The 70,916-nt window shown below is 32.4% G+C and overlaps 8 protein-coding genes across 15 annotated transcripts; 5 read left to right on the forward strand and 3 right to left on the reverse strand.

Moving 5' to 3' along the window:
• The first annotated feature begins 3,829 nt into the window (after positions 1 to 3,829).
• LOC112291134 (mitochondrial import receptor subunit TOM7-1) lies at positions 3,830 to 4,136 on the forward strand. The gene has a single exon (XM_024538185.3). The coding sequence runs from the start codon at positions 3,902 to 3,904 to the stop codon at positions 4,070 to 4,072; it is 171 nt and encodes a 56-aa protein (XP_024393953.2). The 5' UTR covers positions 3,830 to 3,901; the 3' UTR covers positions 4,073 to 4,136.
• A 2,143-nt stretch (positions 4,137 to 6,279) lies between these two features.
• LOC112291843 (phosphatidylinositol/phosphatidylcholine transfer protein SFH7) lies at positions 6,280 to 10,427 on the forward strand. Its single transcript, XM_090255524.1, has 8 exons — positions 6,280 to 6,305; positions 7,260 to 7,810; positions 8,613 to 8,740; positions 8,947 to 9,202; positions 9,498 to 9,534; positions 9,703 to 9,805; positions 9,924 to 10,034; positions 10,125 to 10,427. The coding sequence occupies exons 1-8, from the start codon at positions 6,280 to 6,282 to the stop codon at positions 10,269 to 10,271; spliced, it is 1,359 nt and encodes a 452-aa protein (XP_090111650.1). The 3' UTR covers positions 10,272 to 10,427.
• Positions 10,428 to 13,539: 3,112 nt separating this feature from the next.
• On the reverse strand, positions 13,540 to 15,326 carry LOC112290972 (vacuolar protein sorting-associated protein 28 homolog 1). Its single transcript, XM_024537869.3, has 2 exons — positions 14,758 to 15,326; positions 13,540 to 13,950 (listed from the first exon to the last, which is right to left on the reverse strand). Exons 1-2 carry the CDS (start codon positions 15,178 to 15,180, stop codon positions 13,735 to 13,737), a joined length of 639 nt encoding a protein of 212 aa, XP_024393637.1. The 5' UTR covers positions 15,181 to 15,326; the 3' UTR covers positions 13,540 to 13,734.
• Positions 15,327 to 27,602: 12,276 nt separating this feature from the next.
• LOC112291335 (cytochrome c-type biogenesis protein CcmE homolog, mitochondrial) lies at positions 27,603 to 30,898 on the forward strand. Its single transcript, XM_024538571.3, has 6 exons — positions 27,603 to 28,119; positions 28,748 to 28,934; positions 29,267 to 29,337; positions 29,663 to 29,723; positions 29,953 to 30,153; positions 30,314 to 30,898. The coding sequence occupies exons 1-6, from the start codon at positions 27,887 to 27,889 to the stop codon at positions 30,512 to 30,514; spliced, it is 954 nt and encodes a 317-aa protein (XP_024394339.1). The 5' UTR covers positions 27,603 to 27,886; the 3' UTR covers positions 30,515 to 30,898.
• Positions 30,899 to 31,364: 466 nt separating this feature from the next.
• On the reverse strand, positions 31,365 to 33,352 carry LOC112291337 (glucosamine 6-phosphate N-acetyltransferase). Of its 4 annotated transcripts, none has more exons than XM_024538575.3 (7): positions 33,269 to 33,352; positions 32,878 to 32,940; positions 32,493 to 32,549; positions 32,313 to 32,386; positions 32,131 to 32,192; positions 31,896 to 31,944; positions 31,365 to 31,695 (listed from the first exon to the last, which is right to left on the reverse strand). In XM_024538575.3, exons 1-7 carry the CDS (start codon positions 33,330 to 33,332, stop codon positions 31,606 to 31,608), a joined length of 459 nt encoding a protein of 152 aa, XP_024394343.1. In that variant the 5' UTR covers positions 33,333 to 33,352; the 3' UTR covers positions 31,365 to 31,605. The 4 variants fall into 4 exon arrangements, with proteins under 4 accessions (XP_024394343.1, XP_024394344.1, XP_024394346.1 ...); XM_024538576.3 differs by having other exon boundaries at positions 32,878 to 32,957; positions 33,111 to 33,352; XM_024538578.3 differs by lacking the exon at positions 32,493 to 32,549.
• Positions 33,353 to 33,876: 524 nt separating this feature from the next.
• LOC112291336 (diacylglycerol O-acyltransferase 2) lies at positions 33,877 to 37,382 on the forward strand. 2 transcript variants are annotated; one of them, XM_024538572.3, is made up of 9 exons: positions 33,877 to 34,266; positions 34,611 to 34,685; positions 34,871 to 34,956; positions 35,176 to 35,282; positions 35,572 to 35,727; positions 36,167 to 36,253; positions 36,507 to 36,604; positions 36,785 to 36,872; positions 37,108 to 37,382. In XM_024538572.3, the coding sequence occupies exons 1-9, from the start codon at positions 34,124 to 34,126 to the stop codon at positions 37,207 to 37,209; spliced, it is 942 nt and encodes a 313-aa protein (XP_024394340.1). In that variant the 5' UTR covers positions 33,877 to 34,123; the 3' UTR covers positions 37,210 to 37,382. The 2 variants fall into 2 exon arrangements, with proteins under 2 accessions (XP_024394340.1, XP_090112064.1); XM_090255938.1 differs by lacking the exon at positions 36,785 to 36,872.
• A 6,964-nt stretch (positions 37,383 to 44,346) lies between these two features.
• LOC112291611 (SH3 domain-containing protein 2) lies at positions 44,347 to 48,882 on the forward strand. Of its 4 annotated transcripts, none has more exons than XM_024539270.3 (12): positions 44,347 to 44,396; positions 44,513 to 44,552; positions 45,414 to 45,475; positions 45,611 to 45,730; positions 45,951 to 46,020; positions 46,174 to 46,322; positions 46,549 to 46,650; positions 46,937 to 47,131; positions 47,535 to 47,597; positions 47,861 to 48,019; positions 48,213 to 48,287; positions 48,444 to 48,882. In XM_024539270.3, the coding sequence occupies exons 3-12, from the start codon at positions 45,416 to 45,418 to the stop codon at positions 48,567 to 48,569; spliced, it is 1,119 nt and encodes a 372-aa protein (XP_024395038.1). In that variant the 5' UTR covers positions 44,347 to 44,396; positions 44,513 to 44,552; positions 45,414 to 45,415; the 3' UTR covers positions 48,570 to 48,882. The 4 variants fall into 4 exon arrangements, with proteins under 4 accessions (XP_024395038.1, XP_024395041.1, XP_024395037.1 ...); XM_024539273.3 differs by lacking the exon at positions 44,347 to 44,396 and adding an exon at positions 45,037 to 45,139 and having other exon boundaries at positions 44,411 to 44,552; XM_024539269.3 differs by lacking the exon at positions 44,347 to 44,396 and having other exon boundaries at positions 44,412 to 44,552.
• Positions 48,883 to 49,407: 525 nt separating this feature from the next.
• Positions 49,408 to 50,814, reverse strand: LOC112291612 (uncharacterized). Its single transcript, XM_024539277.3, has one exon. The coding sequence runs from the start codon at positions 50,574 to 50,576 to the stop codon at positions 49,632 to 49,634; it is 945 nt and encodes a 314-aa protein (XP_024395045.1). The 5' UTR covers positions 50,577 to 50,814; the 3' UTR covers positions 49,408 to 49,631.
• Between the last annotated feature and the right edge of the window lie 20,102 nt (positions 50,815 to 70,916).

Consider the following 70,916-nt stretch of genomic DNA (forward strand, 5'->3'; position numbering starts at 1 on the left):
GTTAAATTTGTTTAACATAAATATGAAGAGAAAAATTATAGATGCCATATTTAGCAAAATTAAGATAAGTTTTGTAATTATTGTAGATCTTTATAAGCTTGTCAAAACTCTTAAGGTCAAAATTTTATATATTGCCAATCTCAACCATAGATGTATTATTTCAATGCCTATAGAAGAAGTTAGCAATAAGATTTAAAGTATGTAATAAAAAGTTGTGTAATTGAAAGAAGAAAATAGATCAATGTCATAACTTAATCTAAAAAGTCTTGCTACTATAAGTATAAGTGAAGCTAGTATTAATATAATTAAAAATTTTAATGAAACAAGATCAAATTTTTTATAATAAGTCAAGATATATCTAAGATTACAATCTTTTCAATATCACAATGAATTTACTCAAATTAGATTTATAACCATATCTCTATTAGATTGTACTCTTTTTTCATTTGTTTCTTTAATAGAAAAGTATATACAAATTTTGTATAACTTAAATTTATTTTTAAAAGTATTTAAAGTTACATTTAGAAAAAAAAAATGATTGAAAAAAGATAATAAAGACAAAAATCCTATCTTTACAAGAAATATCATGATTTGCTATCATATACACTATTAAATTCCAAAACCTTACTTACAACATAGATTAGAATAATAAAGGCTTTATCAATAAATTTTGATATAGATTAAAGGATAATAATAAAGACTTATTATTGACAATGTTGAAAGTAAATTTATTAGAATAATTTATATCTCAAGCCATTGCAAGCAATAATTAAAATTTTGAAAGATGCCAAGAATAAAGATTTGGTTAGAAAAGAATATTTTAAGTCATGAAAATAATTCCTAAATTTTCAAAAACTTATTTATTAAAGCTTGAGCATATATAAATTAATATGGTATATTTTAAATCTCTCATTAAGAAGAAAAAAAATTCAATGTTAATAAGAAGGATTGTACTTATATTATGGAGAATCTAAGCACATTGCTCAATATTATCAAAGAAATAATACAATCATGAAATCAAGAGCATGGTTGTCAAAAAAAATAATGTGTTGAAAAATAAGTTTTTTCAATTATAATAAGGACCACATAGCTAGAATCTTGTACAATACTTAATAAAGGTCTTATTTTCTCTTCAACTCCCACACCTAACTTTATAATAGATCTTTTTTTATAACCAAAAAATTACAAAGGCTTTGTCTTATTACATTCAAGAGCCTTAACTTGTTTCATAGAGAAATATTTTGTTAAAAAATAGAAAATAACTTTAGTTAAAGAAACTAAGCTTGTGCATATAAAAGTCATAGACGGTCATTTGTTGTTTTTACAAGATGTTATTTATAAAAATATTTTTATAGATATAGAAACTAATAATCATAATAGCTTAATAATATTTTAGATCTATTATAGCTAAAAAAGTGTAATAATAAAATAGATTAGATTTCTTGTAATCTTAATTTTTTTAATAGTAGAATAGACTTTTATTATCAAGATAGAAAATTATAAATTTAATTAAATCAAACTCTTATAGATAGGTTCAAGAGCTTTCATATATATTATAAAAAAATGGTCATCTTTTGTTATTTATATTACATCCATTTCTTATGATAAAAAGATTTTAAGAAACATTTTGAGTTAACATAAGAATTATTAAGACGTTTTTAAGAAAACAAAATGTAAATATTTTTTTAATATATTATACTTTAGATTTCTTAATTGATCTTATAGAAAGAATTCAATTGCCATTTTGATAAATCTATAACTTATTACTAAACAAGTTGGCTATATTCAAAGTTTATATTGATAAAAACTTGGCTAAGAATTTTATAACCTATTTGAAATCTTTAGCAAGAAATTTTATTTTATATGAAAAAAAAATAAAAAATCTCTATAGATTTGTAAAAATTATCAATGACTCAATGAAATCACCATCAAAAATAGATATTCTTTATATTTTATATTATAATTTTTTGATCAATTAAATCAAGTCAAGATCTATAAAAAAAAATATATCTAAGAGAAGTCTACAATTTGGTACATATCAAATAAAGAGATAAATAGAAGATTATATTTTAAACTATGTGTGGACATTTCAAATATAATGTCATGCCTTTCGAATTCACAAATGCAGTAGTTGATTTATAACGATTAATAAATGGTTTTTTTTATAGAATTATCAAATAATTTTTTTATTTGATATCTAAAAAATATTTTAATTTACTCCAAAAATATAGAAGAGCATAAATTTTATATTTTTTATATATTAAAAGAACTTCAAGATATAGAATTATATGCAAAGATAGAAAAGTAAATATTTCATACAACTAAAGTTGATTCTTTAGGATACATCATTTCAAATAATGATCTTACGATAGATCTTTAAAAAAAAATTAACTATCATAGGTTAGAAGATTTTAGGATTAGTCACAAATGTCTAATTTTTAATTTTTTTTTAAATTATTATTAAATCATTATAAAGATTTTTTTTTAATTTATAGATTTATTTACATTTTAACTTTTAAAGACAAACTTGAATGGAATAAAGAAGTTAAAGCACCATTTGAACCTTTAAAGATAACTGTTAATTTTGCATCAATATTATGTTGCATTGATGTTTCTAACGTATTTTTTTATGGAAAAAAACAAATAATACTTTGCCTTAAGTGTAATATTGTCACAAATGTGAATAATTGACAAACTTCATCTAATAGCTTTTCATTCAAGAAATATTTTAGCAATTGAGATTAATTAAAAAAAAATTATAATAAAGAACTTCTTGTAATTATGGATTCATTTCAAGAATGATACTATTATTTAGAATATGCTTCTAGTCTAATGATTATTTATACAGATGACAAGATCCTCAAGTATTTTATATTAGCACATGCTTAAAGTGTTGCCAAGTCCATTGGAGCATGTATTTGTCAAGACTTGAATTCGTAATCACTTCTCAATTAGAAAAAAAAATAAGATTAGTTAAATGTCTTTTTTAGACATTCTTATTTTGCATCAAAAAAAGTAATGGAGTTTTTGATTAATAATAAACTATATTTTTAAAGTCAAAGAAATTTTATCTTTAAATAATGAGATTAATATGGATTATTGATTCAAAATTTATCAAGCAAGTTCAATCAAGTATATCTTTTGATCCTCTTATTCATGATATTAAGAACAATATATTATGATACTTCTAAGTTTTAATTCAAAAAAAATCTTCTATATTTTAAGAGATGCTAATATATTCCAAAAGATGAAGTATAATTATGTATTCTTCAAACTCGTAACAATTTTCTAACTACAAGAAATTTTAGATACAACAAGATCTTTAAGTCATGCAAGCTATTAAAAACTTTATACAATCACGTGGTGTTTGTATAAGATCAAAAACTCCTTGTCATTGACCTTATGAACTTAGATAATTGAAATATTGAGTTAGTATTATAGAATGGACTTAATAAAGACAAAAAAAATATCATATAATAGAAATTATTGAGTTCTAAAAGGATTATTGTATATTTTAATTTTAATTAGAAGTATATTATTTTTAAAATATCAAATACAAAGAATAAATTTTCTAATTTACATGATAATTAAGGTTTAAATTAAAATAAAATATCTAATGGATTTTCTATTTTATTGAAAAATTGGATAAATTACAAAATAGGATGGAGTTGGGTCCATTGCTCCGTTGCCTTCATTCCATATATGGATGGACACATATGGATGAGGGGAGATGGATGACGTGAAATACGAATGTGGTTCATCCATCCAAATGCGTCATAGACGCCTTGAAGAAACCCTAAATGGCCGCCAGCACTCTGCGGTTATCCATCGTTGTGTGCTGCTGCTGCTGTTCTTAGCGATCGAAAAGTCTTGTGCAGTTGAACGATCGAAGCAAACAGACATGGCGAAGGTGGAGCCGGTCGGAGGGAAGAAGCTGATCAAGGAGTGGCCGACATGGATCCTGAAGAAGGCAAAGACGGTGACTCACTACGGGTTCATTCCGCTTATCATTTTCATTGGCATGAACACGGAGCCCAAACCCCAGCTTTCGCAGCTCTTGAGCCCTGTCTGAGGGTCGCCGATGCTGCCTTGAGTTGTAATGAAAGCCATGAATAGAACACATTTTTTATGATTGAGCACTGTCGCTTTTCCTCTCATCAGTTCGTTATAGTTAGGTTGGTGGGTGTGTTCTAACTGCGGAGTGCAATCGAGCTAATCTTTCGGGATTGAAATTCAAACTTTTTTATGATAGGCAAGGAAATTTGTGTCTCCGAAATGATATGTATACTTTGGAGTATTTTGAAGAGCTTTTGAGGGTCTTCGGGATTTATGTCTGAGTGTGATTCCATGTTATTGATCCCAAGCATTGTGCGATTATTTATTGTTTATTTGCGATTGACGTATTGATACTAGGTTTGTGCCTAATGTTGTCTTTTCAATTCATTTGCGCCTCGCCATCACATACCCTCTTTTCACCTTTACAACGAAGAGGCTGGCAGAAACATCACGAGGTTTTACACAATTATTTAGTCCCTCTGATGAAGTTGTTCCTTTATGCTCATAATTGAAGTGATATTTATTTGGGCTTGTTATTGGCATTCTCTCCACGAATGATTGTGTCGATTCTTTTGCTTATCTGTTCTGCTAATTAAGTTGATCAATCAGGCTCGGCTTTGCACACAAGAACCACCAGTTGCAAGCAGTGGCCTTTGTTTCATGCCAAGTTAATGTGTTACATTGTTCTAATCTTAACCAAAATCAGGTTTTTCATGTCGGTGAACAAATTACTGTTCTTCGTGAAAGTATCTTGCTATTCGAGATTTGTTGCACGCAAAGCAGATAAACCCTCTAAACTGCAGTAGGAGCTTTTTGTCGAGGCAGGTGCTGTTCGAGCGTTCGGTATTCGATTCGAACGTTGAGCTTAACGTCGGAGAGTTTTATAAGAATGTGTATGCTTTGTTCGTACACAGACTGCCTTGATCGCTGTGCATATAATTTACGAAACTCAAAATACGTACATATTATTCACACAACTGAGGGTTATGTAGTTCTACAAAATGCATGGGAGAGTGGATATGAAAATCCTTGATAGAGATAAATTTGTGGAATTGTTTTCCACGCATGCATTTGCAACCAATGAAGCTTGTTGTGTTAACCTGTGCGTAGTGTGCGAGCTTCGGATCCTTTCCTGCTGCGAGGGCAAGTGGTTCTTGCAGCTCTTACTACAACTGTTGCAAGGTCACCATCTAGTGTTTGAATCCATCCTAGCACAGACGTTACTGCACTGTGCATGACGCAAGTTTTTGACTGCTTAGTTGTATACAACAACACGCATGTACAAGTCAGTTTAGTAAATAGACATATTCCATTCTGCATTGTATATCAAGTTAGAGTGCTAAATGCTCTTTTGTTTATTAATATGTTAGTAATTCTTTTCAGCTGTTTCAAGTAGATTCCAAAATGCTCGTTATGATTTGACGCTACTGGTACTAATACTGTATTTTTGAGCACATGTGAACGCAACATGTACAGTGCAATTCCCATGAGCTTTGTTAGGTGGGCAAGCTAACCAGCGCTTTTGTGTCTACTCAACACCCAATTGGATTAAGCTTTACCAGGCCGATGCAAACCTTATGCAAGCACTATGCAGGTGATGTGAAGTTCGTTCATGCCTGGGATTCAAAAGGGTCTTGGAATAGAATCTCAAGGGTAGATTTCTTGTTGGGTTTGAGAATATTAGGGAACAATTCTGATACTAGAGAATGCCACGACATTGTAGAGTATACTTTCAAAATATTTCCCCAGTTTGCAAGAAATCCTTGCTGCCTTTTGCGTCTGTCCTGAGTTGAATTTCGCAATAAATAAATCATGGAATCAAAAGATTGTGGATGCAATGAACAACCATGAAAATGACATTCATGTATGTGTATTTGTGTATACATATATTTGAAAATCAATCTTTTGAGTGTCAATCATACTCTAAATAATTAAGTAAATTTTATTATTCAACAAAAATATGAACAGTAAGTAATATGAATATAGTCAAAACATATAACTAACATTTTTTAGGATTTAACTATATGAATTTTTCATCTAAGAAAAAAAATAGGCATAATACACAAATTTGCAAAAACATTACAGTTTATGATTTCATTTTCTTTGATTTTTTTATTCTTACTTACTTAAATTCTATGTAATAACTCCAACCAAAATTATGTTTAATATATCAGCAATTATCCTTGTAACTTTGACACAAAAGAACTTAGTTGTAAAGCAATTATGGCAGCTCAGCAGACAAAGGTGGGGTGGGGGAGTGAGAGCAGTGATGGGAGCAATTACCATGTACCATAGAACTCAATCACTTCATATAGACTATGCATGCATAACTACCAAGGATGCTTTTGCATGCAAAGAAGAGTTTATTTTAAGATAATTTTAATGTATAGGAACATTTTTACATAAATCATCTATCTTGTGGTGCATTTTTTTCTTAATGATTTAAGTTTTTCAGAATTGATGCTAATTATTACATTATGTTCAATTTTTACAACTAAGTTTAGGAATCTTATTAATCAGGTAACAAACACACAACAAAGGTAAATGGCTATATGTATATTTATATATTGATTGTGCAATTTGCATTTAATTGTATAGATATTATATAATTTGTTGCAAAAATGTTGATGTAAAGATGTCTATAATTGCTTTGCAAGTAAGTTCAAGATCTTATTATTCTTGATATACATAAGATATAAATGTGTATTAATTTTTTTGATATATTATAAAAATATTTTTAATAATAGTGAAAAAAAAAGTTCTAAAAAAAGTCTTAATCACATATGTTTATATATATATATATATATATATGTATATATTCACATTTACATGGTATAATATGATGTTAAAAAAAATTAAAATTATTTTAGTATCCTTTCTTGGTTATTTTGGTACCCCTAATATTACTCATTTGGATTGTTCAAGAACATAAAATGTTTTGTCATCACTTGTCCTCATGTCATCCACTCTCAAAAAACTCTAAAGAATACCAAAATAGTCAAAGTAAGATATTATATTAACCAAGGAGAAACACCTAAATATCCATGCTCTAAAAAAGAAAAAGTAAAAGTAAAAGTAAATAGAAGAGAAAAGATTAGTTTACCAACTTACCTAAAATCAACCATTATAGGCGAAAGTGGTTGTTCATCCGAATGGATGAAAAATGGACGTTCATCATTTGTTGTACAGTAGCACCGTCACAGATTTCAGAGGCTGTGGGAAAAGCTCGGGTTCCTTTCGACTGGTGCACTCGGATATGGCGCCGTGCGGCCTCGCAAACTGCAATCAGGGACTCCGTGCGAGTACAGATATCGCGTACTTGTTGTGTCACGATCCAGGAACGTTGAAAGCCCTGGCACTTGCTGTACAGTCTGCGTTGTCAAGGAGGAGGGCAAGGGACGGCCCGACCTCTACTCGCAAGCCTATTCAACTCTCACTTTCCCCCGTCGCTTTGGCTTCTTTTTGGACCTACGTTACGTTTTTCCGCAGATACTGACGATGGGAGCTCAGAATCATGCAGCCTGGGCGAACCGCACGGGCTGCTTGTCTCACTCCGGAGCGGCTAGCTGGGAATGCAAGGCGGCCACGAAGGCAAAGCTGGTGATGAGCAGTCATTCGGGTGCTCTGAAGCCGTTGCAATTTCCCAAGACGTCGTCGTCTTCTTCGTTATCGCGAATTACCACAATACAACCGCAATTCTCATCTCAACAATGGAAAACGTCGAGTAAAGTCGCATTTATGCTCTTGTTGAGAGGTTGATTTTCCTTCTTTTTTGCATCAAATTGATCGTTCAGCGTAGGGCCGTTTCTTAGCTAGAGAAGTGTCAGTCCGTTCACACGGTGTGTACGATTAACCTTCTCTTTCAATATTCGGAATGGCTACGATTAGGTGGAACAGCAGCACAGGGATGCGTCGGCAATTGTAACCTCCGCTCACCTGGAAATCTGTGATCCATTCTTATTCAAAACCTTTGCTCCCTATTGTTGGGCAAATTAGAGTGTGATAAACATAGTATACCACGACCTGGACGTGTGCGTAGTTGGCAGCTGCGGCCTTGCTCCTTGCATTTGATCAAAACTGGCTGGTACTGGAAAGTAATATATAAGAATTTGATATAATTCGTTATGACTGACTGCGATAAGCTTGCGGTTGGATCCAACTGAACTCGGGGTCGTACATACATTGTCGGCAAATTTGATATCGTATATTTGAAGAATCTACTGACTACTTTTGTCTTCAGACTTGCGCTATTCACTCCACTTCCATTGTATTGAAGAATGTGGTCCATGACCAAGAGTATAGCGCCGTGTTTATCTTAGTTGTTTCATCCTAACCACCGTCCTAGTCCCAAAGCCACTATCTGTGGTTGGGCGAAGGTACCAGGAAATTAAGAGTTACTAAAGTCACTCTGAAGGAGAGTAACCCTCTGCCATTGTCGGAAAGCTTGCAGGCGCGCTTCGAAGATGTTTTGAATGTTCATTTATTTATCCTTCCATTCTTTCCCCCTATATATCTATTTATCCACATTTCATTGTTATTAATTGTATGGCTGGCAGAGCGAACATTTCTCAGGTGTTCCCATGAAACATCAGTTCAGGTAGGCAGCGACGTAGTCGTGGATGATGTGAACGATTCGCTGAAAAGGATGCGGGAACTAGTGGACATTGCAGGAGGGAAGTCAGAGGTGGTTCCTAATCCTTCTTTAAATAAATAATTTTATTTATTCCTCGCAAGTTTGACAGTTATTTATATACATTCCACTACCATTGTGCACATTGCACGATGTTCCGTGAAGCTGACTTCTGCCTGACTATGTCAACTGGAGTGAGAGCTTAGTCCATACTCTTGAACATCTAGTTGATTTCAAGGCCGTTTGTACCTTATGCGCAGGGAGTTGATGATGCATCTTTGACGCGGTTTTTAGTAGGATTTTCTATGGATGTAGAGGTGGCGGCCAAGGCATTTGCAAAGCACCAGGAGTGGGAAGCATTCATCAAGCCAAGGGGCTTCATTTCAGAAACGGAAATTCCAAATGAACTGAATGCAAAGAAGTCGTACTTGCAAGGAAGAGATAAGCAGGGGCGCCCCATCAGTGTGATTCTTGCGCGGAACCATTTCAACAACAAGGATGTTGACGAATTTCGACGTATGTCATCCAGGATGCATGTAATTCACCAGAATAATTATGGACCAAGAGAGGGAGAGAAAAAAAACCTTCTCACCGTGTGTTGAGTGTGGCTTGGTTGCAAAATGCCATGGTACCATACAAGAACTGGGATGTTAATTGCTGTATCGCTTTTCTGCTGTATGTCTAAAGCTGACAGCTGTTCGTGACAAGAATCTTTCTTCCGCTTTATAATTTTTTGATCATGTGTGGTGAGACGTTTTTCCCCTTCATTGGTGCCATATGAGAAGACTGAACAAGTGTTCTTTCACTGCAGGTTTTATTGTTTATTCGATGGATAAAATTCTTGCATCGTAAGGTCACTTACTGAAGTTAACTAAGCGTTTCTGAAATGCACGTCTTTTCTACGAGGATAACAAATGGTGACCAATCATTGTTTCTCGTTGTAATGTCTTAACAATTTCCTCCCAGCGATGTTTTCTTTAGTTTCAAACTAAGACCTTTTAGATGTTCTGACACAGGTCGTCGACAGATGGGAAACTAAATGTAATTATTGATCTCAAGGGACTTGGATTGAAAAACTTGGACTCCAAAGCCTTCATAGAAGGTTTTGACATCTACCAGGTGAGTTCAGAACTTTCAAATGTTGTCATTTCTTGCATGTACCTGATTGTTTTAGCTTGTTCAGAGGATCATATCGGCTCTTTCCTGTCTTCTAACTTGAATTACGTACTTTGTGCAGTCACACTATCCAGAGCGTATCGAGAAATTTTACATGGTCAATGCGCCTTTCATTTTCAACGGTCTTTGGAAAGTGGTGTCTCCATTCATCAGCGAAATAACTCGCAAAAAGGTACGGTGGCCGTCCTTGTTGATTAATTCCCAAGGTGAGCTTGTTGGATATAAATTTGCGCTATTCTAATCATACGATGCTTTGTTCCAGATTGAGTTTGTTTCGAACAAGAAGGTTGAGGAAGTATTGCTTACTGTGATTGACGCTAACCAACTGCCAGTGGAATATGGAGGGAAAGCGGAGTTAGTGCTCCTTCAGGATGCTGTTGTTCCTGGCTGGCCTCCTGTGATCCTGTGAAACAGGATGTTGTCTTATAGGATTCACATCCTACCTGGACTAATAAGAAGTTTTGAATCTTAATTCTTTTGGATTAAATAGAATTGAGATTTGCATATTTTTCTATCTTGTAAGATACTTCTCTAAAATTTGATCATGATTTTTTTTAAAGTCTTATTTTTATTCTTTCACAAATTAAAGACATTGTTGACAACTTAAAGAGTTTTATTAATTTCTTTCATAGTGGATAGTTTGTATTATGGTCTAATTTGGAAATATCAATTTTTTACATAAAGGAGTATTAAAATTTGAAGTATGAACTTTGAAAGTTTGATGTTAAGATTTAAGACTATTTTGTTCTTTCTTAACTTTTCATTTATATGTTATTAAAAATAGTATCAAAATGGCTTGTACATTTCTAATCTCTCATAAATTATTTTTTAATATTTTTATTTTTAATTTTATTTTATAATTCAAAAGTGTAATTAGTTATAATAAAACTCATAAAAGATAATAGGAAAGTAAAAATTCAAAAAGTGATGGAAAGAGGGAAAAAAAAAAGTTTTGGTTATGATTCAGATATTTCTTGAAGAAAATAAAAGTAAATGGGAAGAAGTAAGAGATATTTTAAAATTCTCATGGCAAAAAATTTGGTTTAGTAAAGAGTTTTCAGTGTTGCATAAAATATGGATGAAATATAACAAGTATTGTATAACACATCTTGGACATTGTATATCGTCTCAATATAGAAGACAAAGTTAAAATTTTGTTGAGCATCCTACCAAATAGTGAGTATTATAAGTTCATATATATATATATATATATATATATGCACATACAATATTAAATTACAGTTATAATTTGATAGCAATTAGAAAAAATGAACCAATATCTTGAAAAAATCCAATAAAAAAATGATATTTTCCTATAATATAGATAAGGAGATATAAGACATAATCACTCTTTAAGAAAACAATCATAGTCTTACTTTGCCCCTATTGAATAGAATATATATATACATATATATATACAAGTCTTTTCTATTGCATGCACAAATTATACTTATAAAGAGATCTAAATTTAGGATCTCACCAAAACAAGCACTTTTCATGTATATATTATATTATATTATTTTTCTTCATTTAATGTTATCATCTACCTAGCCTACAAAAAAATACTAATTATGTAATATTCATCATCATTTGTTTCTTTCAAAACCAACCTTCTATGTAAGATTGACAATTTTTTTTAATCAAAGCTCATCATTCTTCTTACTTTAAATTAAAAGTAAAAAGAGGAGCAAAAGCACTAGCTTTTTTATTTGTCCACTTACACCTTCAAAAATTATGTTTTCTAACCAATTATCATGGTTTTTGACCACCTACTATATATATATATATATATATATATATATATATATATAAACCACAAAATATTAGATATTATGTTCTTATACATTGTATGTTAGAACACATTTTAATTTTGTTAAAAAAATCAATATAATAAATGACTTATGAAAAGATAAAATCTTAAATATAAAAATATGGTTATTAAAATAACTTATTTCTATCATATGTGGTTTTAAAAAAAATTATTTTTTCAAAATACAAATGTATTTTGGATATTTAATATTTCATAACTAATATTTCTTGCTTATTTTAAAATAATTGCTAGAATGGAAGTTATTCCTAGGTTGTAAATTAGTAACTTCATTTTTTGCATAATTTCTTTAAAAAAAAAAGAAAAAGAAAAAAGAAAAAAGAGTTTAAATTCTATGATTCAAGTTAAGAATTTTCAGCCTTCTAGATCTTCCATTCTTTAAGATGAAGTACAAATCAGCTTGTGCAAGGGCCTTCATAATTCAGCAAGTTTGTGAAGATAAGTCGCCACTTTTCATGCATTCTATAGAACATACTGTAATAGTTAGCCAAGGATATGTTACTCTACTTGTTTTGGAGCATAATTTTTATAATCAATCATAAGTTGCAAATTTCTACATAATTCAATCCTCTTTCGCATCTTACACTCATTTTTACAACATATTTATGACCCTCAAGAGATTAAAAGCTTTGATACTTTTACAGTTTATACATGATGTCATTGTAAACAACAAACTATCTTACATGAAGAGACCTTTCTTGGTGAGTCAAACTCACTACTAGTTTCAACACATCCGATTTTGAATAAAAAGAATAGATAATCCACACATTTTATCATAACCGAATTCATAACTCCAATGTTATTTGTAGAGTAAACGTGTAAGTTTGATAAGATAGGAGACTTCACCACAGATGTAAATCAAAAGAAGTTGCCCTTGAACTCAACAGGATCTACCAGCACACTTCAAAAAATGAAACAATTCATCCATTCCTGCAAAATAATATAAGGCAAAGGTGACATATTTCAACTGAAGATCACATCCTACATAGGGTCATCACCACATTAAAGTCGTCAACAATTTAAGTGAGAAAAAATCCAAAATCAGCAAACAAGAAACACATGCATGCAACATTTTAGTCACTTTGGTACTTCCAAAGGTATCAATGATTGTGAAGTAAAAAAGGTAGAAAGAGACAAACAAAAAACCCTCCTGCCTTTACTATACATATCTTAGGCACCCTACATCTCCTACATGCTCTTTTGTTACTCAAATCACGTAGAAACAATAAAATTTCATGACCCTACATAAATTATAAAACCTCACATAATTTATAAAATTCTCATCCATTGAAGTTGTAAATTAAACAAGATACATTAATACAATGACTTTACTTTTAAAATAATCAAAACTACCAAACTGTTAGTTTATGTGAAATACACATGCATTAAAGTTTTAATATTATTACATAATGGTAATTCAATGTAGTAACTTTTCCATATCTTGTTATCCAAATCTATCAATCTAGACAAATGTGTTTGGCTCAGTAATGGAGCAGACAATGCAGGAAATGATGTGGTGATGTACCTTTGGACATACACAACTCTTATGAAATGATTAACACAAAAGAGCTTCCAATAAAACTTCTACTAATAAAACAACACATGATGTCATATCAGATAACTTCAATTCGGTGGAATGAAAACTGAATCGAGTTACTTTACTCCAAGAAAAAAATAACAATAAAAAAACAAGAAATAAATATAGAGTGAACTCCAACACCCAATGAGAACGACAATGACAACCGTCAGGGTATTACTCTTGCTACATCGATGACCTCAGATAAAGATACATCTGTAGTTTCTTAACAAAAAATAACTCCAGAGTCACAACCCACAGAACAATAAAAAATTATGAGATATATCCACGTATTTAAATATAAAGCTCAATTGCTTGACAAATATAGGTATGTACATAGACATAATTTTATTCAGAACAATGAATTTCTGATGTACAAGACTAAACTACCAAGACCATCTTAGAGGGACATGGTCAACCTACACCTGAAAAATGGATTACCATCGTACAGGAAGCAACAAACCAGCTTCAAGAAGACTTGGGCAATGACTGAATAAAACCGTTATATGACATCTCCAGATCAAAGGACAACTGTCTTGCCTGTTCTTGAGTAAGTTCTTCAGATGCACTCATTCTGTTCAATCTTGCTATCCACTCCTTCACCTTCACCTTCCCCACAAAATCGGGGGACAACTGTGGAACCTTGCTCAATGCCAGAATCAGGTCGTTCATCATAGGGTGAACCTGAATCATACACACAAGTTTGTGTGAACATGATGCATCTCAGGTCTCTATCAAATATCCGGCATTTTCTGACACCGGGGACTACTTAGTTAATTACAGCTACACAAACTTCTTCTTACAGTCTAGAGAACATTATTTCATTGTGGCTAAAGAAAATAGCCCTAAGTTGAAGGGTATCAAATATCTGATAGCCAACTAGCAGGCGTTAGCATACACTGAAAATCGCGAATCACAAATCCTCAACGAGGCCACCCTCTTCGTTAAAAGAAGTACCAGCAAGTTGTGAAATAAACAGTCACTCAAGTAGGATCTATGTTATCTACCCTTTTGTGGTGGAAATATTAGCAACGTAGGTTGACTTCATGGTATCGGTAAAGCACATAAAAAATGTCGAGTACGTAAACTCATTACCCTTCTTGATTTGCGACCCGGAGTAATTTACATTCAATAAGACGAACGGCTCTGTTGGTCGGTAATTTAGGTCTAGTGATCAATAAAGAAAAGGAAGCCTGAATTGAGTGGCAAAATTCAGCTAGTCGCTAATTAAGGCTAAAAAGTCACTGTTACGACTCGTCAACTACCTCACAATGCTGACAGAAGACCCCTAAACATTGCATATTAGTCTGATTGTTGCACAGACTACCCAGAAAATAACGTCGTCGAAAGAATTTTTCGAGTACCCGATAAGAGAAGCACAACATGACAACTCAAAAAAATTTAGAGCTTACCTACACGAAGTCTACAAACACCTAAAACAATAACAGAAATTATATTAGGAAGGCTAAGGATTTTATGAGCGTTTTTTACCTGGTCAACAGCAAGCATATTTAGTTTCAACGCATCCATGGAGGTGATAAAATACTGCACACACTCTGCGACGGCAGATGCAGTGCCAGCATCCGAGGACGTGCTTTTGTGCTCAACAGTAGCAGGAACTCCCGAGACCAACAGCCGGTTGAGAGCTGCGGGGCAATCCATCTTGTACGTTTCAGCGAACTGTTCCACATCTGGCACGATATCCTTCAACGCCGTTTTCAATGTCCGAAACTGGGCGATCAACTTGGAGCACGCTGGTTCGTACTCCTTCGCGCTCACAACGTCCCGAACATATGCCTTCTCTAGCTTCTCCGTTGTCTTAATGATTGCGAACAAATCCGCGAAGTTATCGTACATCTCTCTCTCCCGCTTGTCGTGCCATAGCCGCACTTCCCGCTGTTCCGCATACGCCATCAAACCCCACGAACCAAACACACCCTGCTTCCTCCTCGGAACACTCCAACTCTCCAGAAAATTCGACTCCAGACAGCTTCAAACGAACACCGACACACCAGCATACAAGCTCCCCGCACAATCTGAATCTCTACGCTCTTCACAATATGCAACCCTTGCTTGCGCTCGAAGCACTAGAGCTGATCTAAATCAGAGCCAACGGAGCGAATCACCTCGAAAGGCAATTTCGTCGATATGTGTGCGGGTTTCGAGGAGGAAGAGAGGCAGTCGCGCGGGCCCCGTCATTTATTGCGCGGGGCACCCGTGATTCAAATGGTGAGATCGCCAACGCTTAGTTGACAAGGAAAGGCTTTTAGGTCATAGTTTCCCTTCAGCGAAACAAGCTTTGGAAAGAACGTTCCAACATCGAACATGGGGTACAATAAAGACATAACGACATTAACATTATTAATTTGGTTTTTAGTTAATGTAAATCTTTAATCAAATCAATTAAATCTTTACAAATGCATATACATCTTGCTCCTCAACAACCAACCTCTATTGATAGTAAATCTTATCAAAATCATAAATGATTTATGTATGACTCATCCAAATTAAATATTTTATTTTAATGTTAAACAAATTTTATTTATAAGCTCATGTTTATTATTATTATTATTATATACACTTACCATTGGATTGTATTGTAGAAGCATGAATACCATTTATACTCGACAATTAATGATTATAATGTGTATATTGGAAAAAAATTAAACATATTGTGCATCATTGTGATATTATGATAATGGGAACACTAAGATGTTATATGTATTGTCAAGGTCATATAACATGTAAATAAGCTTTGGAAGGTTCTAAGAATCTCTTCTTCAAGCATAGTGCTTTAGTTGTTGGTTTAAAGAAAAAGTTTGTATTGTATTGGCAACAAATCCTATTTGCACATTAAATTAGGTGGAAAGATTATTTGATTATTTAATTGAATAAAAATTGGACTAAGATATTGGACTTAAAAAAAAATGATAATATGTAAATAAGTAAATATGAAAAAAATTGAATTAGGCTATAAGTTTGTCATTTAATTGAAAAAGCTTCATTTTCTTTTTGCTTGCAAGTAAGAATAGAAAAGCAAATACTAAGGCAAGTTTTAGAAACGTATTTTTTTTTTCTTTCTTTTCCCTTCTTCTTTTTTCTTTGTTATTATACTATTTTTTAGTTACTAAATTATAGTTTTATTATTCTATTTTTTTTTCTATTTCAAATTATCTATAGAAGTTGCCACATTGATTTCTTAATCAAATCAAGTATATCATTTAGTAATGTTACATCTTGGTAGTAGAAGATCTTTTTTCATTTACTTTTTCAATGTATCAAATTCAAATAGACCTAGAGCAATAGACAAAGACAATATTATATCTCTTAATCTTAATGCAATGCTCAAAATATTTTTGATATTGGAGAATCTTAATAAGATTAGTTACAAGGGATATATTTTTTTAAAAAAATTCTATGATTCATTCAAAAAGATTTTCAATAATCTTTTAAACCTAAAAATCAACAATTTAGGTGCTTGTTCTTAATCTCACGATGAATAGACTAAAAAAGAGCCTACGAATTTGCCATAATTCATTGGTTTAACTTCCTACCACTAGAATTGTGGAGCTTGATAATAAAGATTGGAAGTTATATCTTTTTATTTATACATGTGTCATTTTTTTTTGAGAATAAAAAAAGAATAAAAATATTAAAAAAAAAATGAAAGAGGTGATAGAAACCAAAAAAAAATGATAGAAAAAATATTAATAGAAATAACATTTGAAGTAGTTAGGATCAATCCAATTCTTCTCAAGTATAGTATCAATAGGAAAGTACAAACTTTAAACCTCTACATACAATTTTTAAGACCACTAATCTGTGGTTGACTTAGAAAGGAGTCTAATTGAGAAGGAGAAGATATATTAAATACTAAAAGGTATATCAAAGAAATTTCCGCTTATTGAATATAATTTGTTTGTAAAAAGATTATTTAAGCTAGAATCTTTTTAGTTTAAATTTTGTAGGATGTGATTTTGCTTATTTTTTAAGAAAGTATTAGAACCAATGTTTTGTGCCATGTATGTCCAAATATATGTATAGCTAAATAAGGTTTTGCCAAAGATTCTAATTAAGCAATCTAAAAATAAGACTATAATATTCAAGTGAATAATATTAAAAATATTTTTGTATTGTAATACATCACAATTAAAAGAATAAGTAAAAGAGTAGACAAAGATAAAAATATAAAATAAGTAATTAATTAAAATATATGTATATATATATTACTGGAAATCCATAACTAATATATTAAATATAATTAAATATAATTAATAATTTTATGCTATTATTTTTATAAAAAAAATACTTCTACTTATTTTGTAAATCCATAAATGGAATAAGATAGAATTGAATAGATACAAAACCAATAAAATTAGATTTAATTTGAAATTATATATTTTTTTATATGATATTTATTATAAAAAGGTTAGATTGATACTTGAAAAGGATTATTTATAAGACAATGTTGAAATCAATGTTGAAATATGACTATGAAGCTTGAAGTCTTCTAATCATGCAAAAATAATAATTTGTGAGAAGCTAATATATGGAACTATTCTAAATCCAAGTAGAATTTAAAAGATTTTTTTTCAAAGAAGACACATTAGATTTTCATGGCATAGTTAAAAAGATAGAATCAGAGTATTAGTAGCTCTAAATATATTTTATATTAGAATTATATGATAGGACAATGATTAAAAATCATAATATATAATTAAAATTGATGTAACTATATTTAATCACCTTCTTATAGATTTTATAATTCAATTTATACCATCTACAACTTAAAGATTTTATTACAAATTCAACTCTTATTATCTCAAAGATTTAATAGTTTAAGACATGATATCTTAGATAAAAGATTCATATAAATTTAGAAGTTAATTTTTAGATAAAATAAAAAAATAGTAATTTTTTACAAAGTATTATCTTAAAAAAACTAATTCCTTAAAAATTCACAAGTATTAGAATATAAAGACAAAAAAAAGTTGGCTTTTGTGACTTTACAAAAAAAATTATAAAATCAATTGGCACAAAAAGAATTAAATATGTCCAAGAATAAGAAAAAAAATTCAATGATTGAATAGAAGAAAGCTACAAAATTAAAATATTTATAAAATAGAAATTGAAAGTAAAAAAAGATATCAAATTTATTTTTAAATATAAAAAGAAATGACTTTAAAATTATAAATATATATAATTTTATAATTATAAAACCAATAAGTATTATGGATATATATATTAATCCCAATAGTTACTTATATAATTAAGTAAAATTAGGTAAATATAGATTAATTTCATGAAATCTTCTAGAGAAGTTTCTTAGAAGCTTTATAAACGCAGTTTTGATTTTAGATGTATTTATAGGATAGAAACTTAGCCAACAAGTTAACCATGTGTTGGTAGCTTGTGGAACAAGTTAATTCCATGTAGTAGCTTGTAGAACAAGCTAACTATGTGGTGCATACATGGATAACTTGCCTTCCAAGTTAAGACATGTAGTTAATAAAGCCAACATGATTTGGAGGTCCTATAGGACATTGCCTTGTAACTCCTAGTTAAGAGTATATATGGAGGCAAGAGTGAAGCCTTCTTCACTCTTATCAATGTCTTTTTAGTCCATAGTCTTATTCTAAGACTTTCTAATCTTCTTGTCTTTAGCAATAATCATTCTAATTTAATAATATATCATCTTTGAGTGACTTTCTAGTTCTTTTTAGTAATGCAAGAGTGCATTCAAGATTTTCTTTCTTTGAGATTCATATCCATGATAGTTTGACAAGAGTACTAACATACTTTTTTTGTTGTATTTTAGAAGTGAGTGAATTACTTCACTTCTATTTTTATATTTTAAAGGTTATAAACTATCTATCTTTAAATAATTTTTTTTTTTTTTTCTAACACTAATCTTTTTCTTGAAGAGAGTGAATCACCCCTCTTTGTGAAATTTTTTTATTAGTGGTTACAGATTACCTTCCTTTAATTTAACTTTTTGGATTTATTTGAGTTGTCTATGGAAGGAAAGATTATAGATACTACTCCTAACAACAACAAGAATAGATTTGTAACTATTGCAGATCTTCATGAGCTTCTCAACACTCTTAGGGCAGAAATTTCATGTATTACCAATGTCATCTATAAGAGCAAATGGGAAAAAATGATAAACATACTTCAATTATATTTTCTACATACTCCAATCTTTGTTCTCTTCAAAGTTAGTTGATGGACCCTCTCAGCCATCAATAGTGTCCTATACCAAATCATGAAGACCACCTTGTTATTTGATCATTATTGACGCCTTCATAATTTCCTTCAAATAAAATATTTGGAACACCGTTAGGAGTTGTTCCTACCTCTAATAAAATTACCAAACATCAGGAGTCTCTTCTAGGGTTGTGATATCAAACACGTTGTATGTCACCATTTATTCAAGGAAAAATATGTCTTTCTTGAGGATCTTCATCTCCATTGTGTCGTCTTGGAGGTTGTGACAATCAAAATCTCTCATTTGATAGGTCAGCAAATAAACACTCTTCAGTCGAATCCATTGGTTGTTGGTTCTCTATTTTTTTAGCATCACAAATATAAAGAAGCTACAAACAAGGATTGAAAGTAGAATATTATCTTGCGTAGATCTTGTTTCTTTTATAGAGAAGGTCTTCATGTTGATTTTGATGGATATTGTTGATGAAAAGCCTCTACCTTCTTTGTTGCATTTGTAAGATTCTTTACTAGCTCCCATGTATATTCTTTAATATTATATTCGTACCAATGAACAAGATATTTTAACTTATTTTGGCACTGCCTTGAGTCTAAGACTTCTTCATTTTCTAATTCTTTATTATTGTCTACTTCTATAAGAGGAGGTGGTACTTGTCTTCTTCTTGATATATCTATTTTCGTATATGGTTCAAGAAGAGACACGTAAAATACTAGATGGATTTTTATTGACTCTGATAGATATAAATGATATGCAACTGGATTGATTTGTGCAAAAATAGAAAATGGTCTAAGCCTACGATAATCCAACTTGTCTCAAGGACGAATAGTCTTGATATTGTGACAAAATAACCATACCTTATCATCCATGTGGAATGCTAGTTGTTCCTTTTAATAGATATTTACATTGATCTTTTGTTGTTCTTGAGCTTTTTTTAAGTGCACCTTTATTGTTGTATATAGCTCTCACAAATGATTTGCTAAATCTTTCGCCACAAGATTATCAATTTTTGAAAAAACAAAAGTATCAAGTCATGGATGATAATCATAATTAATAATAAAAGGTGTTTATTGAGTAGAGGAATGTATCAAATTATTATATTCAAACTCTGCCAATGGCAAAAGAATTATCCAATCATCTTGTTGGTAGTTGATGGTACATCCTAAATATTGCTCCAAAACTTGATTAATACACTCCATTTGTCCATCAGTTTGAAGATGGAATGTCAAAGATAGTTTTATATCCGCTTTTAGAATCTTGAAAAGAGTCCACCAAAATCTTGATACAAATTCAGTTCTCCTATCCGATATAATATCTTTAGGTAATCAAAGATAACAATAGAAGTTGTCAAAAAAGAGTTTAGTTATTTTTTCACTTATGATAGATTTTGTACATGCCATCTTTATATAATGATCTACTATCACAAATATAGAGTCATAAGAACTTGAGATTGGAAGATTTGTAATGAAATCTATAGATACAGAAGACCATGATTGTACTAGAATGGATAATAGTTGAAGAAGTTTATATAGTCGATGACAAGGAATTTTTGATCTTGATCAAATGTCGTATGACTGAACAAAGACTTTCACATCCTTTCACATTTATGGCCACCTAAAATCTCTGGATATAAGCTCCAAAGTCTTGTTGTATCCAAAATATCTTAATGCTAGAAAGTCGGGACGTGCTTGAAGAACACATAATCATGTTTTTTTTTTTGGAACATATAATCAACCTTCAAAATAGAGTAGGTTTTTTTATAACTCAAACTTAAAAGCATCTTAGAATTTTAAAAAAAAATTCTTCATATTGTGAATAAGAGTATCAGAAGACACACTTGATTGGATTTGTTTCACAAGAATTGAATTAACAATCAATGTTGATTTCATTATTTAAAGATGAAAATGATTTGGCTTCAAGAGAATCATTTTTTGTTGATCAAAAGATGCATCTCTTTCTTTTGATGCAAGATAAGAATGTCTAGAAAAGACATTTGACAAATCTTGTTATTTTTTGGATCAATATGTGATCTTGAAATCAAATCTTGATAAAGACATGCTCCAACGAGCTTGGTGATGATTCAAAATACGTATTGACATAAAATATTTGAGATTCTTATGGTCTGTATACATGGTGACTAGATTGGAAGCACCTTCTAAATAATGATGCCATTCTTGAAATGAATCCATAATTGCAAGAAGCTTTTTGTCGTGGATTTCATAATTAATCTTGGCTGTTGAAATTTTTTTGGAATGAAAAGCTACTAAGTGAAGTTTATTATCTGTTCCTATTTCTAATAATATGGCACCTAAAATAAAGTCTGATGCATCTGTTTTCATAAAAATGCCTTTGAAAAATCGACGTGATATATGATTGGTGCAGAAACAAATGCTGATTTCAAAGCTTCAAAAGATACTTTAACTTCTTTGCTCCATTTAAGTTTGTCTTTACATGTCAAATGTATAAATGGGGCTGGAATTTGAGAGAAGTTTTTGATGAAGATGTGATAATAGTTGACAAAGCTCAAAAAGCATTGAACATCTCTTATTGTTTTTGAAATCTTCCAATTTATAATAGTTTGAACTATCTTAGGATCCATCACAAGTCTATTATTTGAAATGATGTATCTTGAGAAGTCAACTTGAGTAGTGTAGAATACACACTTTTCTATCTTAGCATAGAGTCTTCCATCTCTTAATTTTTGTAACACACGACGAATATGAAGTTCATATTCATCTGTGTTTTTATAAGAAATCAAGATATCGTTAAGATAATAGATAATAAAATTATCTAAAAACTCTCAAAAAATATCATTTATAAGATGATAAAAAGCTACTGGTGCATTTGTAAGTCTAAAAGGCATGACGTTGTATTCAAAATATCCATATTTAGTTTGAAACACAATCTCATGTTCATCTCTTTCTTTAATTTGTACTCGATTGTATGCTCCTCGTAGTTCTATTTTTGTTTAGATCTTAGCTTGATTCAATTAATCAAGAAGTCTAGATATCAAAGATAGAGGGTACCTATTTTTGATGGTGATCTTATTGAGTCCTCGATAATCAATAGACATTCACAATGATCCATTTTTCTTCTTCACAAATAAGATCGGAGCTCTTGCTAGCGATTTAGAATGGCATATAAAATTCTTGATAAGATTTTCTTCAAAATATTCTTTGAATTTAGTTAATTCATTTTGTGATAAACTATAGATTGATCTAAATGGTAATTGAGCTCCTTCTTGAAGATCAATTGAGTAGTCATAAGAACAATGTTTTGGAAGAGTATCCACATTTTTCTTCTCAAATACATCTTGAAACTTTTGATATTGTCTTGAAATGCCACTTGAAGTCTTTGTATCATTAAAAATAGGTGTGGCATAAATGACACAAGGTGATCTTACTTTTACAACATGCAAGAAAGCTCTCGCACCTACAAATACAAGTTTTATTGTACTAGACTTATGACTTTCTATTACATTAATTTTACTCTTAATTATACTTTTAGAGAAATCAAGAGTACGAGAAATCCAATCTACACAAAGATTATTCTTTTTTAATTACTATAAACCTAAAATGACTAGATTAGAGGAAAATCTAATTATATTAAAGATTACACAACTACTATGACTATTTATTACTATATTTATAAGAATTATTTCATGAGTAACATCTCCAAAAGACAATTGTCGACCATCTATGACTTATGTATGAACAAATTTAGTTTTTTATACGTTTAAAAAAAAGCTAAGGCTCTTGAATCTATCAAGGGAGGGTCTTTATAATTATTAGGTCTTTAATGCACATCTATCATAAAATAAAGAGAGGGTTTTGAGGAGAAGATAAGACCTTTATTAGAAATTGTACAAGATTCCAACTACACAATCCTTATTGTAGCTGGATAAATTTGTTTTTTGACACATTATTTTCTTTGATAGTTGTGCTCTTCATTTTGTAGTTTTGTCACTTCTTTGAATAATGTTGAGCAATGTGTTTAGATTTTCTATAATATAAGCACAATCTTTCTTGATAGCGATGAGTCTTTTCTTGTTTGATAAGAGATTTAAAATATAGTCCATCAATTTGTATATCCTTTACTTTTGAATGTATGTGTTGAGGAGATGTTGGTGTTGCCATCAAATTATAGTAATATTAAGGTCGACTTATATGACTCTCAGATAAAAATTCAAAAAGTCAATTATTGCATTTCATAGCAAAGTCAATTGCTTGACTTAATGTTAGAGGATTAGATAAGTTGAGCATTAATTTCTTTACTTCATATTGTAATTCATAGAAAAATTGGCTAATAAGTGTAGCATTATCCTACTTAATATTAGTTACAAGTTATCAAAACTATGAAGCATATAATGTTACAAATCAATTGCCTTATTGCATAATACGGATCTTGTTGATTGCAATACGAATTGTATCATGTTTTCTATACATGGGCCAAAATTCTGCCAAAAATACCTCTAGATTATCTACTATTGGATCTCATTGTTTAAGAAAGATGAAAATCATGATAATGCTAAACTTGAAAGAAGTGTACCAATGAATTTAACTTGTAATCATGGAGTTGGATAGTTTTGAGGTTGAAGTTCAATCACAAGTTATACTTAATTGATAAATCTTCAAAATTTGGATCTTGTACCATTAAACTTCTAGGGCATGGCAACTCTTGGTTCTCTAACACTTGAAGGATGTTCCACCATGGATGGAGGGACATGATTTGGTAGAGATGTTCAGGGAGGTCTAATTATTTCTATATCCTCACTTCCTGCCATTCTTATTGATCATTGTAGTGGTAAGCTAAGTTGATGCATTGCAAGCATTAACTCCCTCAATTGCTCTTGTATTTATGCCATTGCACTCTTCATTTCAACAACCTCTGCGATAATAATCATTAAAAGAAATATCTAATATTGTTGAAGAAAAATAGAAAAAAAGATTTGAAGATAAAAAAATACTAAGAATAATATCAGTTTAAAAGAGGATAATTTGGAATTCCTAATATGCTTATGTCTTATCATGAAAAAGAGGTAATCCATTTTTAATCAAGATAAAATAAAACTCTAATATTGTAAGTGTATTCTTATCAATCTATCAAGGATATGAATTGGAAGATGATGCATAAACCAATGAAATCCATATTAAAGAAAAAATGACAAAATAAAAATAAAGAAGTATATATATTAAAAAGAAATTGGAATGGCTTATTGTCAAAAGACAAGAAAACTTGAGACTCTTGAAACTAGAGTAGAATCAAGAAAAGAGTTGATAAGAATGAAGAGAACTTCACTCTTGTCTCAATATATACTATTTAACTAGGAACTACGTGGCAATATTTTATAGGACCTCTAATATGTGTTGACTTTGTAAAACACATGCCTTAGCTTATAAGGCAAGTTTTCTACATGTAGATCACATAGTTAGCTTGTTCTTTAAGCTATCAACTTATTGACCACGTTTCTAATCCAAAAAGTCAATTAAAGACACCTATAAAGTCAAAGAAGAGTCTATTTAGCTTCTGGAAGCTTCCATAGAAGATATTATGGAATTAACATACTTTTACATCTTTTTATCTAAATCATATAAGTAATTATTGGTTTATATGTATATGTCCATAATAATCAACCATCTTTGAAGAAAGCAAAGATTGGAATATGTTGCAAATATAATTTGCCACATCTTGGACTGCTTCAATATATGAAGACCACTCCTTAAGGAACTCGTTCCTAGAAAGAAGGATAATGTCATGGACATATAAATTTATCCTAATAGTTACTTATATAATTAGGTAGAAGTAAGTAAATATAGATTAATTTCATAAAATCTTATAAGAAAGCTTCTTATAAGCTTTATAAATGTTATTATTGATTTTAGATGTATTTATAGGATAGAAACTTGGCTAACAAGTTAACCATGTGTTAGTAGCTTGTAGAATAAGTTAACTTCATGTAGTAGCTTGTGGAACAAGCTAACTATGTGGTGCATACATAGATAATTTGGCTTGCAAGTTAAGACATGTAGCTAGCAAAGTCAATACGTTTTAGAGATCCTATAGGACATTGCCACATAGCTCTTAGTTAAGAGTATATATGGAGGCAAGAATAAAGCCTTCTTCACTCTTGTCAATACCTTTCTAGTCTTTAATCTTATTCTAAGACTTTCTAGTCTTCTTTTCTTTAGCAATAGCCATTTTAGTTTAATAATATATCATCTTTGAGTGACTTTCTAGTTCTTTTTAGTGACATAAGAGTGCATTGACAATTTTCTTTCTTCGAGATTCATATCCCTGACAATAAGCTATAAAAAATATTTTAGCAAACATTATTTTAAAAGTTACAATATCAATAGAAATGCATTTGATAAAACCATTTAGTTTGGAAGAAATTAAATAATCAAATATATATATATAAAAACCAATTATTTGTAGAATGGATATAAAAAAATTTATAATAATGATGCACTGCAAAATCTAATATGGTAACTTGGATTTTAATTGCAAATAATATCTTTTTTTTTTTCTTTTTTTTTTTGATTTAGATTAGATTCCAAAAAATTGTTGAAGAAAATAAAAACTAAAGTAAGAAATTCCTTGTAGAATAAATTAGTTAAGGTAGAATGTAGAATAAATTAGTTAAGTTAATTATAGAATAACTCTTAATTTAACTTGTACAAAGGTGAAATATGATATTTGTTACAAATTAGTTAAGGTAAGAAGAATATGAGTAGTTGATGCACAAGAAGCCTTGATTGTATTATTCTCTAAGTAAGTTATTATAGCCTTACATTTATATTATTCTAATCTACAAAATCTCTTATGTTATTAATAAATACAAAAAATAACTAAAATTAAAAAAATATAATATCAAGATTTTGAATAGATTTTAATTCCAAATTAAATTAAAAAATACTCTAATATTAGGCTTAGAATTGGTAGATCTTAATTAACAATAATTAATTTATAAAAAACCAACTATCTCTTGTCATTTTCAATTGTGTGGAAGAAATATTTTTAGTGAAATACATATTTTTAAAATTGATATCTATATTTTATTTATAATAATAGCTAAATTGCATAAGATGGAGAGAAAAAGAGTTAAATTTATATGAAACCTCCAAACAAATAGCTTTATGGCAAAAAAAGAAATAGAAAAAAAAATACATATTTACAATTGAAAAAAAAATCTTTTATTATAACTTTTCAAATCAATTTCTAAGACTAAAATAATTCTTGTTTGAAGAAAGAATACAATCCCTTAAATTTGATGATTGGATTAGATTATATAAATCTAATAAAGTTATATTCTTTGGATATGTTTTCCAAATAAGAGCCTATTTTACATCAATCCAAGCATAATCATAGTTTATATTACCTTATCCTACAATTTTTAAAATTTATAAAGTAGAAACATAATTAATTGAATTTACTCAACAACATCTGACAATCTGAACACCTTAGAAATAGTTCAAGGATTTGTTGAAATTTTTTATTTAGTTAATGAAGTCAAATCCAAATAGAAATCTTTGAAAGACATCATCTTGTTCTTTGGCACTTTTGATCCACACAATTACTTGTAAAGTGAAGAATGCAATTTTATGGCTTTTATAACATAACTTGATTGTAAACTCTTTAAAAACCAACAAGCTCCAAAGGGTTTTATTGTTTCAAAATAAAAGAATAAATTCGAATGCCTTTTTGACTTTTAACCACCACCGATCAATGTAAAGAGAAAAATCCTTTTGTGTAAAAAGAAAAAAACTGGTACTACTATTTAGACAGCAACCTTCACACCAAGCGAAAAGGTAACTAGTCCGGAAATAGGAAAAGGTAAAAAGTTTCAAAGGACAGGCGGGTGTGATCGAGATACCCCGGGTAGGCTTTGAGAAGGAGCGGGCAGCACACAGGCCCTGACCGCAGAAGGTGGCCTTTGAAGCGGCGACGTGGCGGTGGGATCTCCAGTTGGGTCCATTGAAGCTCGTGTTCGTCGGCGTGACGATTTTTCGACAACACCACGCTTTTCGGTGCTTTCAATTGCCCAGATGGTTCTCTCTTAGGGTAAGCCGAGTTGGGTTGTCTCACAATGGAATCGTAGTTGGGTCCTACCGCTCCATCTGCAGGGATTTCTGTCCTGAGCTTTGTGTTTTACTTCGGTTTAGTGAAGAAGGATGTGATCGATTGCGACTCTTCATTTCATAAGGGGCAGTGTTGTTTTAAGGAGATCGAGGAGTGTTGGCGTTGTAGGAACTGTGACACGCGTTGCGTGAATTTGCCGGGGGTGTCAGGTCATTCTTCGTGGTTTTGGAATTGCGGTGGTTGTCGCGGATTCGTGCGTCCTCGATTTAGGGTGGTTGGAAAATGACTTGTTGCATCTGAGTAGCGAAGAGGAGCTTGATGGCTGCATTATTTGCTGCTCGGCAGCTACGCCATCGGTCCGCTTCCATATTGAGGGGCGTGTTTGGTCCGGTTAATGAAGCGGGTGCGGTTTGTGGTGCGGCGACTGCGGCGGCGGCTGCTTTGAAAGCACCGTCTCCTCTGTGGAGATCGCAAATGACATCGACTGTGCATTCATGGTCGGCCCCTAATGGTCGCTTTGGAAACTGGCGGGAGGCCTTCCCATCTGTGAGGTGCCTCCTTCTTTCTGCTCTCTTCTTTTTCCTTTGTTGCTTGTTCTTAGTTTATGATTTTTGGTGTCGCTTGATCGTATCACAACTGCTTCTTTCGATTCTCTCACAAGTTCCTGTCAGGGTTTATAATTGGATTATTTTTCAGTCTATTCACTGGGTTAAATTATTCGGATTTTTGTCTCGATGGAAGTGCTCTGCCCATGCTTGTTTTAGCAGTTGTACTTTCCGGCTCTTACAGATTCACATCCTAACTATAACCGATGCTCGACGATTGAAGAATGGAATGTTGGATCATTTAAGATTTCGGAATTGTAGGATGATGTGGATCATACTAGTTAACATTGAATTGCCGAATGAGATAAGCAATTGCTAGAGACGAAGGAGGATTGGAGAAATTGTTGTTTAGTAAATAACTTAGATAGGATGCGAGTGGAATTCTTCATCTATTTTAGCAGTTCAATTCTAACCAGGGGTTGCGCACGAGTTGCTTATTAATCCTTGACGTTTCATGTTGACGATAGATACAATTGACATACATGAGTACAGTATGAGACCTTATAGCTAGTTTCAATCCTTGCAACTTTTCATAACAGATCTTAATTGGTTTGGACTTTGTTTGATCAAACAGTGGTTGGGACACAACGAGAGGGCTCGCTACAAGGGCTGGGAGAGTGGATGTGGGAGCTAGAGCAAGGCAGTTACAAGCTCGACGACTATGGACCATCGCGTTGTCTGGAACAGCAGTAGCAGGCTTTGTCATTGTTATTCTGAACACATTTCAAGAGAACCTCATGTTTTATATTACGCCTTCACAGGTACAGGCTCCTGTTACAAGGCAAAGGTTATACTGATTTATGTGAATTTGTAATACATTAAGGGTTTTATTTTATCAAATGAAATCTGTATTAGAGAGTGCAGCTATTTAGGTATTTGGAATACAAGATCAGTAATTTCATGCCACCTGTCTGTGGACACAGTTGAGTCAAGAGTTGACCATTGTAGAAGATTCTTAATAATTGTCATGTTTTTTCATGCTAATCCTTACTCCATTAGTATACTGGATGTAGTCGGGAGGTTATCTGTAAACCTGGCTAGTTTTAAATATTGATTGAGGAATGATTTCTTAATATATTGTTGGCTTACGCAGGCTTTGGAGAAATTCTTTCTTGATCCCAAGAAAAATAGATTCAGGCTTGGCGGCTTGGTTTTGGAAGGCAGGTTAGGTCATTTTCGCTTACCCCTCTGTCGCTTAATTTTGTATAATAGCTCACTATTCAAGCCTATCGTCACATTTTTTTTCATTTTTGATGCACTTTCAAAGTTGCAGCCCATCAAGTTCCGGGGCCTTCTTAATCGTTTGATGGTTGTAGTGTAGTCGGAGCCACTGAAAGGATTGTTACACAACAGTCCGACAGGAAACTAAGAATTCTTGCTTTCATTCAGATGGTGGGATATAATGTTTTTGCCTGATCCTTACGCTCAGATTCTCCCTAAATCCCTAAACGTGGCTTGCTGACTGTTACTTTTTGTGTTGTTGCTGTAGCGTACATCACTTCAAAAATTCCACAGAGATGGAATTTGTTGTGACTGATCTTGAGAATGAGGTATGTTGTTGATTAGGATTCTCTTCCTTTTTTTCACGTTCTTAAGATTGGATGTTGTAAGGTTCATGTTCGGGTGCAGTTTTAATTTCCCTTGGTAATATATCTATCCATTGACTGATCCTTGTGATCTCGCTTTCTCTTTTGGTGATGGATCTGCTCCTTTTTGTTAGGGCTCCTTAGTATACCGGTAGTTGAATCTCTTAAATTGACAATCACCTTGCTTTGTCAGATTCTTGTGAGGTACCGAGGAGCATTACCGGACTTGTTTAGAGAAGGTCACTCAGTAGTGGCAGAGGGTTTCGTTAAACCGTTTGAACAGTATCCAGGCGTGCCGCCAAATAGTGCTGACCAACACGCAAGCCTCACTGCTAAAGCGAAGGAATGCGGTTGTTATTTTGCAGCTATCGAAGTTCTGGCTAAGCATGACGAGGTAATTGCTGTTGTAATATCACCTGTAATGGAGAGGTAGTCCAGATCCTTTAAGTAGTCAGCAATTGAACTGCGCATCTTGCGCATGATTATATGTGTATATTTTCTGCATTAACTTTAGATATCTTGTAGTTAAGGCTGTTAATTGTGTCGGGGTGCAGAAGTACATGCCGAAGGAGATTGCCGCCGCAGTGGCAAAGAATAAAGCAATGCAAGAGGGTCTAGAAGTTCCAGCATCAGGTTCAATACCTACTGCGAAGGTATTAGCTGTTCCATCTGTTCCCCCTGCTGGTGGGGGTCCAAAGAAGAACGGAGTTGCCCAAGCGCCAGCAGTTGCTCAGAGTTATGAAATCAATGCTTGAATCTACAGTTGATTGTAGACAGTAATTGAGGTCGAGAGTTTTGAACATGGCTTATTACAGCGAACGGTTGGATCAATTTCAGAATTTTCTACAGAAGTTTATAAATTTATCATTTTTATCAGTTTACAATTAGTCAATTTTGCAGACGGTTAGAAGAGAAGATTTGAGTGTGTCTACAGCTGTGTAGAGAATAATTTGACATGATAGAGACATTCTTCCGAGTGAATTACTTCATTATTGAAGGGCATAAGCGAGGGGTTGTTTTTTATTTTTATTTATTTTTATTTATTTATTTCGGATGCTCGAAACAAATCTCCTTTACAAGGTGTTATTAAAAACCATGGGTCACTTAATTTGATGAGAAAGCTATTTTTTGAATTAGAACTCTTGCTTATTTACCATATTGCTACATGATTCGTTTATCGCATGCTTCACTCAAAATTACTGGCCATGCTAGTTTTGCAACTATAGAAGTGGATAATGTGCTCTGATGTAATGTTAGCAGGAAGGTAGAAAGAATGCCAAATTTTAGATCAACTTTTAGTCCAAACGCGGTGACATCTGTCTTTTCTCAAACGCCTGATCAGACAAAAGGTCACAGGTCTTGGTAATATTCATATTATTACGCTAGAAAGGCCACCGTCCTATGTGTAGAAGTGTGTCCACATGATATATTAATCCCAGATCTATCTAGCATTATTACTGTAGGAATTGTGTTCTGTGCCCGCCAAGCTTGTCACAGCAGCTACCCACCAGATTTCTTCGTGCAATTAAATTACATCACCAGATTTTGTAATGGACAGCTTCAATAATGATACTTGGCTAAAGCACATCAAAATAGTCCACTATCTATTGTGTCAACGCTTCTCTTTCATTTCTAAAGTGCTTTGAGCACTGATTTTAATGAGTTGAACATAGGAGCGATTGCCATGCACTCCATGAACCAAAAGTGTTCAAGTGAAGCGTGACTGAATTAGACCACTTGAGAATGAATGACATGAAATTGTAGATTCATAACTCATGATGTAGCAGCGCAACAAAATGTAACTTAGAATCATAGAGCAACAAAGACAATCCAAAAATCTTAATATTTAGAAGTATGCAGCCATTTGAATTTCCTTTCTTTTGTAGCCGCATTTTTCATAAAAGGCTGCATTTTCAACGGAGCAATCCAAGATAACCTGCATAAAACACAAAATGCAATACTTAGGCAATTAGAAATTCATTAATCACGCTCTTCGACAATTTTCCGTCTCAAACCAATGCTATCGAAACGTTTCAACACAAAGAAAAAGAAAAGAATTTAAGTTGGCTATAGAGCACAAAGCCAGAAAATCAGAAGAATAATTATACGCTAAATATAGGGGAGAAGCTAAAAGACCTTGTAGCAGCCCTTGTCCTTGGCAAATTGTGTCAGAGACTCAATTATCCTGTTTTTGCATCTCACAATAGCTGAATGTCAACTCAGAACTAGACTTGTTCTCTTAACGGATGCCAAGGGGATAGTCTTGCTTAAGCATATTCCCACTATGTACAGTGAGGGAGCCATCTCGAATGTGTGTGATTCAATCACTCAATAGAAGTGGCAGCAAGCAACGGAGTCAATCACCACTCACCTTTGACCAAGACGCTGGCCTCGCACAGTCTGATCGACCACAACATCCTCAATATGTCCCACCTGCATCACTTTCAGATCTAGTCATTGTCATTCGCACTCAGATACATTCCGCAACATTGCAGATACCTTAGACATAAGCAAGTTTAATAGATGCTCGACAACTGCAACAGAAGTGATTACCTTGCCACAATTGCGCAAGAATTTGTGCTCTATTAAGACGGATCCGGTTGCTATAATCTGGCCTTTCTCTGTGTCTGCTTCATACAACAAGAGTTTAATGCATTTGGGTGTATATAATGCATCAGATCTACTGAAAATAGATTAACAAACAACGCAGGATAGGCACAGAAGAGCAGACACCTTCGATCACAGCAACATAGTGATCATCTCCAAGCTCTTGAAGATATTTCACCCTCTCTGCTTAACGACAAAAGGAATTATAAGATATTTCCGTGACTTTCAAAATAGCAGCGTAGCAGAATAGACCAGTACAATTTCAGCCTCACCATGTCCGACTTAAAGTAACCTTGCAATGCATTCCTAATTCGTGCATACTGCTGAGAGATCAAAGCCTCAAGGGTACTCAAAGAGCTGCTACGCTTGATCATTTACGCATTGGAAAGAACACGAGCATTGGGCAATTTTTCGCAACAGAAGTTGGAGCAATATTCAAACTGTGATATCCAAGGCAAAGTTGAAAGGCACAGGTGATGCCCTGATTCAAGGGAGTACAGAGGACGCTCACCACCAAATTGCTCCTCTGAGACGGCCCCCGCGACGGTCAGCTGCCCCAGCAGCTGCATGAAACCTGTCCGATTCACATTGCTAAACTACAATTCAATCGTTCTCGCATTTTTGAACAAACCCCTTGAGCTCTTAGAATTTCAGCCAAACCTCTCGAATGAGTTAAGAATTCCTTGCAGTTGCCACAATCAAATTTCTCCAATTCATAAAGTAATCTGCATCCTTACACCTTACCACATTTTCCCTAGGTCCTCTGACACGCTGAACGATCTGGTTTTCCCACTCAACCCCACTCCTCATACTCCACCTTTGCCACTCCTCCATTAACCTAATCCATCTCCCCTGAAAGAAACCATGTGCGTCGATGAAAGTAGAATTACGGTACAACGTACCTTTGTCGAAGTCGGAAATTGCAAGTGCCCGCAACACGAACCTCTCGGAATCCTTGTCCGCCATGGCCAGCTCGAGCTCGTGCAACGATGTATGACAATGCTTATCAAGGAAGGATGTTATGAAATGCCCACCGAAAACGCATCACGGTCCCACATTTCCTATTTGTAGAAACCCTAAAGATGAAAGCACCCAGAAAATGATGTCTGTTTGAGATTGAGGTAAAGAAATAGATATCATTTTCTGGGTGCTTTCATCTTTACAGTTTTTAACTGTAAAATATACCCAGAAAATGACGTCTACCTGTAAAATGTAAAAGAATAACAACAACAACAACAACAATAATAATAATAATAATAATATGGATGCGGTCTTGAATAGCTATTGAAACTAAAGTTTCAATGTGGAACATTATTTGGTGAGATAGCATCATACGAGGATCTGTAAAGGTACCCAACTCTAAAAGCCATGAAGAAATTGCTTCCAGAGCGATCCAGGCTCTTCTAGCCATTCTGATGACTCCACCTAAGCGCGGACTAGTAGCAGTGGAGTATCCCGCGGTGAACTCATATTTAGCCTTATTTTGGGAGAGTGAGTTGAACTCTCTAGCGGCACATCATTCCAGTGTAATTAGCGGCACTGTGCCGTTCTTAGCTTGGAAGTAAAGAATGTATCCGAGAACGTAGAGTGAAGAAGAGAGAATTTCCTGTGATCTCAGATCATGGCTTAAAGCCTGGTTACATTGAAAGGCGACTTGTGTTTTAGGAGGGCGTGTGACTCGTTTGTTGTTGGAAACTGAGTACTTCGTCCCCCTTGGACACCGCAGATAGGTGTAAAAAATCGAAGCTTCAGTAGCTATGGCAGGAGGCGATTTGAAGAAGGGCTTTAAGTATGATGTTTTGACGTTTCTGGCAATAGTAGTGTGGATGGGAGGACTCCATCTCAACGTCCTGGTTGTTGGCATCTGTTTAGCAAACCTGCGCAGTCATTGGGCACTCACGTAAGCTCAATCATGCTCCCATTCGTGTTTTTTCCATCTGGAATTAGTTTGTGGAATTTTGTGTTTACTTGCAGGTGCAGGTGAGGCTATGGAATGTCGAGATTAGAGAATTCAATCGTGAGGCACGACGTTTCTAGAGTAGTTTTAAGTCCTTCAGTAGACTTAGCTTCTGAGTTTCTATTCAAAGCCGCACATATAAATGAGAGATCCTGTAGACAATCTTTGGTGGTTTTGAATGCAGTTGACGTGGTTGTAGCTCAGGGCTTTTTTAAAAAACACGTATTCTTCATACATTTAAAAATCGTTGTAAAATTTAGAGAATCGCCTATATGAAAGTTGCGCAGATTGTTGGCATTCTGGATTGCACTTATCTTCATTCCTGTTCGACCTAACGGTGGACTAGGACAGGCTGTAGCGAGGTATGTTGCTTTTCTTTGTTTTCTTGTTCATTCATTTTCTTGTTTCAGACTTAGTGCACAGATGGCATAGCTTTGCATACTATGATCATTTGTATTGTAAATCTGAGCGGAGATGCATCACAGATTAGTAACGTCTTATTATTGTAACATCTTACCATCGTCTTGTTCTCTCTTGAGCAATTCAGATATATATGTAAATACGCACCGGCATATTTTCCCATAAAGGTGGTTTTCGACGACGAGAATGCATTCGATTCGAAAAAATCTTATGGTGAGTAGCACTCATTCACCTGCTGTGGTGTAACTCAGTGTTAGAAAACATTTATTACTGTTGGAAAACAGTGATGCTAATGAGAACTTTGATTAGCATGCAAGCAACTTTTAAGTTGCTCTTTATATTGCGGAAGGGGTCATAGGTCGAAGTTATCAAGGTTGCTGACTGGGAGGATTTTAGGCTCACATTCGCTCCCTGCATGCTTGGATTGAGCAGTGTTTGCAGCAGAGCCGCATTCTTTGCTACCAATTGGTATCATAGCGTTGCAGCCACTATCTGGGAACCTTCCAGTCCCCAATTTGCGTGCACTTGCTACCTCAGCGGTGAGTTTCTTTTATAAGAACCGAAGATTTTAGTTCTTATATATTTTTAAAATTTTTAATAACTGCTTTTCTGAAAAATCTGTGGGACTTGCTTGATATAGGAATTATTTCCTTAGCGCATAAACATGGAGGTTTCGTGTGGACTCTGCATATGATCTCATTCTTGCGTTGCAGCAGTCAGTACAGATTTTCGGTTTACTAGACACACGATAAGCATGATTTTAAACCCAAGTGTTTTTGATAAGTTATTCACATGTGAAAATGACATGCCAAACCGAGGGAATGGCAGGTTTTTTGGACACCAGTTGTGCGGCATGTTTGGTCGTGGTTAGGTGTGTCTCGCGTCACAAGGAAGTTCATGACAGAGTTTCTCCAAAAAGGGACGAGTGTCATAATTATACCAGGGGGTGTTCAAGAGTGCCTGTATATGGAACGTGGGCGTGAGGTACGGAACGTTAATCTCAATTTCTTCGCGTCGTTGTGCTAGATCTATTTGCCAAATTAGAGATAAATGATTCTCTTGCTAGTTCAAGTTTTAATTGAGAGTTGTCTCCACTGTTCATTCCAGGATACTTCAGCATGGTATAATTACCTGAATAGATTTATTGTAACTAAAATGTATATTGGTGTCAGTTGCGGCTGTAGTTGAGTGACATATGAGGTGCAAGGAAAAACCTAGGGCTTCGTTTAGAACAGAGTTGCTCTTTTTACTAAATTTGTGCGAGAAATTCGTGAATCGATATACGCAAGAAACGTAACTTGGAGTCTTGAGTTTACTTCATTCAAGGATGGGAATAACATCTGGGTTTCTTTGAGTGATCTGTGGATTGAGAAAGACTGTATATAGTTAGGACTCGGGATGATGCGGTTTTATGTACTGTCAGGTGGTATACCTAAAAAAGAGGTACGGATTCGTCAAGGTAGCCTTAGAGACTGGCTCACTCATTGTGCCTACCTTCTGCTTTGGTCAGGTGTGTGTTCTTGAATCTTTGACCTTGTGTGCTTAAGTATTTCTTAACTTAGAGGTGAACGTTGCAACAGTCTGTTGGGTCATTCAATTCTTCTAAATGCCTAGTAGTCCTTTGTTGGCCTCCATTACTTGATAAGATTAGGCAAGAATAGCTGATTTTTTTTCCCTGTTATGCGAGCGGGAGTATCTGCAGGTAGATTAGTTGGTATGGAGGGACCTTTTATAACACAATTGATGATATGTTTGTTTTCCAGACAAACTGCTACAAATGGTGGAAACCTACAGGACAATGGTATAGCCGACTGTCCCGAAGAATTGGATTCACGCCTCTCGTTTTTTGGGGTAGATACGGGTATGAATACAACCACTTTTCAATCCACATCTTTTTTTCGAACACTTGATGTTCCTGGATCCCTCACTCTACAGTTATAATATTGCTCCTAGAGTTAATACTACATTTTGAGGTGCTGAAAGTTAGCGTCTGGCATGCGTTCAAAACCTGACACTAATGGAAGATGGTGGTTTGTCGTAGAACACCAATTCCATTTCGAACACCTATGACCTATGTGATCGGAAAGCCAATTGAAGTTGTGAGGAATCCAAATGCATCTCATGAAGAGGTTAAATCCTCGTCTTCATGAATTTTTCTGAACTTTTGCAAATTTCGCGTTCTTCTAAATCTACTTCTCAATCTGAGAATAGTATGGTTTTCCATTCGCCTTTCACAACTAGTATGTTAAGCAGGCTTTTGTCTCCTTTACGATCACCCTAAATTTGATTCCTAATCCACACGGATGTAGAACTAACCAAGAAATCTCTACTGAAACCCACTGAATCTGAGGATTCTTTGTGCAGGTGGCTAAGGTCCTCGAACAGTATATTGAAGCCGTTGAAAGATTGTATGAAAACCACAAAGCTGCATTGGGGTTCAAAGATAGCCCATTATTTGTGTATTGATCGTTTTATTGTCCCATTTAGTCGCATATACTTTCTCTCTCTGTTTCTCAAGCACAAGGCATTCATCCTTAACATTTACAAGTAAGGGCGGTGTAATTATGTAGCAATTATTCTAAAACAATGGGGCCAATTCTGATTCTTAAATCGATTTAAATGCGATATTGTGCAAGCAATGACCAAGTGAAAGTGATGCCAGGCTTTGTGAATGTCTTGTATGTCTTCTTTCTAACTACACTTCAAAATTATTGAAATGCAAATCTACTCAAAACCAAAAAAATTCAGTATCACATCAATCTTACAATTTTGACAATGAATACACTTTCAATATTTTCATATGTTTTCTATTTTGCTCCCATTTTTTTTATTTACAAATTTAATTTCTCTTAATTTTTAAATGCAAAGTTGAAGATAGAGTTTGTAAAAAGAAAGTTATGTATGTTGATTTGATAAATTCATTTAATGGTTATAAGTACATAATAATTGCATTTTGTTGCATTATAAAATGTTTTAAATCAAATGATTACATTTGGCTTTATTTGATATATAGATGTTAAGAATGCAATTCCATACATCAAATATGAATAAATAGATTTACACAAAAAACGTAAAGTAATGTACATAATAAAAAAATTATAACTTTATGATAAAAATTATAACATATAAAATCTAAAATGAATACTTGATCATGTTGGTGGTTGTATGTATATATGTATATATATATATATATATATATATATATATTTCAATGTAAATTATTATAATTATTATAAAAAGAACATTAAAAAGATATATTACTATAAAAGATGGTTATTTTTTTTTTTATATTTATGCTAGATGATTAAATTATATTTAAAATTATAAATAAATTAAATTTTATATGGTTAAATTTTATACAAATTTAATATATAATGTAAAATTTTATAAGAATAATGCTATAAAATAATTATTAGTACTATGAAAACAACCTCATTTATTTTCAAATTAAGCATAAGTACAACATATTTTTAAAAATACTCCATAAATTCTACAAAAATTTTGCTTGGCTTAATTTGAGATATACTTAAACTTTAATGCTTCCAATAAAGTTTAGACATTCTATAATATATAAAAGGAGTTCTTAAAGCTACACTTCACATTATCATCTCATAATCAATTTTGTCCATCTCCATCTCTATTTTTTGTTTCATGTTTTTGTCCCCCATTCCTAATCCCCCTTTTCCATTCCCTATCTCCATTCCTTGTTCTTTGTCTTCTAAAATTAATCATCACATGGTTTGAGGGAGTATGGCTCTAACAACTCTCTATATAAATGTAAAAAGTAAAATAAGTATATATATATATATATATATATATATATATATATATATCTATCTATTATATGCATAGAATTATTAAATAGAATTGTTTAATATAATAATTATTATTTATTCACATATGTTAAAGGAGTCTCTACACTTTGAAGTCTATTTTGAAAGGTTAAAGCCTAAAAGCTTTGAAAATATGTCTTATTTAATAAAATAATAATAATAATAATAATATTTTAGAGACCTTAGCTATTGAAAGTAGCACAAAGTTAAAAGAGGCTGTAGCATATATCAAAGCATTTTCATTATAAATTCATGTATAAGAAACAATATCTTCATTTTGATAATTGTAAACATGTAAATATATGATGAAATATTTATATAATTTTATCTACAAATTCTTAAATTTTTTTTAAAACCAACTCTTGAGGTAAGTGTGATACAAATTCTAAAAAATTAACATTATTTATGTCAAGTAAAAAAATAATTCATACTTTTAATTTTAATTTTTTAAAATGATCTTATTTTTAATTTAAAAAACATAAATTCAATCAAAAGAGGCTTTTTAATTTTAAACAATCAAAAACTTTCAGACATCAAGCTTCTCGCCTTGTCTCGTAAGTATAAAAACTACTAATATGTATATATATATATATATATATATATATATATTCAATATAAATATTTTTTATTTTATTGTGTATTTTTTGAATTTTTGTGAAATAATTTAATATATTTTGAGAATAGTTTTTATATTTAAGACTTTCTTTTAAATTAAAAATAATACAATAAAAAAATAATTTTAAATTTATATTTAATATTGGTTTTGATTACAATAATATGTGTATATTTTTTACAATTCTAAGCTTTATGATTTACTAAAAGCTCTTAATCATGGTTTTTCTAAAATCATAATTTAAAATCTTAAATAAAATAAAATATAGTTGATTACATTACTTGACTCAATAAAAGTTTTATTATATTATCTATTTTTATTTTATGTATAAAAAATAAAAATTTATTAATGTATATTTCTAAAAGCTTAATTAATAAAGATTCATAGATAATACTTCATTTTATTTATATTTGTATATTTGATTTTATTTTTATATATCTATATATATCTATATATTTTTAATTAAAAATAATTTACAATGAATATAAAATACATACAAATTATTTATTTATTGAAATTTTATTTGATATTTTATTTTAGTATAATATATATATATATATATATATATATGATATAAATTTGTCTTTTAACAACAATTAAATATGAAAGTCACTACTAACTAGTAATGCATCTTTGATTTATTAATCACCAATATTTTCAAATTTTCAAAAGAGAAGGGAAAATAAACCTTGATAGAAGATTTGTACTTATGCCAATTATAAATTTAAATATATATTTGATTGGTGTTGATTTCTAGAATGTAAACAAACTTAAATAATTTCAATATGAGGAATAAAGTTTATTGAGGATTAGAATCTTAACAAAGATTTACAAGAAAGGGTGTAATATGTATCATGTTTCTATTAATAGAATCCACTTCAGTACAACAGTAGGGCAATTTACTCTTAGAAGTCTTTTAAATCTAGAAGCCACTTTGAAAAGTTATAGTTCAAAAGCCTTAGGAAGGTCACTTGGTTGAAGAAGAAAAGACCTCCTGTAAAAGGCTGCACCTTTGGAAATATTGTAAAGTGAGAAGAGGTTATAAAATGGACCAAATTATTATTTTATTTCAAGTCTAATCATATCAATCTGTATCTAGTTTTACATAATGACAAGAAAAATATAAAAACTTTGCTTTTTATTTTTTAAATGCTTATTTTAAGGAGTTTCAATGCAAGTTTTTAATTTCTAAAAGATCACCATTTGAGATAGGCTTTCTAAAGTTTTTGGAGAATAAATACTATCTATACTATGTACTATGTAGAAAAAATCATGTTATAAAAATACTATGTTGAAAGTACGGTATAGTAAAAAAATACATTTCACCTCATCTTTTCTTCAAAAAACCTTTAGAGAAATTATTTTCATTATAAAACCAACTTAATAATTAAAATTTCAACCAATATAAACCATTTCTTTTTAAAATTAATCAATTTAATAGTTGTCCCGTTATCTCATTTATGTCATTGCCACGAACTGCAGAGTTGTAAACTTCCGCGGTGTTCCTGCATCATGCGAGGAAATGGTAGTGTTTGCATTTTCATTAAGCATTTACAAAGAGGAACTTGCAGTCTCCAATGCACTTTGCGCGTCAGGTCGTGAAGCTTTAAATACACCCACAAGTATCACTGCCCAGCTTTGAGTTGGAAGTGACGTGCTGCGATCAAGATGCCGTCATGGATTCTAACACATGGCCAATTGCTTTGCACTCTCATGTGCGAAGAAGTTTAAGTGAACGGGAAACGACCTAATTTTCGCTTACAACATCATTTCAACTGGAATTGGAGGAAATCTGGAGTTTGAAGTGACGATACTTGCAGAGATTACACGACTGTATGTACGATTAACAATGTTTGCAGTCCAACCAACTGAAGCGGTATTTTTTATTTTTTTAAATCACGGATTCCATTCAATTGTAGCAAATTTGATAGCCTTCAACAATTGAATTGTTGATGATGTGTTTTTCTAGGGAGGATCTAGAATACTAAGATCAAGAAATATCAACAATTATATGAATGTTAACTAACCAGGTTAAAGTGTACAATGAGAATGATCCCTTCAAAAGAATCATAGTTAATTAGGTTTCAGAGATTGAAGATCGATGCTCCTCACCTAGCTCAAAGTGGACAGGTCAACATGGACTTGAATGTCGATAAACACTAAGTTAGCTAATGAAGGTAGGAAAACAATGCATCCACTTGCAATTCCTTCTTGGTTGTTTGCAAACTTCTGCGAAGACAAAACACTCCAGTGCAGGCGTCTCTTTCAGTTGTTTTTCTTCAAGCCAACGCCTTTGTTTCATGTAAGTAGTACCTTAATGAAGGCTTTCATTCTTCAGGAAGAATAAGCATGCCTCACTGGATCACTCTTCAAGATTGAATTGTGAGGACTGCGGCAGTGAATGCAACAATTTCATGCTAACCTTATCGCTCAACCAACTCTGAAGAAACTTAGCATGGTAACCACCATTTCCATTGTGGTTACAAGTGTTTCATAACTTGGTGGACCTGTGGTTATGAGGCACTCACAAAACCTGCAGGTAAGAGAAATGAGGTGGCCAGTGTTAAATCACTACAAACCACTGTTACCTGCGTAGTCCACGTACAAGGCAAAAGGTCTCCATCGTCTCCTGCTTTTGATAGATCTCTCTTTAAAAAAACGCTTCCGATCATTTGTCCACTCCGACCAACCAATCTAACTCTGTATCCATCCAACGCAGGAGCCCCGTGTGCAACACAACATTCCTCGTGCTCATCGGCTGCGTGGTCAGGGATTCTCACAGACTAACTCGCGACGTTTAGAAAGCGCCATGGCCTGCTCGAAATTCCTCCTAAAAGGTTTTTCTCGTCTTGCACCATAGCTGCCGTTAATCTCTCGAGACTCAATACGGTTTCTACACGCACAAGTTTGATATCGATAATCTTGTGGTTTCGGAGACAAGCTTGAGCAGCTTCGAAGCATTCGCCAACAACTGAGCACCAAACCGCCGCATGGCTCAGTCCGACCATTCTCGTCGCAATTGCAGAAGGCGGTGAACATGAATAAAAGTTTCATGTACTTCAGTATTTAAAGAAACAAAAATATGAATGAAATTACTTTGGTTTTGAAGGATTGTAATGATATCCTACAAAACAAAAAAGTGATTGATTATGACTTAACCTCTTTAAACTAGGGCTTTCCTGAAATACTTAATTTAGCTTATTTTAGAGTCTAAGTAAGGTTTTATTTTAGGTAAATTAAAAATGGATGAAATTCATCTACAAAGTTGTCCAAAAGCATCCATTCTCATCAAATTTGTCAAACTCTATCAAATTGTTTAGAGTGCAAGATACTCTCGAGTAAAAAGTCCATAAGGTACTATCAATACTTGTCCTTCTCCCACCAGATCATGGAGAAGTTGGATTTGACAATACTTGTATTAAAAAAAATGGAGGCTAGTTAACTACAAAAAATTTGAAGTTATGAAAATCGACTATCGCAATAAATCTATTCAACATGAGATTTTGTTCATGAATGAAAGCACTTGTCAATGGCGTCTTTAAAGTCATTTCCATGTGGTAGACATGCACCATGGCTTAGTGGTCATTTTTAATATCCTTGATGGATTGAGCATCCTATTTGGTCAATTCCAATCATAACATGTGTCGATAGATAGAAATACACAATAGAGATGTCCGTAGTGCATACAAATTTTAGGGTAGCACTTTCAAAATATCCTCATTACTAATATCATTGTTGCAATTGTATTGAGTAACAATGGATACAATGTTGTCGACAAGCCCAATAAACAAGGCTACCATGTTATAAACCATAGCCTTGATCTTGATTGTAGGAAATGAAGCCATAAGGCTCATCATGAATGCTACCCACATGAACTCTTCTTTTTTCTTGGTAGCTAGTAGTGCTCACATTGGATGATGTTACAAAGATAATCTCCACCTTTGAGACATGCTTGTAAGGATTGAGCACTCTTTTGAATCAATAGAAAGCCTAACTTGAAGGCTTAATTCAATCTTTGGTGGATTTGTATAAAGTACAAGATTCATGCAATACAAAGATTCTGGCTATGGCTTATATCACTCCAAATCTAGTCATCTATGGATCTTGGTATATGGCTATTACAAGTGCAAAGGCTTTTATTAAATAGTCACGAAGAATTGATCTCTATCTTGTACACTTTGTAGTTCAAATCTTGTTCTCTATTGAACTCAATTTGATTGTTGTTTGCATCTTCAAGAACTTCAAAATTGACAATACCCATTCACAAGTCAATTGAAATTCCCCGTCATCTACATTGAAGAATATGTCACTAATAACCACATCCATAATATTTCGATTAACTATAAACATGAGTGCCTTCTTAATCTCGAAATGAGTTGTGATGGTGTTTTTAAAATTCACCTAGTAAAAGAAGTAGTTCTTTGAGGCATCTAAGAGGGTGTTGTACTCTGTCCATGCTTTGGCATGTTGTGACTTCATATGTGTTGTGATGTTATCAATGCAGAAAGGAATTGAGAATGGCTTTACATTCACCACCTACTTCCACTTATGCCTTGTGAAATCGACCTCTTCACAATCAAACTTCTCATAGAACAAGAATTGTGTTAATGGAACTTGGTTTGTATTCTCATCTCATAGGATTGGCGCAATGCCAAATTTTCTCACTACAAAGGATTTTCCAAGGAATTTGCAACTCCTTTATTATGGTGAATTTGACGTGCATATCCCTGATGTGACTGTTGTAATTGCAAATTGATATTCCTTTGCACGGATCATATCATTTGGCACCTCCTCCAACCATGCGGACAAATACCATTGGAACCTTATTTTAGGACATCTGGCTAAGCTTATTCTAAGAAAATTAGGATTTTTTTGGGAAAAGCTCTAATTTAAAGAGGCATGATTATGACCATTGGAATTTTAATATTTTATTTTTCCAATTCAGACTAATAGGCCAGTGAATATTAAATAATTAAGCTGTTGAAACAATGGCCAAATGTTTCAGAATACATCAGCAGTAAAGTACACCAGTCACTTACACGTCGGATGGCGCTGGATACGCACTATGCCACGTCAGCCTCCACGTAGGTAGCAAAGCAGCAGGTCGAGTCCCGGTCCGTCGTCCTCGACATTACGCAGCCCCCCGACCTATGACCATGCCCGTCTCTCCGACTCTCTCCTCCGCGTCCGCAGTCACTGATTTCCTGGTTGGGCCCGGATTGCCCGCTCTGTCCAACTTTGTGCATGTTGTAGAGTTTTGCCTTGAAACAGCTGAGAGTGTGTCTTCTATTCTATTATTTACCTGTAGCGTTTGATGCTGCAGTGTAACATCGGGATCGTTTGCGGGGGAATTCCGTGAATAGGTACTGCCTTTCAAATTATTTGTGAGGTGTAAGCTTTTTTCTGGTTCTTGAGAATCTGGCATGATTGTGTTAGAGTCGTATCTTCTTTCTCGCAATGTGCCCTAAGTGGAGCTTTATATGTGTTCTGTCTTTTAGAATCCATAGCTCCTATCATTTCTTTTTCGACGCCGGTTTTAGGTTTAGAATGTTGACGTGTGAAAAAGAATTCTAGTCGCATGCTTGGTTTTGTGACCAGCAGGATTTCAGTCCAACTTCTTGTCGTTGGAGTTCGTTTTCCACACGAATCGGATTCGTTTCCGAACTGGCTATTTTGGACAGGTTGAGATTGTTGATCCAATGCTCGAGATGAGGTTGTCGTTCGCTTCGTTGGCGGACTGATATACTCCATGATGATTTGCTGCATTGGAGCTAATCAACAGACTTAGAAAATGTGAGTCGTTGATAGCGCTAGTTATTTGTAATATACAGACCTTTACCTTTGCAGATCCTACGGGAGTTCAAGCTTGCATGGAGCCAATTAGTCGTACAGAAGCTCGATTGGACAATCAAACAGAATGTTCTACTAATCTCGTTAGAAGTTAAAACATGTAATGGTCCTTCAGCTCAAAAGTTGATGCGCCTAATTAATTCGGGTCCAGGAGAAGCTAGATGTTTCAATTAAATTGTGATATTTCAGTTTTTGCTACAGCGGACGACTGTAAGCGCGTTACCGTAGGAAATTTATGTTATTCAGTGCCAACTACTATAGTTATCATAAACAAGACTTTATCGTGCATTAGTTCCTTCTATTTAAGGACTTAAACCAAGGCATCTGCAATAACTAGGATTTGTGTGATTGCTAATTCGCATTTTCGTGTGCAGAAATGGATGCAATCAGAAAACGAGCTAGTGCATTCAGAGAAACGGTCGCTAAGCAACAGCAGGTGCTTGTTGATGAGCTATTGTTGTTATATATTCTCTCAACTTGTTGTTACAAAGTGCTCTGGGTTCTTACATTCATTCTTATATGCATAACCTCTCCTGTCTGAAGGGCTGAGCATGAATTTGCATATACACAGGCCGTTTTTAAGACATTTTCAGGGTATGTTTCACAAGGAGACTACTTGATTCATGACGAGGCAGAGCTTCAACGGCATCAGCAGCTCGAGAAGCTTTATATCTCCACTAAGACTGCTAAGGTTCGCTTTCCAGAGATTTTTAGATTGTTGGGAAGATGTGACTTGTGATAGAAAGATTGAGCGAAATGAATATTACCTTTGCTGTTTGTGTGTACATACTAATTATTCAACAGATTAGCAGTTTGTTTGCTTCAATTCTTTTTATCCAGATAGTTTGCTCGATTTTATATATGTTATGAAATTCTGGAGAATTCTCAACTTTCTTATTCTTAGTCAACAGCATTTTCAACGGGAAATTGTGCGTGCTGTGGAGGGCATCATATCTTCTGGCGTCAAACAACTCGAAATTGGTAAGTTTTATTTCATAGTAACTATACATTGGTCTTTCTCTTGTGTATGAATGAATCTTAATTAGCAGAACTTGCACACTAAACTTGTACAACTTTCAAAACTTTGTTGTTGATAGCCCCTAAATTAGAGTTTCACATGGACGCGTTCTGCAGTAAACAAGCTTGCAGAGGATTGTCGCAAGTATGCTACAGAAGGGCCAAGCAATGGAGGGGCACTTGCAAGAGCTGCCATGCAGTTTGGAACAGCACGCACTCAGATGGAGAGGGAGCGCGACAACATGCATCGATCCATTGGCACCCAGGTTTGTAGATTGCTTAGACTTATGGATACGTGGTTTTCACAAATTTTGTCTCCGGTGTAGAAGTACTATTACTTAACATGATTACTAGGTGGTCTACTTTGTCGTAGAATGGTTTCATATTGGCACCTCACTTTACCAGTTTTCTGCGCATGATTGTTTCAAGGACTTCTGTATATTAAGCTTTGATCTTGTACCAAAAACTCAGTTTGATATGCTGACCCAACAGGTGGCAGAACCTTTGAGAGCAATGGTAATGGGCGCACCTTTGGAAGATGCTCGTCATCTGGCACAACGATACGATCGCTTACGTCAAGAGGCTGAAAATCAGGTATGCCAATCATGTAAAATATTCTTTATCATTTGAATTGCAACTATCACCTCATTAATTTTTTAGACATATCCTTTCAAGGAAACAAACCTCACCTCAGGGCTGGAACATCGTAGTTTCAAGAAGTTAGCAATAGAGATGGGCCTTACCGTGCTGAGCAGTAATGTTGTATCGTGAGATATAGATGTAGATAGACTCCGTTTGTAGCTACTGTCATTCTACGGAGTTTGTTTAGGATCGGAATGTAGAAGGTACCAACTTTATCTGTCTGAACATTTTTGGGCAGGCTTTAGATGTTGGAAGAAAACAGGTCAAGAGCAAGGAGGGAAATACCGAACAGGATCAGAAGCTTCAAATGGCAGAGCAAAAGCTGGGAGAGCTTTTGTCAGCCATGGCAGGACTTGGAAAGGAGGCTGCTTCCGCCATGACTTCGGTGGAAGCTCAGCAGCAGCGCGTGACATTGCAGCGACTGATCAGTATGGTGGGTGTTATGAAGAGCACGGTTTCCGCGTTAAGAATTGAGTACAGAATTACATGTTGGTTGGACTTTTCGTTTATGAAAATGGATGTGAGGATCATGACTTTCAAAGGTCAGTTAATCAACTTGATAGAAAAGCTTGGAAGGAATTCGCAGTTCTGTTGTCGACTTCCATTGTCCATGATGTATTCTTTATTTCATAATGTGTTGAAAAATACGTTTTTGTCAAATAGTACTGAAACGAGAGACCCTAGCATCACTGGTATGAGTATGCTGCTCTATGAGTATCAATCAGCTGAGAATGTGGTCAAGTTAGTCGTCTGTCGCAATCTCTTTACATTGGAAACATAATTCTGCTGTCTGTTCCATCTTAATTCGACATTGCTGACCTTCCTGCATTCTTCAGGTTGAAGCTGAACGCACATATCATCAGCGCGCCACAGAGATTTTGGATCAACTTCACGAAACGGTATGACCTTTTGTTATTGCTGAATGACGAGATGAATTTAGAAGAGCAAGTTCTTTTCTATCTTTGCATAGTGACTGGAGAGTTGCATTTTACGATTGTGGAGTGTGCTCTGGTATGTACGAATCTGCGCTGAATAAGAATTTGGTTCACGTTTTAAAAAGTATTACTAAAGGCAGTTATAGAAGTTAGAGAAAGCACACAATAGAAGTAATAGAAGTGGGCATGCAATATATGTGGTCCAGCATTAATGCTTCAAATTGCAGATGGTTGATGAGAGCCAACGCAGTGAATCAACTACACCAGCAACGGATGACACGCAAACATCTCCACCATACGATGATGTCCAGGTCAATGGTGGATTACCGCATGCTTCAGCGGATTGTGACTCAAATTCAGCGACGTCCTTATACTTCCTTGCTGAGGTACTCCTCGATTGGCATTGCGCCGTGCAGCAATCTTGTTGCATCAATAGCCTATGACGTTAGCTTTTAGTTCGTCCTGTGCCACTTGAGATAGAGCAGCATCAGCATCAGCATCAGCATTATATGGTCATCAAATAGCCTTATTTCTCGTCATGTAGTTATCCATGATTAATATTGAACAATATTGTTGTAGATCATGCACCCATTTGAAGCAGAAGATGGAGGAGAACTAAGCTTAGCAGTTGGAGATTATGTGGTTGTACGCCAGGTATGGTTACTGCGATCGTATTTGGGTCTGACCAGAATATTCTTGTGGAGGCTGACACCATGCTTAGATCGTTAACAGTAGGAATGTTTCTAATGGGGTTATAGTGCTTTCTGAAATTATCTGTCTGCCCTTATAACAGTTTTTCACGCTTGACAGGTGACTTCAACTGGATGGTCGGAAGGTGAATGTAGAGGTAAAGCAGGGTGGTTTCCATCATCCTATGTGGAGAAGAGGCAACGTATTCCTGCAAGCAAGGTGGCTGGTGCAGGATTAGCACTCTAGACCAAATCCATTAATTCCTTGGCTCTCTTTTAATGAGTCCGAGCTGCTGCTATGTTGTGATCCAATTCACACATTTTTTGCTCAACATCCAGTGAAGTATTAAGTGGTAGTGTGCTCGAAGGTTTGCAATTTTGGCTCTTGATTTGAAGATGATAGGATAGCTAACGGTAAAGCTCGATCTAACTTAGAGGTGAATATGGGATCTGAAACTCAGATTACTTGGTCCTTACTAACACTTTCCATATTTATGGATGCTTGTATATATGTCTCCACCTTGCAACACTGATTTTGCGTCTTATTGCTTTGGCTACTATCTCAGGGTCGGTCTTTAACTGGTCCTCAATAGTGCTACGTCAAAAGTAGGCTGTGGCACCTAGTAGAAATGCCCTCCATCCAAATTGTTTGAAATTTTCAAAACAGAAGTTCTGTGAAACATGATCTTTCAGGAGATTTTAACTAGCCGGATATGTTAGATTACTAGCTATGAAGTTGAAATTTGTACATGGCTCCCAGAAAGATAAAAGAATAAAGTCTGTTGTCCTCAATTGACCTAGTGCGCTGACATTCATCTGTTGCGCATACCAATCATTGCATGCCGGCTCTGGTATGATGATATGCATTGACTTGTCTTGCCCGAGAATTATGTCGTTTACAGTGAAGATAATGCTCTGCTGTAACAATGATTAGCATTCTGCTACAAGAGGTATAATGTCGATCGCTAAAGAGATCGACTAATCCAGAAGACATTCTACTCGTACAATTGGCACAGTTCGGAAAATATCACATAAAGATATGAATTTCTCAGCAGGTTATAACTGTTCAGAAGAAAACGCTGGAGTTTTGAATGACCTTGCTCAGTGCTTCAATTTTCAGTGTAGAGCTCAGAAACCAATCGTTCTGCACAAAGTCAACCTGCTGAGATCTACTCGTGAATTGGTCCGATTGACTTCCTACTTTGGTCTTATTTGCAGTTCTAATCTGTGTACCCATTCGGCAATATTGAGCTTGTCCTGAACTGAAGCAGTTCACTACATTCTACATGACATGTCCTTCCAATATAAATTAAGCTCCATACTTCGGCGCCTTCCACAATTTGAAAGACACTTCATACAGAAACCGATCCACCAGCATCACAAGGTTGCCTGCCCGCTTCTTAAAATCATCAAACGAGAATTTTTGAACTTCATCCCGACGAGTCACAGCAACTTGGTTGTACACTGCCAGCAACGGATAATCCTCCCGAATTCCTTCAACAGCCTTTCCCGTCTTCATTTTGTAGCTCTGGACCGGCCGTAGTGCCGCAAGTTCAGATGGCAACGCAATCTCCTCTTTGAAACTCCGACCACCATTTGCTCCAAGCGCGGCATCCCCGTAGCCTAACACAACGACAAGGAAAAGATGGCCGTATGCAAGTGATCCTTCTTTCGATGCATCTTGTACACATCCAATCAAAGAATTCAGGTACTCAATCCCGGTTCCTGAGGAAGATCCGTCCAGATGCAAAAACACCAACTCATTAGTTTCTTTGGCATCACTGGATTCGCAGAAACCTAACAAACTAAGAACTGTCGAGGCCGTGGCGTTAGCATGGGGTGGGCCATTGTCCTCAGTAAGAGGCTTCACGGAAAATCCAGCCCGTTTACTTAGCGCCAGGGCAGGCTTCGAGTTCGTGATAAACGTAGATTTCATTCCCATAAACCTCTCAGCCATACTCGGTAACTTCGAGCTCTCCTCATCCACGCCTGCGTCCGTGATTCCCGATGCATCCTCCTTGCGTGCCTTCTCCGTGTATATGTCATACACATCCAACAGTTGAGCAAGCTCTAAGACCGTCCTTTCACTTCCATCGGCCGACGAACCAGGGTGTGGCGTTGACAGAGTTCGCAATGCGAGGAATCCACAGGATCCAGAAGCAGCGAGCTGGTGAAGATGAGAGTGATGAGACTCCACGGCATCCGCAAGACCGTCGCCATAGATCACAAGCGCTCGTGAAGGCTTGTCCGCCATAACCTATTCTCGATCCCTATTCCTTCCTTGCGATAACGACGAATCCCACCTACACCCACGAGCCAACTTCCCCTGAACTCGGCAAAGTATTTCGAGGGATCAAAACGCTGACAAATGCCTTTGAATATGATCCAAGTTAGCGTAGCAGGTAGGATGCATCGATTGGAATAGCCATGTGATCGAAGAAAGTCCTCAGCACGTGCTGCCGTTCAACGCGTTCTGCTATTCTAGCGGGCCTGTAGACGAGCGATCCCCCTTTTATTCACTACGGATGAGCTTGTGGCGTCCACCAGTGCGCTGCCGTCCCGCTCACCGTGGATGAATGTACATGGTAGGTCGCTGTTGGTTATGTATGAATGTAGTCCGTCTTGACTCTGTGTCTGTGCGCGTTGTGGCTGCCAAACTTGGGGTCCCCAAAACTACTTGGAAACCTCGTTTTTACGACTTGGATTTTAAGCATGTGTTCTATCTTTAGAAATACTATAATTATATTCAAATAAAAAACCATCTAATAACCATAAAAAATTTAATAATTGAATGTAGGAAAGTGGTTGAAACTCTTGATAGTCCAAAATATACAATACTAGATTTAAAATTTCTATACTATATTTGAAACATGGTTATTTATTTATTGTGTATGTGCATGTATATATTTGTGTAAAAAATATATTTTTTCTTTGTAGATCTATTTTAGTAAAATTTTTAGATTATTTTATTATATTAAATTTATACATAATAAAAAATAATATCAAATTATAAATTTATAGTTAAATAATTATAAATTGTAGTTAAATTATAGTTAATAATTATAATTCTACATATTAAAATTATTTTTATTGAAGCATTTTATCCTATTATAAAAACGTTTACAAGATGGATATTGATTTAATGATATCCCATACACTTTTTTATTAAAAAAAATAATATCGTATTTTTTTAAATAATGCCAAAAGTATAGCTTCAAACTCAATCAAAAAAATGTAGGCTATGATTTTATTCATTTTAATCTTGTGCTATATCAGATTAAAAACAAAAAAAAAATTAACTAATAAAAAATTTAGGTTTGTGTAGATTTCTAAACTCTTTTAGATCTTTCTATAAGATCCTAAAGTTTTTTATATTTTATTTATTTATTTATACATAAAAATGGTTTACTTAATGCATTCATGTAGTAGAAAAAATTAAACTAGACTACTTTATTCTTTATACCCAAAGACAAAGCTAAAAATACAAAGAATATAGAACAACTATTACTAAGAGTTCATATAAACTCTTACCTATGATCACTCTATAATAATGAATTGTAGAGCTTTATTTAATTATTTTGTTACATTTAGAACCAAATATGTGATTAACCATACAAAAACTATGACATCATTAGAATAAAATAAAATTGTATTATGGATATTTTTCTAGTCTTTTCTTGATAAATTTCTAAATAATTTGCTTATAATTAGTTATACCATGCCAAATTGTATTTGTTGTATAGAATATATTTTATACTTTTTTTTTTTTTTTTTTTTTTTTTTTAAATCTAAATAATTCATAGGCAAAGACTTTATAACATGGACCAAATCTTGTAAAAATCCTTAAATCTAAAAAAAAGATTAACTCAAAAATAACTTATTGTCAAGTAAAGGATTTCCAAGGGTTTAATAGATAGCCTTATTTACTAGTATATTTATTTAGATAAGTAGAACTAAATAGAAGAAAATAAAAATAGATTAAATTCTTAATATCTTATTAAAAAGTGTAGAATATGTAAATAAATTTTGTAATAAGTTACTAGTTGGTTATTGACAACCTTGAGAATTAGACTTATGGTTAGGCACTTTAGTTGGTAACAATAGGTTGTTAGTGGAACAAATGGTTAAGAATTCAAAGGTTCATAACCTTTGGAATCTGTTGGCCGACGGTCCATCTTTTGGTAGGATAAAGAGGTTGAAAAAAGGGAGATCGGGGCCAGACTGTGAGAGTCGTAAGACAGGATAAGCTTGGTGCTATCTCTTTATTTTCTTTGTTTTTATTATTTGTTTATGAAGAATTGTGATTGAGAGAAGTATTATTGAAACTATGATTAGAATATTGTGGAATATGACTTTGGACTGACAATTTTGGAGAAAATCTGTGACCTTGAGAATTGAGATTATTGAATTGTGTTGTATTAAAAGAAGATATTGAATTCTGTGTGATGAATTGAGAAATTGAATATAATAAGTAAGCTGGAGATCAGTAATTGAATATATATAAACCGCAAAGAGAGTAAGTGGGAGATGAACTGATAAGAATACGAAAGTATTGTTGAATTGATAGTCGTAGAATGGATTATGTGTTGAATTAAGATGGAAGTAGTAAGCCTTGGTGTTTTATAGTTTAATAATTGATTTCAGATAGCTAGAATATAGTCAATTGTGACACTAACAGATCTAATTCTTATAACCAGTCTTTCTTTGTGTTCGAACCCACCTCTATTAGTTCAATTGCTTTGGTATATTGAAACTTGAATACAACGAGAATAACATTTTGGCGCTGCTGCCAAGGAAATGATAACAATTTGAAATATTAGAAATTGATTGTATGGGAGATGGAATTATATATTGAATGAAAACGTGAGAAGAACCAGTTTTAGGGTTACAAATATGTGAGTTATAATTCAAGGCAGTATTCATTTTCTAAAGAAAAATAAAAGATTATAAGTAATAATCATAAAGGGGAGGATTATCAAAGAATTAATCGACAAGCAAAAGAAAGACAAGAGCGATAATGCATAAGAAATCTCCTACAGAAACGACAAAAAGGAATTGTAGGTCCAAGTAAAATCAAAAGAAGAAAAATTCAAATTCAAATAGCAAGGAGACCATTGATAACACCAATGGCCGCAAGAGTGCCAGAAGTACCAATTGCAATACAAATGAGAGTAATAGGAAACCACACTATAAGTGTGGCACCATTACCTACTTTTAGTGGTTGGCCAGGCTCTGATCCTGATTACCATATATCTCAATTCTTAACAGCCTGCATGGCTAATAATGATAGAATTGAAGATATTTGGTTGAGATGGTTGCCAACAACTTTAAAAGATATAGCTTTTGAATGATATAATTGGCAACCAATGGGTAGGTTTTTCAATTGGGAGGCCTAAAGGAATGCCTTTCCAATCCATTTTAGACCAATTGGATTTAAAGATCGGCTTAGAAAAAGTTTTATGAATAGCACGATGTTTGCGGGGGAATCAGTAGAGTCCTATTATGGCAGGGTCGGGGATATACTTCATAAATGGCCAAATAATCAAATGCCAAATGCGTTTATATTGTCGATATTCAGCAATAGTTTGTATAAACCAAAATTAAATTTTTTTATAAAAGAGGCTCGACCAACTACGGTAGAGGCATCGTTGGCACGAGCAAAGGTGTGGAAAGAATGTCATTATGACCAATTCTTAACATTAGAGGCCACGATGATTCTAAGTTCAAGAAGCCAACAAATATAATCGGAAAATGTGTCGATGGATAATTATCCACAAATGGCTGATTCCAATGTGAAGAATGTTATATTACAAAAATCAATTAATACTACCCCACTCTAAGCAATAGCGCCAATAACAATGATACCTTATTTTACATCGCCAACCTATCAATAACCGGAGTTGTTTACAAATATGACTGTTAAAGATCCAAATGAAGCCTTGTTATTAAATCTAACAAAGAAGATGGAAGAATTGGCCGTGAATTTGGCTAAAGATAAGGAGAAACGACATAAGCCTTCTAATACAAGACCTAATGTATGGTGTAATAATTGTAAGAGACAAGGTCATTTTGATACGAAATGTCCATCATCCAAATAAATAGGTGTTCAATGTACATTTTGTGGAGGAAAGTACCCTACCCAAAACTGCTGGCATTTACAAAGGCAACAACAGTTCAATAACCAGACGTTAATATAGCCAACTCAATGGGATGTTAATCAAGTACAGACTAGAAATATGGGTGGTTGGAATAGTAATCGCCCAAATCGACCTAATTGTGGCTTTGGAAATTTTTAAAATACTAATTATAATCCAATTTATGGAACAAATATACAGAACGGTGGAAATAATCAAGTAGGTAATCCCCAAACTATACAAATTCAGTAGTCCAATTCTCGACTAATAGCAACTAGTCAGCCAAGATCATTTACTATGGCTACCTGGAATCGACCTAGTAGATATATTCCAGTGGAGACTCCAAGTATACTTGACGGTATGGGCTGAAAACCACTATATTGCTATCAGTGCCGAAAAATTGGTCATTATGCCAATGAATGCCCTAATCCAAGGTTTATAGATGAATATGCTCCAATATGTAGAAATTGCAAGAAATTGGATCATTTTCATTATCAATGTAATGTTCTATTTAACCCTAATAATCATGATCAGAAGATACAATTGATTGTACAAATTGTAGAGGAAAAAAATAATAGGACATAGGAATCACCAGTTCATCGAGTAGAAGTAGTCCAAGCTGTCCTTACAAGAAGTCAGCAAAAAAAGAAAGGACCAATTCAACATTTAGATGATCCTGAAGCGAAGGGCCAATTGGACCCAATTACGGGGCTATCCAATCCAGGTCTTGACATGGGTCCTTTACTTAGTATAAGACTTGAATTGATTGTGCACCCTAATGAAGTACTGATTACGGAGGCTTCGGTTCTATTTCAAGCTATTCTGTTCTCTACACAATTTCAAAAAACGTCATTTTTGTTGAAAGATCCTCTGAGAAGCGTGAATTCTAAAGAACCAATATCAGCCCAATTGGGAGAATAATCTTACCCGTTGAAAGAACCGATTTTACAAGCTCTGTCAAATTTAGTTTTAGTAGCTTTACCAATTTTTAATATAGAGAAAATCAATTTACTTGCATTGGTATCTAAGAGTGAAAAGAAAAAATGGACAATGGAAATTACCACTAATACGAAACCATATGATATTCTAAAAGATTTGGATAGCATATAGCCCATGATCTCTATGAAGCAACTATTGGCGGTAGCACCTGAGTATCGAACTATCTTGAATTCTTCATTAATTCGTTACAAATCTCAAAATAAAGAAATTTGAGAAGTAAATTTGAATCCCGATCTGGGTGCACCAATGATTAATGTCTCAATTGATGGAGTATTAGTATCGAGAGTGCAAGTAGATGGAGGATCTAATGTAAATCTTATGAATGCCGCTACAATGGAGGAGTTGAGTTTGGATCACTTATTGCCTACTACAGTAATTTTGAGAATGGTTGACTCCAATCGAGTTAAACCTATGGATATTTTATGAAGTATTGATACAATAATTGTAGAAATTACCTACAAAATTGATTATATTGTTTTTCGATTGTAAAGCTCTATATTATCATATCTAATTTTATTGGGGCGACCGTGGTTATATCAAGCTAAAGCTCGAAATAACTAGGGCCATGGTACATTGACAATTGAGAAAAGCAATGATAAAATTGTGCTTCAAATGTATCTTGTCCAATATCACAGAGAAATTCAATTTTCCAGTTCAAAACTCACGTCAGATTGTGAAGATGAGTCTACAAAAGAAGAAATTGGTACACCTGATCCAATTTATGCTGATACAAGACAAGTTGTCGAGTACACTAGAATGAAATACCAGTGTAAGGGACTGAGAAAGTATTTAGTTCTTCCAAATGTTATTGACAATTTTGATCATATGATTGCATATTAGATGAATAGACATGATATTAATCACGTTAGTGCTATGGAACTGGAGTTAGAAAGTTCTAATTTTTTGGATTTTATGAAAGATTCTAGAATTGAGTAGAACATTATTCCAGAGACTCCTAAAATTCCATGATGTCTATCAATTAATTTAGGTATAGGAGAGGCTCCCCAAATCATTCAAATTTATGATGGTATAAAAGACAAGGAGAAAGAAATTTGGGTGGATTACTTCTTAATGCATATTTATTATGCAAGTCGTCAATTGGTAGCAGTTGAAAGAAATTATATAACAACCGAAAGAGAAGCATTGGTGATGATTTATTCTGTATAAAAATTTTGACATTATCTTCTTGGTTATAAATTTGTTTTCTATGTCGACTATGATGATTTAAAATATATGATTAATAAGCCTCAATTGAGTGGTTTTATTGCACGATGGATCTTATTCTTGCAAAAATTTGACTTTACTATTCAAGTAAGACCAAAAAAATCACATTCCAATGCGGACCATTTATCTCGGTTATCCAATATATTGAGTAATGAACCTATTAATGATGCACTACCCGATGTAGAACTGTTTGTGGTAGATGTAATTACTCGAGAATATAGTGAAATAATTCAATACTTGACATTTCAAACCTTTCCACCTAATTTTAATGAAAAGCTTAAACGACACTTAATATTAAAATGTGCACTTTATATGATGATTGGTGAAGCTTTATATAAACAAGGCAAGGATGGAGTTTTGTGACGTTGTATTTATTAGATTGAAGTGAGTATTATATTGGAAGGTTGCTACTTGGACAATTGTGGTGGACATTTTGCGGGGGATAGCACGGCTCATAAAGCTTTACAGGTTGATTATTGGTGGCCAATAATGTTTACAGATGCCTACCAATTTGTCTGTCATTGTGACCCATATCAAAGAATGGGCTGACCTAGTGGAACTTTAGCAATGCCATTGGTACCAATTCTAGCTCAAGCACCTTTTGAAAAATGGGAAATTGATTTTGTGAAACTAATTGCACCAGCCTCAAGAAATGAACAAAAATGGTATATACTGATATCAATGGATTACGTAACAAAATGGGCTGAAGCCATAGCTACAAAAACTGATAGTGCAAGTATAGTAGCAACCTTTTTATATGAAAATATTATTACACAGTTTAGTTGTCCATAAGAATTGGTTAGTGATTGAGGGACTCATTTTATAAATAGTACAATCGAAGCACTTATGGCTAAATACAAGATAAAATATTGTAAGACTATACCGTATCACCTTAGAGCCAATGGATAAACGGAAAAGACTAATGGAATTTTATGTAAAATCTTAACAAAAATAGTTTCAGGAGCGGGAACAAATTGGGATACTAAGTTGTTTGCAGCCTTATGGGCATACTGTATTGTATATAAAGTTACTACCAATGCTACCACTTTTTAATTGGTTTATGGTCAGGAAGCAATATTACCTATTAAATTGGAAGTCCAAAGTTTATGAATTGCTATAGATAATAGATTGGAAGATCATGATTCATTACGGCACCGTTTAGAAGAATTGAAAAAATTGGATGAAATTAGAGCCAATGCATTAATGATAATAGAAACTACACAAAAATGAAGGAAGACTTATTATGATAGTAAGCTTAGACCAAAGGCTTTTATGTCAAATGATTTGATACTTCTTTATGATAGTCAATTTAAAAAATTTTCAAGAAAATTTCAAGTTTGATGGCATGGGCCATATCGAGTTATTGACGGATTTTCAAATGGTTTAGTGCAATTGGAAGATTTTATGGGTACTAAATTTACGACATGGATCAATGGCAATCAACTTAAACTTTACTATACATAAACCCAGGACGGGTTTTCTATTATAAAAGGGGGGGGGATATATAATGATGATGATAGGGTAGTAAATGGAAGGTGATAAGAAGTGTGAGGAATATGGATGAGATTAGTGACGACAGTTGTAAAGATTGGTTGTCAGACATAGTTAGTAGAGTATTTCATCATGACAAATTGTGGAAAATAAAGGAGAGTTGACTCAATTGATTGGACCATAGTAAGAAGTAGGAGAGGGGCTCTTGACACGCATCATGTTTTCTTTTGTGTAAGCAGCCGTGTATGTGTGTTTTGAGAGATTAGTTGTGAGTGCTTGCTTGTGTTAGAATACAATGGCGATTGAGAAGACTAAGAGGCAGTTGAATAGGGAAGAGAAACAACACAATATAAGGCGCAAGGATGAGTTGCCACCATTGGAGTGTATTATTGTGACTAATGTGGAGCCGATTCGATTGGATGTTTGTTGGACTAACGAGAAGTAGTAGGATTTTTGAGGAGTGCATATGTATGGGTTTTTACACATGTCGCAAAACTTACCATCAATTGACGTTGTGTTGGTGGAGGTTAGGGTTAAGGAGAAGTGGATGGCGGAAAAAGAAAAGATAACAAACATGGTGTTTGAGAAAGCAAGGATGGAGACCGATTGGAAGGAATGGCAAGAGCAACTGTAGGTAGAGGTTGCGATGTTACAGACTAATCTAGCCATATTAGCAAAGGAGGCAAATAATTTAGTGGACCAATACGCTAGTTTCAGCAACAATACCTTTGGAGATACCTTTGAAACCGACAAAAGAATGGCAGAAGATGGTGGAAGAGCGCGACAACCAAATTGCCCGTCGTGAGTCTCAAGTAAGGAAATTGGATTTGTTGAATGAAGATTTGATGGTGCATTTGGATAGAGAACCATCAAACACTGAGGTAGACGACGAAGATGTAGCAGAGGAGGAAGTTACCAATTCAAAGGGTGGTAAGCCATCACCATTGATTGAAGAAGCCAACGCTGCTACGTCTTTATAAGTTGAGGCTAAATAATGTTTGTGAGAGCACTGCACAATTAGGAGTGAGGCTATGTAGAATATGTAAATAAATTTTGTAATAAATTATTAGTTGGTTATTGAAAATCTTTAGAATTAGACTTATGGTTAGGCACTTTAGTTGGTAACAGTAGGTTGTTAGTAGAACAAATGGTTAAGAATTCAAAGGTTCATAACCTTTGGAATCTGTTGGCCGATGGTCCATCTTTTGGTAGGATAAAGAGGTTGAAAAATGGGAGATCGGGGCCAGACTATGAGAGTCGTAAGATAGGATAAGCTTGGTGCTACCTCTTTATTTTCTTTGCTTTTATTATTTGCTTATTGTGATTGAGAGAAGTATTGTTGAAACTGTGATTAGAATATTATAGAATATGACTTTGGACTAACCGTTCTGAAAAAAATCTGTGACCTTGAGAATTGAGATTATTGAATTGTGTTGTATTAAGTGAAGATATTGAATTCTGTGTAATGAATTGACAAACTGAATATAATAAGTAAGCTGGAGATCAATAATTGAATATATATAAATCGCAAAGAGAGTAAGTGGGAGATGAACTGATAAGAATATAGAAGTATTGTTGAATTGATAGTCATAGAATGAATTATGTGTTGAATTAAGATGGAAGTAGTAAGCCTTGGTGTTTTATAGTTTAATAATTGATTTCAGATAGCTAGAGTATAGTCAATTGTGACACTAACAGATCTAATTCTTATAACCAGTCTTTCCTTGTGTTCGAACCCAACTCTATTAATTCAATTGCTTCGGTATATTGAAGCTTGAATACAACAAGAACAACAAAAAGCTTAGTAGATTTCATACATATTTATATATAAATTGATAGGTTGAAAACTTGACTCATGTCATACATTTTGCCACTTGTATTATAAATTGATCATGTGGCATATATGCCAAAAATTCACTTTATAGATTAGATATGAATCTTATAAGTTTGATACATGTCATATGGTCTACAAATCATTGCCATGTAGTTCTTTAATAGATAGTATATATAGAAGCAAAAGTGAGGCCTTTCTCACTCTTGTCTATGCCTTTCTTGTGTTCTATCTTGGTTCAAGACTTCCTAACTTATTTGTATTTAATGATAGCCATTCTAGTTTATTTCAATATTTATTTTTTAGTTGTATATTTTATCTTTAGATGATATAAGAATCTATTGTCATTTTTGAATTTTTTTTGTAGTTCATGTCTTTGAAAATTTGAAAGAGTGCTAAATTATTATTTAAAAAAAATAAAAAATAAATAGATTATTTACTTCTTATTATTGCATTTTAAAGGTTTGCTGACTATTAATCTTTAAACCAATATTTTTTGCTACAAAGTATTATTCCTACTCCTATGGAAAAAATCAACAATGAAGTATAATGTCAACACCAAGAAGTTGTACAATTGAAAGAAGCAAGTAGACAAACTTTAGAAATGAATCTAAAACGTCTTACTATTGTGAATATAATAAAGAGAAAGATTAGTATGCCCTATAAGTTTGGTAGAACAAGATCAAAATTTTAAATATTTTTATAATAAGTCAATCTCTATTTAAGATTAAATGCTTCTTAATATTTTGATGGATTAACTCAAGTTAAATTTCTAAACACATTCATATATGGAAGTTTTTTTTCTTAATTTTTATTTTTGATAGAAAATATTCATAAATTTTATATGATCTAAATTCATTCTTGGAAGTTTTTATAGCCACATTTGAAGAGAGTAAATTAAAAAATATAGTAGAAACAAAACTCTAATCTTTATAATAAGGACAAAATTCTAAAATCTTTCTTACAATATGGATTGGAAAGATAAATCCTTTATAAATATATTTTAATATGGTTTATGAGATAAAGTCTAAGATTTATTATTAATAATAGAAAAAATAAATTTATTTAATTTTTTTTATTATTTTAACCATTACATAGAAGAGACAATTATTTAAAAGATATCAAAAATAAAGATTTGGTTTAAGGTGAAAAAATCAAGTCATTACAATAATTTCCAAGTTTTTAAAAATTCATTTATTAGAGCCAAAATCTACTAAAATTGATACAATTCAATTAAAGTGATTGGCACTAAGAAAAAAAGACAAATGTTGTTGTGAAAACTTATCTTTATATTATATAAAAGTAAATCATAAGGTGTAAGACTTTTGTATTAATTTAATAGAATAAATAATAAAAAACATAAATTTTAATATACAAAAGTTAGAAAATAAAGTTGTCTGGTTGCAAATAGGACCTTATAGTTAAACAACTCTGAACCATCAAATATAAATTTCATATATGTATAAGATCTTGCACTCTATTTTAAACTTTCTACAATTATTACAACTTCAAATCATAAATTTTTAATTCAAGTACTTTTAGATATTATAGCTTCAATTTTTTTCATGGATAAAGACTTTCCATTATAATAAAAATCAATACTTTCTAATAAGATCCGACCAACTCAAGTAGAAGTTATTGATGAATAATCACTTGTATCTAGAGAAATTATTAAAAAACTAAACTATTGAAAGTGGCATTAGAAAATCAAGTATTTAACATTGTCTATAATATTATTCAATGTCTTTCAAATTTAGTGGTATATTGCCTTTCTTGATTTGAATTATACAATCTTGATATTAATTGGAAATTACAAAATATCACTTTAAGATCTAATGTCAAAAATTTAAATCAAAAATAAAAAAATCAAAACAATCTTGTATTACAAAAGAATAGAATAGATAATCATTCAAAAATAGTATAATATTAAAATTAAAATAGCTATTTCCAAAGACAAAAAGATTAGAGGCTCTTAAAACAAGACTAGGAATATGAAAGGCATTGATAATAACAACAGAGATCTCACTATTGCTTCCATATATACTATCTAATTAAAAAATATATTGTTGTATAATGTATAATTTTGATTGAGAATATATAAGATACTTAATTATAGAATGTAAATTTAAAATTGCAAAAAATAAAGGCCCTAAAAATTCCAATAGAATTTCAAATAAATTCTAATAAGATCCTAATTAAATCTTAAAAAATTATAAAAAATATAAAAAATATAAATAAATCTTATAAAAATATCTCTTTAAATTTTTTAAAAAAATATTAATAAAATTCTAAGTAAATATAATCAAAATTTAAAAAATTTATAGAAAATTTAAACTTTAATAATTATTTATTTTAGCTATTAATTTTAATTCAAATTTTATGCAATTCTTAATTTTTTGATTGAAAAAATATATAAAAAATTTAGAAAAGATCAAATTTTTCAAATGAAAGATAAACCTCATAATATATTTAGGTGTCAATTACCTTCTTTCATTAACCTTGATGCCAATCTTTCAGTATTAATATCTCTTAATTTCATCTTTTAATAGCTTTTAAATTTTACATAGTTGTTGAAAATAAATTTTTCTATTAGTGTGCCAAATTTTATCTTAATTTATTTGAAATATTGTTTCAAATCTTAAAAATTATCACAAACATACATATTTATGCAAATAATTACCTAAATTATATGAATAGGTAGAAATAGATAAAAATAAATTAATTTAATAATATCTTTTAGAAAATATTTTTAGAAGCTTCATAGATATAATTCTATTTTTATATGTATCTATAAATGATAGATAGGTTAAAAACTTAGCTAATAAGTTAGCTACATGTTGTACTGGTTGATAGCTTGTGGTATAAGTTAAACATGTGGTATATATATAGGAAACTTAATTTGTAAGTTAAGATATATGTCTCACAAATTGAACAAGTATTAGAAGTCCTATAGAATGTTGCTATATACCTTTTAGGTAGATAGTATATATAAAGACAAGAGTAAAGCCTTTTTTATTCTTGTCAATTCTTTTCTTGCTTCTAATCTAATTTCAAGAGTCTTTAAATTTCTAATCTTTGGCAACAACCATTCCAATTTCTTTTTTAATATACATACTTTCTCATTATTATTTTGTCATCTCTCTTTGATATTTATCTCAATTATTTATGTATCTTCTTGGATTAATATTGTTCTTAAATTTCTAATCTTTGACAACAGCCATTCCAATTTCTTTTTTAATATACATACTTTCTCATTATTATTTTATCATCTCTCTTTGATATTTATCTCAATTATTTATGTATCTTCTTTGAGTTCTTGTCCTTGATAGATTTATAGGAGTATACTTATAATATTAGAGCTTTGTCTTTTTTTGATTAAGAGTAGATTATCCCTTTTTTTTGATGAGGCATAAATATATTAGAAGTTGTGGATTACCTACTTTTGGATTAATATTGTTCTTAAATTTTCTTTTGTTTTCTAATATTTTTTTCTATTTTCTTGAGAGATATTAAACATATTTTTTTTTATTGTGTAATCATAGCAAAGCTTATTGAAATGGATAGTGCAATGGCACAAATATAAGAGTAGTTAAAATAGGTAAAAGCTTATTATGCATCAATTCAAATTACTATTAAAAGGAGTAATAAGATTGACAAGAAGTGAAGATATAGAGAAGATTAAAGCTACTTTAATATCTACACTAAATCATATTACTCTTTCTATAGTGAAACACCATTCAAGCATTAGAAAATTAAGAATTACCTTGCTTGAGAAGTTTGATGGCACAAGATCAAAATTTCAAGGATTTATTAGTCAAATAAAATTAGTGACTAAACTTCAACTTCAAAGCTATTCAATCTTAAGATCACAAGTCAGGTATGTTGAAATATTATTTTTAAATTTTCTGTTATCATAGTTTTTATTTTTTTTAAATAATGTGATTTAATATTAGATAATTTGGAGGTTTTTTTGGCAAAGTTTGGATTTATATGTGGAGAATGTGATATACTTCATATTACAACCAATAAGATCTATATTTTGCATCAAAAAAATTGATTTATAACTTTATATGCTTTACAATTTTAATAACTTACAACTAATATTTAGTAGTACAATGCTACATTCATTAGCCAATTTTTCTATAGATTATAATATGAAGTAAAGAAATTAATGTTTAACTTATCTAATTTTGAAATATTAAGTTAAGCATTTGACTTTGTTGTAAAGTATATCAATTAGCTTTTTGAATTTGATTTGAAAGTTGTAGAAGTCGACCTCAACATCTTTATAATTCAATGGCAATACCATTGCTTTCAAAATTTAGAAGTAGAAGACATGCAAATTGATGTGGTACATTTTAAACTTCATATTGAATAAGAAAAGATTCTTTGTTATCAAGAAGAATTATGCTTATATTATGGAGGACTTAAGCACAATACTTAACATTACTCAAAGAAGTAATGAAATAAAAAAAATAAAAAATATGGCTTCTAAAGAAGACAATATATTAGAAAATAAATTTTTTAACTATAAAAAAGATTGTATAATTAGAACCTTGTGCAATACCTAGTAAAGGTCCTATTTTTTCTTCAAAATCTTTTTCTTTCTTTACATTAGATATTAGTTTAAGACCTAAATATTACATAGCTTCTATTTTGTTAGATTCAAAAACTTTAGCTTGTTTTTTAGATGAAGAATTTGTTAAAAGATATAACATGTCTTTAATAATAATAATAATAAAAACTAAAGATGTTCATATAGAAGTCATAGATGGTTGTTTGTTGTCTTTTAGAGATGTTACTTATGAAATCCTTCCTATGTAGCAATTAGTGGTCATAATAGCTTTGTGATATTTAATATAATTAAATATTTATTTAATTTAATTATTTTAGGTTAATTGTGGAAAAAAAAATATAACCTTCAAATAAATTGAATTAATCATAGTCTTAATTTTTTTAAAGTAAAATTAAGAGATTTGTCAATCAAGTAGAAAATCAAAAGTTTATTACAACTAAAAACTTATATGCAAAAAGAAGTATTTTCTTGCATATTACATAAAATGATTACATTGTATTATTTATGCTATACATATTTTTAATGGTGGAAAGACTTTAAGTAGTATTCTAATATTAAGATTATAAAGTTATCTTTGAAAAGAAGAATGAAAATATTTTTTTAAAACATCATATTTATGATTATTCAATTGATCTTCTAGAGGGAATTCAATTGCCATTTGGATCAATCTATAGTTTATTGCAAAATAATTTAGCTAAATTTAAAAGTATTTTGAAGAGAATTTGGCCAAAAATTTCATACGCCATTTAAAATCTCTAGTAGTAATTTCAATCTTGTTTGTGAATAAAAAAGAAAGATCATTGTTAATATGTGTGGATTATCAAGGATTCAACAAGATTACCATAAAGAATAGATATTTTCTATCCTTGATGTCTAGACTTCTTAACCAATTGAATCAAGCTAAGATCTATATTAAAATAGATCTACAAACAGTATAAAATCTTGTATACATCAAAAAAAGAGATAAATAAAAGACTACATTTCAAACCAAATATGGGTATTTTGAATATAATGTCATTTTTTTTGGACTTACAAATGCACCAATAACTTTTCAACATCTATTAAATAATGTCTTTTGAGAGTTTTAGGATATTTTATTATTTGTTATCTAGACAAAATTTTAATCTATTCTAAGACCATAGAAGAACATGAACTTCATGTTCATTGTATGTTACAAAATTTAGAAATACAAGGATCTATGCTAAGATAAAAAAAAGTGTGAATTTCATACTATTCAAGTTAAATTTTTAGTATACATCATTTCAAATGATAGACTTATGATGAATCTTAAGAAAGTTCAAACTATTATAGATTAAAAGATGCCAAAAATAATAAAAAAATATTCAATATTTTTTGAGATTTGCTAATTATTATTAAATCTTTATTAAGATTTTTTTTCAAATTTTAGATCTACTTATATATTTGACTTATAAAGAAAAACTTAAGTGGAATCAAGAAATAGAAGCAGTATTTGAAGCTTTGAAAATAACTTTTATTTTTGCACCAATCTTGTATTGCATCAAATTTTTTAAGTCATTTTTTTATGAAAACAAATGCACCAAAATTTATTTTGAATATAGTATTGATTCAAATGGAAGTAAATGGCAAACTCTACCAAATAGTTTTTTATTCAATTTTTTTTCAATAATTGAAATTAACTACAAGATCCACAATAAAGAACTTTTTTGCAATTGTGGATTTGTTTTAAGAATGGAATCATTATTTAGAAGGTCCTTTTAGTCTAGTGACCATATGTACAAATTATAAGATTTTCAAGTATTTTATGTCATCATATGTTTTGAATTATTGCCAAGCTTATTAAAGCATGTTCTTGTCAAAATTTGAATTCAAGGTCACTTATTGACCAAAAAACAAGAAGGTTTGTCAAATGTCCTTTTTAAATAATCTTATCTTATACCAAAAGAAGGAAATACAACTTTTGATTAACAATGGACCATTCTCTTGAAGTTAGAGCAATTTCATCTATAAGCAATGAAATCAACAATAACTATTGACTAGTTTGGGTCCACAAGCAAATAAGTTCTTTCATTCAATTTTTTTTCATATCACTTCTTGGCCTATGTTGGATTGTCTAGACCGAGTAATCTTTAAGGGAGCATGCTTGAGCCTTAGGTCACTCAAACAATATTGAGAATTATTGCAAAATTGAATTGTTCAAAATCAAAAATAGTACACTACTTTATGGTACATGGATTTTGTGGACGTTGAGGGTTCAATTTGGGGCAGCTTCCTGCTGTGAAGATTAAGATGATTAAAGAGTTATGTTGAATGCCCTCGACTGAATCCATGGTCGGAATGAATATGTAGGGAGCCTTGAAAAGATACTCAGTATAGGTTGTTACATGGCTATCATGCTCATTCTTCCATCCTTTTGTCAAAAATTTCGTGAACATGAATGCTGCTTGATTAGCATCTGAGCAAGCTTAGTTGACGGCCTTGTGACATAAAGAGCTTCTATGCAGTGTGAAAAATCTTGGAAAAAGTGACTCAGGGTGTGGAAAAGCTGACCTCAACGAACAGCTTGCAAAGTTAAATCTAGATGCATATCTTCTCAGTTTTTCCTACTACTGAGTTATACAACGAGTGTGCCACACAGATACCATATCAGAGAAAGTGGCAGGATTCTTGAGCATTAGCAAACAATGTTATTGGGGACATTGTCATTCTTGTTACATGGATGCTGTCCAACTGTCAAAATTTACATCTGCTAGGGCTGGTATCATCGGATGGAAATCGATAATTTGGCTATCTAACTTAACGATCACTGTAATCAGAAAACGAGATAAACACATTAAAATCAGTTTCACGAAAGGTTCTCGGAAGAAAAAGAAGACTGGTGGAAAACAGAAATTATTAACATTTTGATTTTTAAAAACAATCAGAACAACAAGGAAGTGAAGGCATGAACCTGTACTTGTCTTGACAACGCCCAGAGGAATTGCCATGAACCGAGACAAATGGAGTGCAACAAGAGTGAGCTGAAGGAAGCTGTGTCGCAGCATGACGAAGTGTGTGTCCTGTTGTTTGAAACACGCGCGACTGTAGGATTGCAAGAATATTCATGGTTCTGTGTCCAAGCGACTGTTGATTCAGTCTGCAGATCCTTAAATGACTTACAGAGTTGGATACGAGCTAGCGTCATCAATATAGTGTGGGCGCCATTGAGAAGGGTGTAGATCTAATTAGGAGGAGCATGACATTACACTGATCGAGCTCAATAGAAGTACTGATTTGTTGGGTGGAAGGAGTGTCTTGTGGAAGCAAAGATTCTTCTTCAAGCGTCAGTTATCAGTTAGAAGATTGCAAGGTGTTTTCAAGATTATTAGGATGATTTTAGATAAAGAAGGCGCTGAATTAGGATTTGGATGAAAACTTGCTAGATGAAGTTTTAATTGAAGATGAAATTAAATTATGGATGAAAGATTATTTGAAAATGAATAGTTATTCATGGATGAATTTTTGTTGATAGATGGTTGTTAATTTAAAATAAAAATAAAAATAAAACAATAAATAAAATAATTGTAATAATAATTTTTTAGTTCCACAAAATCTCTTAAGTGACTTATTATTATAAGTGTGAGTTGGTAGTAGAGATTTTGCTTGACTACTTGGATGATTTAAGAAGAATAAAGAGTGACTTGATTAAGATTTGAATAATAGCTATAACTTCTAAAAATTATATCTATCAAAGTCTATGAAGATCTATTTCATATTTTATGTATCTCTTCTTAAGCCATATAGGATAGTGAATATTTCAAAAAAAAGACAAATGTCAATGCCTCATATAGAAATATATAATAATCAAGAGTTCAAGGTAAGAGAAGTCTTAGAATTGAGGTGGCATTGACTTAGGTTGGAATATCTTATTCATTGTGATAGATATAATATTAATAAATGTAAATAGGAGTTAACAGAGAATCTTACAAATGCAACACAGAGGGTCAAAGCTTTTCATTAATAACATCAATTAAAATTAAAATGAAGAGTCAAGCAAATCTTTGCTATAAAAGAAAGAATGTTCAATAAAGATTGTATTTCATTTTTTATCCTTTATTGTATTTTTTTTTACATTAGTAGTATTAACAACATTAAAAACCAACAACTAATAGATTCAACTTAAGAGCTATCATTTTCTAACTTATTGGTCAAGAAATTATAATTTTTATAGCCTTCAAGTTGATATATTAGAAATGAAGATCCTCGAAAATAACATATTTTTCTTTGAATAGATTGAAAGATACAATATATTTGGTATCACAACTTTGAAAGAGATTCTTGATGTTTGATGATTTTATTAGAGGTAAAAATGACTCTTGATGGTATTATAAATGTTTTTTTTGAAAGAAGGTATGAAGGCTTCAACAATGATTAAATATCAAGGTGGTCTTTTTACTTTGGAATAGAATATCATTGGTGGCTAAAAATACCTATCAACTATCTTAAAAAGAAACAAAGATTAAAATATATGGCAAATACAATTTATTGTATCTTGGACTTCATCAACATGTAATCATTGCTCTTCATAGAATTCATTCTAAGAAGGAGGAGTAATATCATGGACATACATATTTATGCCAATAATTATTTAAATAATGTGAATAGATAGAAGAATGGAAAAGTATATTAATTTGATAATATCTTATAGAATAGCTTTTCAAAAGCTTTATAGATGTAGTTCCATCTTTATATGTGTCTATAAGTAATTAATAGATTAAAAACTTGGCCAACCAATTAACCATATGTTGTATGTATTAATAGCTTGTGGTATAAGTTAGACATGTAGCATATATATAAGAAACTTTCCTTGCAAGTTAAGACATGTATCTTGTAAATTGGACATGTGTTAGAGGTCCTATAGAATATTGCTTCATAGCTCTTAGGTAGATAGTATATATAGAAGTAAGAGTAAAGCCTTCTTCAATCTTATCAATTCTTTTTTTACTTCTAGTCTAATTTTAAGAGTCTCTATATTTTTAGTCTTTTTTAATAGCTATTCCAATTTTTTCTTTAATATACATACTTTCTTATTATTATTTTATCATTTTTTTTATACTTATTTCAATTTTTTATGTATCTCCTTTAAGTTCTTGTTATTGATAGAAATCTTCACTAATTTTTCAAATTCTAATTTCCAAGACTGTAACTCATTTAAGCTTCAATAATCATAAAAGTTAATTGTTTAAACAAGCTCAAATATACAACATATATGTAATTCAACTGTAATTACTAATCTAAAAATTTTCATCCATAGATCTACTACAAATTTTATGAAATACTCCAAAGTGCAAACCCTTTTTTGTTTTCAAAAACCAAAATCATTTCAAAATAAATTTAACTTTGTAAAACTCTTATAAAGTTATAACAACTTAAATCACTCAAAACCAATGCATAAAAAACCTTTTTCTTCTATGCTCTTTTATTCCATTCTTTAATCAATAAAAATACCTTAAAATCATTGTAGGTATATAATTATGTGTCTCTCAGTGTGATTTTGATCTTAGTATACAATCAATCTTTTTTAGATATCAATTCTTATTTTAAAAAAAATATTTTTTGTTAAAATTACTATTAAATATTTTTTAAATATATCTACAAGATTTATTTTTATGATCTATTTTTTTGCCTTAATTATAGCTATATAAAATAAGTAAATATATTTTTACTATAAAAAGATAATATTAATATCAAATATTTTTACTACCTTTCTAATTTTTTCTTGTGGTTTGTTACTATATTTTTTAATTGGGCTCTTTTATAATAGAATCCATATTTTTATCTTTCACCATATAATTATGTTATAATACAATAAAATAGTGATGTTGTAAAGACCTTGTATTACAAAGACCTTCAACATGTATCTAACTTGTAGAATACATATCTAACTTATAAAATTTGATATATATATATATATATATATATATATATATATATATATATATATATATATATATATGATATTATCAAATTTATCTATTTTTATTTGTTTCTATTTGTTTTTTTTCAAATAATTATAATTGTTGATTATATCTACAACATGACTTCCTTTTAGAAGTAAGTTTAACAAAGAGCAATATTATATTAAGTGTATTCTTGCTTGAGAATGCATCGGATACATAGCTATGAAAAATAAGTAAAAATGCAAAAAAAATTTTGCTAAGTCTAATAGAGCCTTAAATAAAATTCAAGTAGTTCTTAATAAATCCAATCAAATATCAACCTATTAAAATAAATTTAAAAGAAGTCACAAAAGAAACCAAAAAAAATCATAATTTAATCTCAAAGAGAATTAATAAAAAATCTTAAAGAAATATAAAAATA

Source organism: Physcomitrium patens, chromosome 14 (genome assembly GCF_059467195.1).
Source record: "Physcomitrium patens ecotype Gransden chromosome 14, ASM5946719v1, whole genome shotgun sequence".
Lineage (NCBI taxonomy): Eukaryota > Viridiplantae > Streptophyta > Bryopsida > Funariales > Funariaceae > Physcomitrium > Physcomitrium patens.

Coding starts and splice junctions, on each gene's coding strand:
- LOC112291134 (XM_024538185.3), top strand. CDS start 3,902: ATGGCGAAGGTGGAGCCGGTCGGAGGGAAGAAGCTGATCAAGGAGTGG.
- LOC112291843 (XM_090255524.1), top strand. CDS start 6,280: ATGGCAGCTCAGCAGACAAAGGTGGG. Junction 8,741..8,946: donor TTGCAGGAGGGAAGTCAGAG/GTGGTTCCTAAT, acceptor CCTTATGCGCAG/GGAGTTGATGATGCATCTTT. Junction 10,035..10,124: donor GCGAAATAACTCGCAAAAAG/GTACGGTGGCCG, acceptor GCTTTGTTCCAG/ATTGAGTTTGTTTCGAACAA.
- LOC112290972 (XM_024537869.3), bottom strand. CDS start 15,180: ATGGCGTATGCGGAACAGCGGGAAGTGCGGCTATGGCACGACAAGCGG. Junction 13,951..14,757: donor ATATGCTTGCTGTTGACCAG/GTAAAAAACGCT, acceptor TGTATGATTCAG/GTTCACCCTATGATGAACGA.
- LOC112291335 (XM_024538571.3), top strand. CDS start 27,887: ATGGCTGCATTATTTGCTGCTCGGCAGCTACGCCATCGGTCCGCTTCC. Junction 28,120..28,747: donor GAGGCCTTCCCATCTGTGAG/GTGCCTCCTTCT, acceptor TTGATCAAACAG/TGGTTGGGACACAACGAGAG. Junction 30,154..30,313: donor TTCTGGCTAAGCATGACGAG/GTAATTGCTGTT, acceptor GTCGGGGTGCAG/AAGTACATGCCGAAGGAGAT.
- LOC112291337 (XM_024538575.3), bottom strand. CDS start 33,332: ATGGCGGACAAGGATTCCGAGAGGTTCGTGTTGCGGGCACTTGCAATT. Junction 32,941..33,268: donor AATTTCCGACTTCGACAAAG/GTACGTTGTACC, acceptor TGAATCGGACAG/GTTTCATGCAGCTGCTGGGG. Junction 32,387..32,492: donor CTATGTTGCTGTGATCGAAG/GTGTCTGCTCTT, acceptor TGTATGAAGCAG/ACACAGAGAAAGGCCAGATT.
- LOC112291336 (XM_024538572.3), top strand. CDS start 34,124: ATGGCAGGAGGCGATTTGAAGAAGGGCTTTAAGTATGATGTTTTGACG. Junction 34,686..34,870: donor CTAGGACAGGCTGTAGCGAG/GTATGTTGCTTT, acceptor TGAGCAATTCAG/ATATATATGTAAATACGCAC. Junction 35,283..35,571: donor GTGCACTTGCTACCTCAGCG/GTGAGTTTCTTT, acceptor AGGGAATGGCAG/GTTTTTTGGACACCAGTTGT.
- LOC112291611 (XM_024539270.3), top strand. CDS start 45,416: ATGGATGCAATCAGAAAACGAGCTAGTGCATTCAGAGAAACGGTCGCT. Junction 45,476..45,610: donor CGGTCGCTAAGCAACAGCAG/GTGCTTGTTGAT, acceptor GCATATACACAG/GCCGTTTTTAAGACATTTTC. Junction 47,598..47,860: donor TGGATCAACTTCACGAAACG/GTATGACCTTTT, acceptor TTCAAATTGCAG/ATGGTTGATGAGAGCCAACG.
- LOC112291612 (XM_024539277.3), bottom strand. CDS start 50,576: ATGGCGGACAAGCCTTCACGAGCGCTTGTGATCTATGGCGACGGTCTT.